Source organism: Aegilops tauschii, chromosome 4 (assembly GCF_002575655.3).
Source record: "Aegilops tauschii subsp. strangulata cultivar AL8/78 chromosome 4, Aet v6.0, whole genome shotgun sequence".
Lineage (NCBI taxonomy): Eukaryota > Viridiplantae > Streptophyta > Magnoliopsida > Poales > Poaceae > Aegilops > Aegilops tauschii.
The window spans coordinates 484,286,482-484,358,570 of record NC_053038.3 but is presented as its reverse complement, the minus strand read 5'-3'; the positions used below and the strand labels follow the sequence as shown (position 1 = coordinate 484,358,570).

At 48.4% G+C, this 72,089-nt stretch overlaps 1 protein-coding gene across 1 annotated transcript; it reads left to right on the top strand.

Annotated features, from left to right (window-relative positions):
* The first annotated feature begins 46,296 nt into the window (after nucleotides 1-46,296).
* On the top strand, nucleotides 46,297-50,452 carry LOC109766992 (transcription factor bHLH18-like). The gene is made up of 3 exons (XM_020325746.2): nucleotides 46,297-46,883; nucleotides 46,982-47,371; nucleotides 48,890-50,452. Exons 1-3 carry the CDS (start codon nucleotides 46,326-46,328, stop codon nucleotides 48,980-48,982), a joined length of 1,041 nt encoding a protein of 346 aa, XP_020181335.2. The 5' UTR covers nucleotides 46,297-46,325; the 3' UTR covers nucleotides 48,983-50,452.
* The last annotated feature ends 21,637 nt before the right edge of the window (nucleotides 50,453-72,089 follow it).

Here is a 72,089-nt window from a genome sequence, read left to right as displayed (position 1 = left end):
AGAACTATCGTGACAAAAGTGCTCGGGCTACTACTATATACATGGGGAAATACTACTAATCATATGGTGGTCATCATTTTTGATCGGTGGAAGACTCCATGATATCCGCTCCAGCTTTGTCTTCATAATCATCATCACTACCATCAGGGTCGGAGTCGGTGTCGTTGATAATGATGTAGTCTTCAGAACGAATTTCCTTAGGTTCGTCGTCTTCTCCTCCTGGCGCGGGGTCTCCCATGAAAACTCCTAGCTTCCTTGTCAGGTCATCATTCTTCTCCACGAGTATCGTCATTTCCTACTCATATCCATCGCGTGTAGACTTGAGTTCCTCTTCTAGCTCTGTGATCCTGGTCATCGCCTTCTTCAAATCTATCATGCTTGCGCACATCTGGTTCTCCTGTCGACGAATGTGCTGGTTTAGCTCCTGGATGAAAGCTGCAATGGACCTGTCCTTCCTGGCGCTGATCATCTCCCATTGCTCATCTCGGCGCCCACATATCTGGTAGATAGTGTCCTTCAGCTCCTGTTTGTAGACTTCTCCAATTCGTCCCATAGCGATGTGGGCTGCCATGATCTTGCCTAGACCCCAGGTGGGTGCATCAAAGGAAAACTCTATGGCCTTAGTGACTGGCGTGAAAGTCCATCCTGGCACTTGAACTTGAATCATCCAGCACTACTCTTCTGGTAAAGTTGCGATGTAGGTCTCGGTGAAGCTTGGTATGCCGATGTTCAGGTACCTAGTGACTTGCTTCAAGTGTCGTCCAAAAGGTGTGTCTTCATCCGGTTGTGCAAACTTGTTCCTTGAGTCCGCCATCCTAAAGAGTAGAAAATGGAGAGGAGTCAGAAATGAGTAGAGAAGAGTGACCTATGGCTCATCTTAGTGGTCATGTCCTACATTCAGCGTGTGCTCTGATACCATCTTGTAGCGATCCGACCTTAGATGGTCAAATCTCTGTGTTCAGTGTCATCCCTGGATCGGTAATGCTGACACACACAGTACTCGAAGGATTATATCAGAGTAGCAATCACACACTTATTACATCAAATGTCTCAAAAGAGAACTTATTACAATAAATATGTCTTAAGGCCATCTAATTAAGATAACATCGGAAGGCTTTCAAGATAAAGTGAGTCCATCAACTCCAATGGCATAGCTGAGTGCACGACAAATGACCTAGCGCACCTTACTCCTCGTCTGAAAAGTCTGCAACATGATATGTTACAGCCCGGAACGGGTCAGCACATGGAATATGCTGGCAATATAACATAGTAGAGCAATGAACAGATAAATGCTATCACTACATGCATATATGGCTGGTGGAGGCTCTATGGTTATATTGTTTTTGCGAAAAGCCAATTTTTCCCTACAACCAAGGAATATAATTTCATTTAACTATCATGGTGGTTGAAACATTGAGAATGGTACCCCCATCTCAATCCCAATTAAAAGTATTCATTGGCAACCCAACAATTTAATTTACAGTGATGAGATCAAACCAATAATTCAAGTACCAGATACTCAAGTTGTCCATAACCGGGGACACGGCTAACCATGATTAGTTTGTACACTCTGCAGAGGTTTGCGCACTTTTCCCCACAAGACTCGATCTCCTCCGTTGGATTTCTCGCACTACATGGTGTTTGAGAAACGGATGACCAAGACATAGTCTTTCAAAAGCATTAACTCTAACCCCGGGTAGACAGTACCAACCTACATCCCCTACATCTGCTAGCCTACCACTAGAAGAGGTCATGCAACATACTCAACTATGCTAGAGCCCATAATAGCTTGTGGCTGCACATGAAAGTTTCTAGCATGAATAATCTTATGATCCCTTTGAGCCTAGGTGGCGGGCCATAGGAGGATCACACGGTATAACCCCGGGATCTCCTAAGACAACACTGGTATAACCCCAGGTGCCCAACCAACAATCCACCCAGATGTGTATTAAAGTTGCCACCTAAAGTTGAACCATTAAGTAAACAATCTCACGTCTGTCATGGATACACTCAAACCCAATCCACGTCTACGAGCATAGCATAGCAATATAAGCATAACATAGAAGTAACTCCCAAGGGTTTTATAATAAAACAGGTAATAGGTTCTACCTCAACATCTACTTCCCAATACCCACAAGTTAATCACATCCTAATCATGCAGTGTTTGAGGATTGTAACTAATGCATAAAAACTATGTATGAAAAGAGTATGATCAATGTGTTACTTGCCTTGCTGACGATCCGCAAAACCTAGTGACTCGTAGTAGCACGCTTCGCACTCCGGGAATTCTATCGCAAACAAACAATAGCATACATAAACACTCAAGCAAATATGCACACGTAAAACTCAAATAAGAAGATATAATCAGAAAGTTCAACTGAAGAACTCCGGTTTGCAAAAAGAATCAAATCAAACGGAGCAACGAAACTCAAACTACGAAAGAACCAAGATCCGTTTACTAATCTGGACTAAGGTCGAATTTTACAGTACCAAAATCTTGTTCAAGTTGGTTAAACAGAAAGAGGGCTTCGAGACGATGATCTAGGCGCTTGTTTCACCCGATTTGGATAAACAAGCGAAAAGATAAACTAAAACGAAGATCAGGGCAGAAATCGCGATCGAAAATAATCGCGGAAAAACCCTAGAAAATAAAACGAGACGAACAGGCTAACGAACGAACGTTCGCTGTCTGGGGCTAACTGACGAACAACGTTCATTAAAACGAACATACGGACGAACGTCCACTATACAACTAAACCGAGAAAAACCGAACTGATTAAAAAAACGAATCTAGGGTTTAATAAAAAAACGATTCTACCGTTTAGCCGGGGATCTGGCGAGCGGCGGCTCCGGCGGGGCTTCCGGCGGGGCGGGGCGGTGGTGAAGCGGCGCAACGGCGGCGGCAGAAGGCGGCAGCGGCGCTGCTGCTGCTGTGGGGCGGGGCGGCGACGTGGGGCAAGGGGGGCGGCGGTATTTATGAGGGGAAGGGGGTGGTGGCGTGGGGGAGGGGGCAAGGCAGCGGACTCCCGCTCGGGGTCGGGGTGACGCTGCGCGTGGGCCGGCTGGGCTTTCGGCCCAGTCGGTCCGAAGCGAAACTTTTTTTTAAACTGATTTCGCCGGACAAAATCCTAGAAAATAAAATAAAAATCTATAATTACCAAAACAAATTTTCGCCGTCTAAATAGGATATTTAGAACAAAGTGAACATTTTCTTGGCCCTAAAATGCAGTTTTGAAAAATGCATATTTTTTTAATTCAAATAAAATAGCAATAAAATCCAAACAAAATTATTTATTTGATTTTAACATTTTTCCTCCAATATTTCTTTTATTTTGGAGAAGTCATATTATCTCCTCTCTTATATTTTTAATATGAAATATTTTCAAAGAGAAAAATAATTAAAACCAAATGATCCTCTATTCAAAATTTGAGGAAAACTCAAATATGAAAATAACGAAATTCGCAACTCTCTCCGTGGGTCCTTGAGTGGCTTAGAATTTCGAGGATCGCGAAACGAAATTTGATAAAATATGATATGCATGGATGACCTATGTATAACATTCCAAATTGAAAATTTGGGATGTTACATGAAGAGGTTGTGAAGAACACTGATCCTTGAGTGTCTCTGGGTTGAGACGCCTTCGTTGACCTTGGAGAGCTAGTCCCAGACTAGCGTTGCAGTTTCCAGAGCACTCACACGACTATACTGTCCTTTGGTCAGATGACCACAAATGATGTTCTTGGCAGTCTAGTCTAGTTGAATGAACCTCTTGACATCAGCAGCAGTGACACCTTCACCGACCTTGGGAATGCCGTTCTTGACGACATACCAGAGGTCGACATCAATGGCTTCAAGATGCATACGCATCTTATTCTTCCAGTAGGGGTAATCAGTGCCATCGAAGACAGGGCACGCAGCGGAGACTTTGATTATCCTTGCAGTCGACATAGCTAAAACTCCAGGTGGTTAAACCGAATCACACAGAACAAGGGAGCACCTTGCTCTGATACCAATTGAAAGTGCTAGTTATCGACTAGAGGAGGGGGGTGAATAGGCAATTTTTATGAAAGTCTTCAAAACACGAGGGCTTTGAAGACAAACAATAGATATGAGCCCTATTGATATGCAGCGGAAGGTAGACTACACTAGACAAGCCATAGTCAAGTAAGCAATGAAGTAAAAGCACGAAGACTATTAGTAGCTATGTAGTATGGATTAGGATGGAAGATAGTATGAAGCCAAACAACAATAGTTGTCACATAGTGAAGTCAATCAGATCAAGCAAGCAGGCAATGACTTCACGAAGACAAACTGTAAGTAAAGAGAGGTAAGAGATAGAACCAGTTGCTTGGTGAGGACAGGGATTTGTTGGACCAGTTCCAGTTGCTGTGAAAACTGTACGTCTTGTTAGGGAGGCTGAGATTCAACTCAGAAGACCGCGTCTTCACCTTATTCCCCTTGAGCTAAGGACACTTAGTCCTCTCCCAATCACTCTGGTAAGTCTTCAAGGTAGACTTCCAAACCTTCATAGACTTCGTTCACCGGTAATCCACAATGACTCTTGGATGCTCAGAACGCAACGCCTAACCGGCTAGAGGATTCACAGTCCTCAAGTGTAACAAGTCTTCAGATCACGCGGACAGAAAGACTTCAGTGATGCCTAACACTCTTTGGCTCTGGGTGTTTTGAGCTTTGTCCTCACAAGGATCTCCCTCTCAAATGCTTCGGAGGTGGGTTGCTCTCAAATGACAAAAGCCGTGCACTAACTCTGAGCAGCCACCGATTTATGGTGTAGGGGGTGGGCTATTTATAGCCAGGAGGCAACCCGACCTGATTTGTCCAAAATGACCCTGGGTCACTAAGGAACTGACACGTGTCCAACGGTCAGATTTCAAACACACGCGGCAGCTTGACTTGGGCTACAAGTAAAGCTGACTCATCCAGCTCTGGATAAGATTTGCTCTCATTGTCTTCGCTCGAAGACATAGGATTTGGTTGAGCATCACATCAGTCACTCTGACTTTGTTCACTTGGACCCCACTTAACAGTGCGGTGGTTCCTATGACTCAACAAAGAAGAAAAAGAAACTATGAAACAACTATGTCTTCGCACTCCATAGTCTTCACGTGAATGTCTTCACACATTTTTAGGGGTCATCTCTGATAGGTAAACCGAATCAATGGGGGACTACTACCTGTGTTATCCTGCAATTCTCACAAACACATTAGTCCCTCAACCAAGTTTGTCGTCAATACTCCAAAACCAACTAGGGGTGGCACTAGATGCACTTATGTCGGTGTACAAAAGTAGGGGCTCTCCTTTTGACCCCTTTACTTGTGCACGGGCAGTCGGAGCCGCGCCCACGGCCACAAAAAGCAGGGCAGAGGAGGGAAGCCAGAGCACAAGGTAACCAAAGCAACGCCAAGACCAAGAGACACGAAAAGCAAGGGGGTGAGGTGGACTCCCCCGGCAAGAACCTTGCCGGGGCGGACTCCGTGGCCCCGGCAAGACCCTTGTCGGGGCAATGATACGTCTCCAACGTATCTATAATTTTTGATTGTTCCACGCTATATTATATTTTGTTTAGGACATTATTGGGCTTTATTATACACTTTTATATTATTTTTGGGACTAACCTATTAACCGGAGGCCCAGCCCAGATATGATGTTTTTTGCCTATTTCAGAGTTTCGCAGAAAAAGAATATCAAACAGAGTCCAAACGGAATGAAACCTTCGGGAACGTGATTTTCGGAACAAACGTGATCCAGAGGATTTGGACCCTACGTCAAGACATCAACCAGGAGGGCACGAGGTAGGGGGCGCGCCTACCCCCCAAGCGCACCCTCCACCCTCGTGGGCCCCCTGTTGCTCCACCGACATACTCCTTCCTCCTATATATACCTACGTACCCCCAAACTACCAGATACGGAGCCAAAAACCTAATTCCACCGCCGCAACCTTCTGTACCCCCGAGATCCCATCTTGGGGCCTGTTCGGGCTCCGCCGGAGGGGGCATCGATCACGGAGGGCTTCTACATCAACACCATAGCCTCTCCGATGATGTGTGAGTAGTTTACTTCAGACCTTCGGGTCCATAGTTATTAGCTAGATGGCTTCTTCTCTCTTTTTGGATCTCAATACAATGTTCTCCTCCTCTCTTGCGGAGATCTATTCGATGTAATCTTCTTTTGCGGTGTGTTTGTTGAGACCAATGAATTATGGGTTTATGATCAAGTTTATCTATGAACAATATTTGAATCTTCTCTGAATTCTTTTATGTATGATTGGTTATCTTTGCAAGTCTCTTCAAATGATCAGTTTGGTTTTTCCTACTAGATTGATCTTTCTTGCAATAGGAGAAGTGCTTAGCTTTGGGTTCAATCTTGCGGTGTCCTTTCCCAGTGATAGTAGGGTCAGCAAGGCACGTATTGTATTGTTGCCATCGAGGATAACAAGATGGGGTTTATATCATATTGCATGAGTTTATCCCTCTACATCATGTCATCTTGCTTAAAGCGTTACTCTGTTCTTATGAACTTAATACTCTAGATGCATTCTGGATAGCGGTCGATGTGTGGAGTAATAGTAGTAGTTGCAGGCAGGAGTCGGTCTACTTGTCTCGGGCGTGATGCCTATATACATGATCATACCTAGATATTCTCATAATTATGCTCAATTCTGTCAATTGCTCAACAGTAATTTGTTCACCCACCGTAAATACTTATGCTCTCGAGAGAAGCCTAGTGAAACCTATGGCCCCCGGGTCTATTTTCCATCATATTAATCTTCCAACACTTAGTTATTTTTATTGCCTTTTATTTTACTTTGCATCTTTATCATAAAAATACCAAAAATATCATCTTATCATATCTATCAGATCTCACTCTCGTAAGTGACTGTGAAGGAATTGACAACCCCTTTATTGCGTTGGTTGCGAGGATTTATTTGTTTGTGTAGGTGCGAGGGACTCGTGCGTGGCCTCATACTGGATTGATACCTTGGTTCTCAAAAACTGAGGGAAATACTTACGCTACTTTGCTGCATCACCCTTTCCTCTTCAAGGGAAAACCAACGCAGTGCTCAAGAGGTAGCAAGAAGGATTTCTAGCGCCGTTGCCAGGGAGGTCTAAGCAAAAGTCAACATACCAAGTACCCATCACAAACCCTTATCTCCCGCATTACATTATTTGCCATTTGCCTCTCGTTTTCCTCTCCCCCACTTCACCCTTGCCGTTTTTATTCGCCCTCTCTTTTCCGTTTGCCTGTTTTTGCCCGTCTCTTGTTTGCTCGTGTGTTGGATTGCTTGCTTGTCACGATGGCTCAAGATAATACCAAATTGTGTGACTTTACCAATACCAACAACAATGATTTCCTTAGCACTCCGATTGCTCCTCTTACCAATACTGAATCTTGTGAAATCAATGCTGCTTTGTTGAATCTTGTCATGAAAGATCAATTTGCCGGCCTTCCTAGTGAAGATGCCGCTACGCATCTAAATAGCTTCGTAGATTTGTGTGATATGCAAAAGAAGAAAGATGTGGACAATGATATTGTTAAATTGAAGCTATTTCCTTTTTTGCTTAGAGATCGTGCTAAAGCTTGGTTTTCGTCTTTGCCTAAAAATAGTATTGATTCATGGAATAAGTGCAAAGATGCTTTTATCTCTAAGTATTTTCCTCCCGCTAAGATCATCTCTCTTAGAAACGATATTATGAATTTTAAGCAACTTGATCATGAACATGTTGCACAAGCTTGGGAGAGGATGAAATTAACGATACGTAATTGCCCTACACATGGTTTGAATTTGTGGATGATTATACAAAAAATTTATGCCGGATTGAATTTTGCTTCTAGAAATCTTTTAGATTCGGCCGCGGGAGGCACTTTTATGGAAATCACTTTAGGAGAAGCTACTAAACTCCTAGATAATATTATGGTTAATTATTCTCAATGGCACACTAAAAGATCTACTAATAAAAAAGTGCATGCGATAGAAGAAATTAATGTTTTGAGTGGAAAGATGGATGAACTTATGAAATTATTTACTACTAAGAGTGTTTATTCTTATCCTAATGATATGCCTTTGTCTACTTTGATTGAGAATAATAATGAATCTATGGATGTGAATTTTGTTGGTAGGAATAATTTTGGTAAGAACGCGTATAGAGGAAACTTTAATCCTAGGCCTTATCCTAGTAATTCCTCTAATAATTATGGTAATTCCTACAACAATTCTTATGGAAACTTTAATAAGATGCCTTCTGAATTTGAGACTAGTGTTAAAGAATTTATGAATTCGCAAAAGAATTTCAATGCTTTGCTTGAAGAAAAATTGCTTAAAGTTGATGAATTGGCTAGGAACGTTGATAGAATTTCTCTTGATGTTGATTCTTTGAAACTTAGATCTATTCGCCCTAAGCATGATATCAATGAGTCTCTCAAAGCCATGAGAATTTCCATTGATGAGTGCAAAGAAAGAACCACTAGGATGCGTGCTAAGAAAGATTGCTTTGTGAAAGCGTGTTCTTCAAATTACTTTGAAAATAAAGATGAAGATCTAAAAGTTATTGATGTGTCCCCTATTAAATCTTTGTTTTGCAATATGAATCTTGATAATGATGAGACTGAATATGATCCACCTTTACCTAGAAGGCGTTCCAAAAATTCGGAGTTTTTAGATCTTGATGCTAAAATTGATAAAAGTGGGATTGAAGAGATCAAAACATTAGATATTAATGAACCCACTACTTTGGATTTCAAGGAATTTCATTATGATAATTGCTCTTTGATATATTGTATTTCCTTGTTGCAATCCGTGCTAAATTCTCCTCATGCTTATAGTCAAAATAAAGCCTTCACCAAACATATCGTTGATGCTTTGATGCAATCTTACGAAGAAAAACTTGAGTTCGAAGTTTCTATCCCTAGAAAACTTTATGATGAGTGGGAACCTACTATTAAAATTAAAATTAAATATCATTAATGCTATGCTTTGTGTGATTTGGGTGCTAGTGTTTCCACGATTCCAAAGACTTTGTGCGATTTGCTAGGTTTCCGTGATTTTGATGATTGCTCTCTAAACTTGCACCTTGCGGATTCCACTATTAAGAAACCTATGGGAAGAATTAATGATGTTCTTATTGTTGCAAATAGGAACTATGTGCCCATAGATTTTATTGTTCTTGACATAGATTGCAATCCTTCATGTCCTATTATTCTTGGTACCTTTCCTTAGAACGATTGGTGCAATTATTGATATGAAGGAGGGGAATATTAGATTCCAGTTTCCATTAAAGAAAGGCATGGAACACTTCCCTAGAAAGAAAATAAAATTACCTTATGAATCTATCATGAGAGCCACTTATGGATTGCCTACCAAAGATGGCAATACCTAGATCTATCCTTGCTATTATGCCTAGCTAGGGGCGTTAAACGATAGCGCTTGTTGGGAGACAACCCAATTTTATTTTTAGTTTTTTGCTTTTTGCTTCTGTTTAGGAATAAATATTCGATCTAGCCTCTGGTTAGATGTGTTTTTATGTTTTAATTAGTGTTTGTGCCAAGTTTAACCTATAGGATCTTCTTGGATGATAGTTATTTGATCTTGCAGAAAATTCCAGAAACTTTCTGTTCACGAAAACAATTGTTAAAAATCACCAGAACGTGATAAAATATTTATTCCAATTGATTCTGATCAATAAACAAATTTTCTAGGTCTTCCTATTTTGGCTAAATTTTTGGAGTTCCAGAAGTTTGCGTTAGTTACAGATTACTACAGACTGTTCTGTTTTTGACAGATTCTGTTTTTCGTGTGTTGTTTGCTTATTTTGATGAATCTATGGCTAGTAAAATAGTTTATACACCATAGAGAAGTTTTAATACAGTAGGTTTAACACCAATATAAATAAATAATGATTTCATTACAGTACATTGAAGTGGTGTTTTGTTTTCTTTCGCTAACGGAGCTCACGAGATTTTCTGCTGAGTTTTGTGTTGTGAAGTTTTCAAGTTTTGGGTGAAAGATTTGATGGATTATGGAACAAGGAGTGGCAAGAGCCTAAGCTTGGGGATGCCCATGGCACCCCCAAGATAATCTAAGGACACCTAAAAGGCAAAGCTTGGGGATGCCCCGGAAGGCTTCCCCTCTTTCGTCTACTTCCATCGGTAACTTTACTTGGAGCTATATTTTTATTCACCACATGATATGTGTTTTGCTTGGAGCATCTTGTATGATTTGAGTCTTTATTTGTTATTTTACCACAATCATCCTTGCTGTAGACACCTTTTGAGAGAGACACACATGATTCGGAAACTATTAGAATACTCTATGTGCTTCACTTATATCATTTGAGTTATATAGTTTTTGCTCTAGTACTTCACTTATATCTTTTAGAGCACGGTGGTAGATTTGTTTTATAGAAACTATTATTCTCTCATGCTTCACTTAGATGATTTTGGAGAGTCTTAAATAGCATGGTAATTTTCTTAAATAATCCTAATATGCTAGGTAATCAAGACTAGTAAATTTTTTCTTATGAGTGCGTTGAACACTAAGAGAAGTTTGATGCTTGATGATTGTTTTGAGACATGGAGGTAGTGATATCAAAGTTGTGCTAGTTGAGTAGTTGTAAATTTGAGAAATACTTGTGTTGAAGTTTGCAAGTCCCGTAGCATGCACGTATGGTAAATGTTATGTAACAAATTTGAAACATGAGGTGTTCTTTGATTGTCCTCCTTATGAGTGGCGGTCGGGGACGAGCGATGGTCTTTTCCTACCAATCTATCCCCTAGGAGCATGCGCGTAGTGCTTGGTTTTTGATGACTTGTAGATTTTTGCAATAAGTATGTGAGTTCTTTATGACTAATGTTGAGTCCATGGATTATACGCACTCTCACCTTTCCATCATTGCTAGCCTCTTCGGTACCGTGCATTGCCCTTTCTCACATTGAGAGTTGGTGCGAACTTCGCCGGTGCATCCAAACCCCGTGATATGATACGCTCTTTCACACATAAACCTCCTTATATCTTCCTCAAAACAGCCACCATACCTACCTATTATGGCATTTCCATAGCCATTCCGAGATATATTGCAATGCAACTTTCCACCGTTCCGTTTATTATGACATGCTTCATCATTGTCGTATTGCCTTGCATGATCATGTAGTTGACATCGTATTTGTGGCAAAGCCACCATGCATAATTTTCATACATGTCACTCTTGATTCATTGCCTATCCCAGTACACCGCCGGAGGCATTCATATAGAGTCATACTTTGTTCTAGTATCGAGTTGTAATCTTTGAGTTGTAAATAAATAGAAGTGTGATGATCATCATTAATAGAGCATTGTCCCAATAAAAAAAGAGAAAGGCCAAATAAATAACAAAACGGAAGGCCCAAAAAAAGAGAAATAAAAAGGGACAATGCTACTATCCTTTTTCCACACTTGTGCTTCAAAGTAGCACCATGATCTTCATGATAAAGAGTCTCTTGTTTTGTCACTTTCATATACTAGTGGGAATTTTTCATTATAGAATTTGGCTTGTATATTCCAACAATGGGCCTCCTCAAGTGCCCTAGGTCTTCGTGAGCAAGCAAGTTGGATGCACACCCACTTAGTTTCTTTTGTTGAGCTTTCATATATTTATAGCTCTAGTGCATCCGTTGCATGGCAATCCCTACTCCTTGCATTAACATCAATCGATGGGCATCTCCATAGCTCATTGATTAGCCTCGTTGATGTGAGACTTTCTCCTTTTTTGTCTTCTCCACATAACCCCCATCATTATATTCTATTCCACCCATAGTGCTATATCCATGGCTCACGCTCATGTATTGCGTGAAAGTTGAAAAAGTTTGAGATTACTAAAGTATGAAACAATTGCTTGGCTTGTCATCAGGGTTGTGCATGATGAGAGCATTCTTGTGTGACAAAAATGGAGCATGACTAAACTATATGATTTTGTAGGGATGAACTTTCTTTGGCCATGTTATTTTGAGAAAACATAACTGCTTAGTTAGTATGCTTGAAGTATTATTATTTTTATGTCAATATTGAACTTTTATCTTGAATATTTCGGATCTGAATATTCATGCCAAAATTAAGAACAATTACATTGAAATTATGCCAAGTAGCATTCGACATCAAAAATTATGTTTTTATCATTTACCTACTCGAGGACGAGCAGGAATTAAGCTTGGGGATTCTTGATACGTCAACAACGTATCTATAATTTTTTATTGTTCAATGCTATACCTATTAACCAGAGGCCCAGCCCACAATTGCTGTTTTTTTGCCTATTTCAGAGTTTCGCAGAAAAAGAATATCAAACGGAGTCCAAACGGAATGAAACCTTCGGGAACGTGATTTTCGGAACGAACGTGATCCAGAGGACTTGCACCCTACGTCAAGGCATCAACCAGGAGGGCATGAGGTAGGGGGGTGCGCCTACCCCCCAGGCGCGCCCTCCGCCCTCGTGGGCCCCCTGTTGCTCCACCGACGTACTCCTTCCTCCTATATATACCTACATACCCCCAAACTACCAGATACGGAGCCAAAAACCTAATTCCACCGCCGCAACCTTCTGTACCCATGAGATCCCATCTTGGGGCCTGTTTCGGAGCTCCGCCGGAGGGGGCATCGATCACGGAGGGCTTCTACATCAACACCATAGCCTCTCCGATGATGTGTGAGTAGTTTACTTCAGACCTTCGGGTCCATAGTTATTAGCTAGATGGCTTCTTCTCTCTTTTTGGATCTCAATACAATGTTCTCCTCCTCTCTTGCGGAGATCTATTCGATGTAATCTTCTTTTGCGGTGTGTTTGTTGAGACCGATGAATTGTGGGTTTATGATCAAGTTTATCTATGAACAATATTTGAATCTTCTCTGAATTCTTTTATGTATGATTGGTTATCTTTGCAAGTCTCTTCGAATTATCAGTTTGGTTTGGCCTACTAGATTGATCTTTCTTGCAATAGGAGAAGTGCTTAGCTTTGGGTTCAATCTTGCGGTGTCCTTTCCCAGTGACAGTAGGGGCAGCAAGGCACGTATTGTATTGTTGCCATCGAGGATAACAAGATGGGGTTTATATCATATTGCATGAGTTTATCCCTCTACATCATGTCATCTTGCTTAAAGCATTACTCTGTTCTTATGAACTTAATACTCTAGATGCATGCTGGATAGCGGTCGATGTGTGGAGTAATAGTAGTAGATGCAGGCAGGAGTCAGTCTACTTGTCTCGGACGTGATGCCTATATACATGATCATACCTAGATATTCTCATAACTATGCTCAATTCTGTCAATTGCTCAACAGTAATTTGTTCACCCACCGTAAATACTTATGCTCTCGAGAGAAGCCTAGTGAAACCTATGGCCCCCGGGTCTATTTTCCATCATATTAATCTTCCAACACTTAGTTATTTTTATTGCCTTTTATTTTACTTTGCATCTTTATCATAAAAAAACCAAAAATATTATCTTATCATATCTATCAGATCTCACTCTCGTAAGTGACCGTGAAGGGATTGACAACCCCTTTATTGCGTTGGTTGCGAGGATTTATTTGTTTGTGTAGGTGCGAGGGACTCGTGCGTGGCCTCCTACTGGATTGATACCTTGGTTCTCAAAAATTCAGGGAAATACTTACGCTACTTTGATGCATCACCCTTTCCTCTTCAAGGGAAAACCAGCGCAGTGCTCAAGAGGTAGCAGGCAACTTGCCCGACGCCAGCAGAGTGTGCCACCCTTGAGCCCACGGGTTCCAACACCACCAACAAACCACATTAGAACCAAGGCTCCGGAGGCACCTCTGTGGCGGCATATCTATCAGATGAGGGCCAGAAGACGACGACCCTCGGCGAGATCCTTGCCGAGGAGATCCACGAGACCCCCGGCAAGACCCTTGCCGGGGACGACCAAAGTGCCGCGGCAAGGCCCTTGCCGAGGACACGTACGACGCCGCGACCAGGCCCACGTATGCCAAGACTACACCGCCACTCCCATGCAGCTGCTAGCTCAACATACTGGGCAGGCACCTGCGTGGCAGCGTGCGGCCTCTACGCCGACTCAGCTAGCACCTGGGTGGTGGCATGCAAATCGTCGTGAAGACTCCGCCACCACGCCAGCCCAGCAGCTAGCCAACGTGGCGCTACAATGCCTCGTCAGCTCGGACGCGCGTCGCAGCCAGGCGAGGCGGCGACAGCTGGGACGAGCTTCCTTGCCGTCCCCGATAAACCAAGAGGGGCACGTCGGCAGCGCATTAAATGTGTTTGTCCGACGGTGCCAGAGGATAGACTCATTCACTGTACACCTTTCCACCTCCTGTGTGCCACTGTGGCAACCCCTTTTGTCTATAAAAGGAGGCCCGAGGCGACCAGGAGAAGGATTCGGATCTTTTGGACTAGGGACACACCGTAGCTAGTTCAAGAACTCAAGAACACTCAAATACATACACCAAAGCAGGACTAGGGTATTATGCATCTCCGCGGCCCGAACCTGGGTAAATGATCTGTGTGCTTCCTGTCAAACCTGCTCTTTGCACAACCCCGCGCCCGCCAACCGTAGAAGGGATCCCAGTGATCCCATCGGTGTCGTTCCCACCGACATCTTTGGCGCGCCAGGTAGGGGGCGCAGTTGTGGAAATCTGGTCTGATCGGAGCAGCGGCTTCATCGTGGCCATCGTTCCAAGGAAGAAGACGACCAAGCTTGACGGCACCATCTGCGGATGCGGTGGACGCCCGTGCAACGACAGAAAAGCTAAGTCGTGCGAAACTTTAAACAATTTCTTTTTATATATAAGGTTATTGTCCTCGAAGGTCCTGCCCTATGTATGGAAAACCTGCATGCAAAGGGGCCCTTCCGCTATTGGCAACGCCCTTGCTCTGTTTCGAGTCCGCTCAACAGCTCAAGCGGCCGCGTCGAGAACGGCAAGGTAGCCTTTCGCAATTGGCAACGCTCTCGATTCTGACTCGAGTCAAGGTTGACAGTTCGAGCGGTCGCATTGAGAGTGGTAAGGTGGTTCGCCTGCCAGCAAGCACACCCGGAAGGCCATTGGGGATCCGTCCTCAAGGCGCCGTGGCCTGCGTTCACGCGCCGGCAAGCCTACTCGATTAACGTAGGGTGAACATACAAAGGAAGATCAAACAGGAAGATAACATGCATCATCTCGAAAGTACTGCAGAGTTATATTACATCAGTTGTGTCGCGGTTCCAACTAAAGATAGAAATTGCCTTGGTCATGAGCCTGCAGCGGCAATGAGAAACGGGGTGCCTAATCCCGGCGCAGGCCCTCCACCCTCTGAATTCCATCGATGCGGCTGATGACGGGCTCGATACGCCCCTTGAGCGTCACGAGGTCCACACCCTCCGGCAAGCTCTCCAGCGCGGCGTCGAAGTCGAGGTTAGTGTTCCAGTACGCCACCTTGGTGAGGACCTTGGTCATGGCACCCCGGCAAAGCCTCCGGGCCTCATCGGCCAGCGAGGCCGCCCTGCTGGAGCGAAGATGCTCCAGGGCTCCAAGGACACCCTCGAAGAATAGGGTCAGCTTGGCGTTGGGACTCACATTGCGCTCCGGGGTGTACCTCACATTTGGCATCCCCATGGCAGCTAGCTTCGCGGTGATCCTGCCGGCGACGTCTTCAAGGCGGCTGATCTAGCGGTTCTCGCCCTCCACAAAATCCTTGTGGTTGGGGCTTCGTTCTTCCGCAGCTGCTTCTCGGCCTCCAGATCCTTGGCCAGGGTCTTCTCCCGGGCCTTGGCCTCCGAGAGCGTCCCCTCAAGACCCTCCAGCTTCAGCTTCAGGTCTCTGATGGAGTCGTTGGCCTTGGAGAGCTGCTCAGCCTTGCCGAGGACTGCGCCCCGTGCCTCCACCAGGGCACCATTGAGCGTATCCTTCTCCTTGGCCAGCTTCAGGGCCTGATCCTTCGGCCCGTCCCGCTCCACCTCCAGCTCTTTCACCTTGCTGGCGTGAACCAGAGCCTGGGCATTGAGTGCCTCCTTGTGCCTCTGCTCCAGCTCCTGGGTCCGCTGCACGACGAGCTTCTCCACCTGCTCGTCCTTGCCGCGGAGCGTTGATGCGAGCTTCTCCTCACACGCCGCAAGTTCCTCCTCCTGGGAATTCAGCATGGCCTGGTGTTGGTGTCGAGCGGCCTCGTCCTGGGCGGCTTGCTGCTTTGCCAGCTCCTGGGCTTTATTGATGTTGGCATGCTTCATGACAAGCTCCAGCTTGTGCTCAGCCAGCACGTCCTGGGCACCTTCAAGTCCATGTGGGTCTGGCGTAACCAAGCCTGCGCCTCAGTGACGCGCTCCTCGAGGTCCGCCTCTGCCTTATCCACCACCGCCATCCTGGACTTGGCCTTGTCCAAGCGGGCGCGGTGAAGCGCCTGGAGCTTCTAGAAGTTGGCGCTCATGGCCTGGAGGAGCCGCTCTTCCCGGGAACCGCCGCCACCAGCGCTCGGCTCGTCAACAACTTCAAGCCCGGCGGCGGCGAGCACTTCGTCATCAAACACCTCCCCCTCGACGGGCGCCCCGGTGCTCGCCGTCCCTGGGAGGTGGACGAACAGGTCGTCGCTCACCCTCAGGTACCTGCCCGAGCCAGAAGCAGCGGAGGAGGAGGGTTGGTCGTCGACCGCCCCCTCCTCAGCAGCGGCCTTGCCAGCCTCCCCGGCAGGCCCCTTGGCGGCCTCCTCGGCAACGGCCTTGCCGGTCCCCTCGGCAGACCCCTTGGCGGCCTCCTCGGTGGCGGCCTTCGCGGCCTCCTCGGCAGTGATCTTGTCGGCCTCGGCCGCGGCGTCCCTGGCGACCTCCTCGATGACGGTGTCAACATCCTCCGGGTCCTCCGGGGAAGGATCTAGACGCCGAGAAGGGGAGTGAGGCAAGGCCAAGGCCAAGATTCAAAAAGAAAAAGAACAGAGACAGAAGGCGAGTGACTTACCCGTGCCAGGCTGGGAAGAAGAGGCCCCCTCCCTACCAACATCTGGCGCCGAGTCGGAGCCACCAGTGCCCAAGTTTGCCTCCTCCTCCTCCGTGTGCATGGGCCCGGTGCTTGGCGCCCTTGCCGGGGACGCCCCTCGGGGCGGCGTGGTCGACGAGGCGGCGTGTTGGGGGTAGCCCTCAGTGGCTCCTCCTGCTGCTGTCCTCCTCCTGCAATCACGTCAAGGTCAGCGCCAAGGGATCATACCCCCAACACACGTTGACGAGGGGCGAGTGATGAGCTTACGCTGGGGGCTGTGCTGGGGGCTACTGTCCGGGCTGCTCAACACCACCAGCGGTGTACCGGAAGTGCCTGTCGGGGGCTGGCCGCCCGCCGAAGCCCTGGCCCTCTTCACCCTCTGGGCCAGCGTCTCCGCATCCCTGCAAAGATGAAAACGAATCAAGATAAGCGGCACAGCTTGAGGAGACGGAGATGACAAAAAAAGAACAAGATACTTACTCATCATCCAGCTCCTCTTCTGCTGCTTTCCTCTTCCTCCTTGGGCTGAGGGACCCAAAATCGAAGACGACCTCCGCGTTGACATCTGCCAGAGGAGGGGAAGCAGATGGAGTCCGAGGACGCTTTGGCAAAGAAGAGGCAGTTGCCTTCTTCTTCGCCACAGCAGCCTTCACCACCTTCTTCACTGCCGTGGCCCTCGTCTGGCGCACAGACGCCTCCTGGGCTTGTTGCACCTGCGCGGCCCTACCAGGCCGGACCGGCTCGCCAGAGTTGGCTCCTCGTAGGACTCACCCCCCGACAGTCTCGACCTCCTCCTCCGACAACTCGTCGACCACATCTTCAATGAGACGGGACCTGGTGCCGGCACTGCTGGCCTCCCCAGCGGACTCCGCCCACTGGACGAGCTCCCTCTCCTCCGCGGCCGCCGCGGCCTCATCCTCCACGCCGCCGGCGCTGCCGGCCTCCCTGGCGAGCTCCGCCTTCGCTGCCCTGGCGGCGATGTAGTCCAGCTCTGCTTGGGTGGTGTCCTGGACGAGCCGCGGCTCGTTGCAGACGTACCCCTCCACCAAGGTATCGAAGAACTCCTGCACCTGATCCTCCGGCGGCTCGGCCCAATTTGGGACGAGGCCGTGCGCGTTGAACTCCGGCATCATGGCAATGATGTCGGTTCGGCGCGAGTTATTGCTCAGCGGGACCACCCCCACCGGCAACCCAAACAAGATCCCCTTGGTGACCTTGCCGGCCTTCGCAGCCCTGCCGGACCTCTCGACCTTGCCGTCGCGGTTCACGTCGACCTGGAAGAGCCGCTGACAAAAGTGGGCGTGCCCCATTACCATGAGGTTGTGGTCCAAACCAGGGCGAAGGCTCATGATGTCGACCGCATTCGTGAAAAGCCAGGCCGGCCTCCCCTTGTTGTGCAGCGGAGCGATTCGGCGGCGGATGAAATCCGCCCCGATCATCTCAAGGGTGAGCCCAGCCTCGGTGAGGCGATGAATCCTAGTGGTGGCAACCGTGGGCTTCGCATCATTGGCATCGACATTGCTCCAATCGTTTCTGCGAACCGGCGGCGCCTGGCAAACCTGGCAAAATTCCTGCGGGTCCTCCTCTTCGATCCAGCACCACCGACCCCGCCACTCCTCGCACATTTCCTTCTAGGCGCCCTCCGGATATGTCCCATTCCCCTAGCTCCTTGGGATCTAGGTGACATAACCGGAAATGGCGCCCCCCTTTTGGATCCGAGGGAAGAAGTAGTGGCGGAAGAGCGCCGTGTTGGGATGCACCCCGGCGAAGCCCTCGAAGAGATGGGCGAAAAGAGCCATGCATGCCACAGCGTTTGGAGTGAAATCCAGAAGGTGAAAGCCGTAGGTGTGCATGACGTCATTGAAGAAATCACAGAAGGGGGGGCAGAGGCCGCAGGAAAAGTAGTCGACGAAGAATGGGTACCGATTCGGACCAGCTTCGGCGAAAGCAGCAGGGATGACGCGCGTGGCCGGGTGCCCCATCGTCTCCCCCCGTCTTGCACCCCCACAGGTGCTTGAAGTAGTCCCGGAGATGGACCGCGTCAACCATCGAGGGGAAGTTGGCGGACTGCGTCCGCCGCGCCGCCAACTCGCTCTCCGGTGGCTCCTTCGCCCCGACGTCCTTAGCCACTCCCTTGCCTTTGCCAGTTTTGGGTGCCATGGCAGCTGCGAAAGGCGAGGGATGAAGGGCGACGAAGGCGCGGCGGCGGCGAGCAAAGGCAAGAGCATGAGAGGGAGGAAGAAGGGACGGCAGTTTCGACATTGGAGAAGGTACGGAGGGTAAATGAGCAGCGCGCCTGCGGTTATTCCTTTTTATGGGGAAGGCGCGGGCCGCCTCTTTACCATTTACTGTGATGTGACGCATGCGTGCGGGAACCTCCCCACGCATGCCCCCCACGTCACGCACGACCCTCCACGACGCGCATTCAATGCGGGTCGTGGGGAAGCGCAAGCGAGCGAAGAAGTTACCATGGTAAATATCCGCCCCGCCTGCCTGCGCACAGTTCTCGGCCTGGCCCAACAACGTGTCGCGCTTATGTGTGGCCCAGGCCCGGGGGCTCCTGTCGGTGTACAAAAGTAGGGGCTCTCCTTTTTACCCATTTACTTGTGCACGGGCAGTCGGAGCCGCGCCCACGGCCACACCAAGCAGGGCAGAGGAGGGAAGCCGGAGCACAAGGCAACCAAAGCAACGCCAAGACCAAGAGACACGAAGAGCAAGGGGGCGAGGTGGACTCCCCCGGCAAGAGCCTTGCCGGGGCAACTTGCCCGACGCCAGCAGAGTGTGCCACCCTTGAGCCCACGGGTTCCAACACCACCAACAAACCACATTGGAACCAAGGCTCGGGAGGCACCTCTGTGGTGGCATGCAGATCTTCGTGAAGATCATAAACACACAAGATGAGATGAGGGCCAGAAGACGACGACCCTCGGCGAGATCCTTGCCGAGGAGATCCACGAGACCCCCGGCAAGACCCTTGCCGGGGACGACCACGGTGCCGCGGCAAGGGCCTTGCCGAGGACACTTACGGGGCCACGGCCAGGCCCACGTCTGCCAAGACTACACCGACGCTCCCCTGCAGCTGCTAGCTCAACCAGCTGGGCAGGCACCTGCGTGGCAGCGTGCGGCCTCTACGCTGACTCAGCTAGCACCTGGGTGGTAGCATGCAAATCTTTGTGAAGATTCCGCCACCGCGCAAGCCCAGCAGCCAGTCAATGTGGCCCTACAACGCCTCGTTAGCTCGGACGCGCATCGCAGCCAGGCGAGGCGGTGACAGCTGGGACGAGCTTCCTTGCCGTCCCCGATAAAGCAAGAGGGGCACGTCGGCAGCGCATTAAATGTGTTTGTCCGACGGTGCTAGAGGATAGACTCATCCACTGTACACCTTTCCACCTCCTGTGTGCCACTGTGGCAACCCCTTTTGTCTATAAAAGGAGGCCCGAGGCGACCAGGAGAGGGATTCGGATCTTTTGGACTAGGGACACACCGTAGCTAGTTCAAGAACTCAAGAACACGCAAATACATACACCAAAGCAGGACTAGGGTATTACGCATCTCCGCGGCCCGAACCTGGGTAAACAATCTATGTGCTTCCTGTCAGACCCGCTCTTTTCACAACCCCGTGCCTGCCAACCGTAGAAGGGATCCCAGTGATCCCATAGGTGTCGTTCCCACCGACATCTTACAAAACCCTAGCAATCTCGGAGTCACCGAACTGTGTCTCGGTCTGACCGATTTCACAAGTTTAGACTCCAAAGTTGCTTCGGTGTCACCGAGTTTAACAAATCGGTAGCTCCAAAATGCTTTCTGTGGAAAACTAAAACTAAGTTTTTGACTGATCTGTTTTGCAAAATCTCTGGACTTTGTGATGCTCATCCACTCTATCTCATCTATAACTAATCACAGGGTCAACTGTCAGTTTGCAGTGCCAGAATGTCTTATCAGAGTGATAGCCAGAATAGGTCTGAAGAGCAGGTAAATCTGAGTGAGGACACTAGTCCCTCTAGCAGTTATGATGAAGGCAGCAGAAGTACTCCTAGCAATTTGCCTATGGCTGCTACTAGGCAAAGGAGGAAGAAACATTCTGATTTTGAAGATGAAGATTATGTGGCTGCTGAGGAGGAAGTCAACTCCAAGAATAAGAAGGTTGTCAAGAAGGAATTTGGAATAGCTACTTCTTCGAAGCCTGGTCTGAATAAGAAGGCTCCTGCAAAAGGAGTGCCCATGTCTAAAGCCGGATCCTCAACTTAGGAAACAATTGAGTTCACACTTGAACCAAAGGAGGCTGGTGAGTGCAAGAAGAGAAAGGAGAGGGTCAAGAAGACCATGGCCAGAGTTATTGGAAGATCCTCTATGATGAAAGACCCAACTAAGGATGAAGAGGAAGAGGATGCTGCACCAACACCTAAAGCTCAAAAGCTGATGGGGGATGCCATCAAGTCTGGGGCTGCCCCTTCTAAGCCCAAGACTGCCCCAAAGCTTCTGCTCCAGCCCCCAAGACTGCACCAAAGAGGAGCACAAGGAACATACCAGCTGCTGAAAAAACAAGGCCCCAGTGCCTGAGATTGAAGAAGAAGAAGATGTTGAAGCCCAAGTACTTAGGAAGTTAAAGCCAAAGATCCCTGACCATGATGACAATCATCCAGTGGCTGAGAACATGAAAATCAGAAAGGATGCAGGACTCAAATTATGGAGACAATCAAATCCATATGCTGTGAGGAGAAGGACGGATGTGGACTATAGATTTCACACCAAGGAGCAAGAGAGCCTGGAGAGGATCATTGAACAAAAGTTCTATGATTTAGACTTGAAGGTGACTGAGATGCAAACAGCTGTTGAGCAACTCCAGGAGAAAAGTTGAGGAGAGGAAAGGGAAAGCTACCACAAATGCCTTTCAGAGAGTGCCTAGGGCACATAGATCTGCAGCAGTGCCTGTGACAGACACAAGAGCTACTACATCAGCACCTGTAGCCACAGCATCCGTAGCTCCTCCAGTTGCCACTCCACCAGCCCCAACAACTTCTACAGATGCATTCGTCCTTGGAGTCCTCTCAACGCCACCTCCCGAAGATCAAGCCTAGAGAGACGCATAGCACTATGCATTTTCGAGCTTTTTGGTAATTTATTGCCAAAGGGGGAGAAAGTGTATAGATCGTGTATAGATCATAGGCTTCAAGAGAGAGAACTTTGCTTCTTTTTGCTATCTCTTGTTTGATACTTATTTGTTTGCTTGCCTGGTTGATACTCTATGTTTATGTGTGTCAGATACTTGTATGGTCATGTGTTTGATCATATCATACGTTAATGCTTGTGCTTGAATGATGCTATTATTTATCTCTCATGTATGATCATTCACTTTGCCTTGGTGATGAGTGCATATTTTATTTACTATCATTTTGAGAGCTCCACCAAGATGTATGTGACATGGAAGAGTAACCCATGTTCCTAATCGATTGTGCATTTGCATTCAAAAAGCAAATTTTAAATAATGCACAAATTTAGGGGGAGCTCTTACTTATCACATACTTCTCAAAGCGACGATGTATTACATTCTTATTATCATTTGTCGACGCTTTGATCTATATGTTGTCATCAATTACCAAAAAGGGGGAGATTGAAAGTGCAACTAATCCCTGGGTGGTTTTGGTAATTCTTAACAACATATAACTCATTGAACTAACACTCTTTCAAGATGATCATCTCCGAAAGTTCATTGATTGGCATGGCATGGACTAGGAATGTGGACCCCTCAAAATGCTAAGGACACATATTGGCTCAAGCTCAAGACTCTACATTTTCATTTTAGTGATCCAAGATCACATTGAGTCCATAGGAAAAGCCAATACTATCAAAAGGGGATGAGGTGTTGCTTAATGGCTTGCTTGCTCAAAATGCTTAGTGATATGCTCCAAAATCCCTCAACCACTTTCTCATATCCACATATGTCCCAAACCAAAAGTCAAACTCGGCCCCACAGATTTGATCTATCCGGCGCCACCGAGTTCACTTGACATAGCCATAGCCAGAAACCCTAATCAGTTCGGTCTCACCGATAGGGATCTCGGTCTCACCGAGATGGGATTGTAAACTCTCTGTTTCCCTTCGTAACGTTTTGGTTTAACTGAGATGAGCGATCGGTCCCACCGAGTTCGCATTGCAAACTCTCTGTTTCCTTTTCGTAACGTTTCGGTCCCACCGAAATGAGCGAATCGGTCCCACCGAGTTTGCCTGACCAACTCTCTGTTTGCCTATTACAGATATCGGTCTCACCGAGATTACGTTATGCCCTAACCCTAATGAAATCGGTCCCACCGAGTTGACCTGTCAGTCCCACTGAAAATCCTAACGTTCACATTTGAACTAAATCGGTTTAACCGAGTTTCACTATTCGGTCCCACCGAGTTTGCTAATTTGTGTGTAACGGTTAGATTTTGTGTGGAGGCTATATATACCCCTCCACCCATTCTTCATTCGTGAAGAAAGCCATCAGAACGTGCCTACACTTCCAGCATTCATTTTCTGAGAGAGAACCACCTACTCATGTGTTGAGACCAAGATATTCCAATCCAACCACAAGAATCTTGATCTCTAGCCTTCCCCAAGTTGCTTTCCACTCAAATCATCTTTCCACCAAATCCAAATATGTGAGAGGAAGTTGAGTGTTGGGGAGACTATCATTTGAAGCACAAGAGCAAGGAGTTCATCATCAACACACCATCGATTAGCTTTTGGAGAGTGGTGTCTCCCAGATTGGTTAGGTGTCACTTGGGAGCCTTCGTCAAGATTGTGGAGTTGAACCAAGGAGTTTGTACGGGCAAGGAGATCGCCTACTTCGTGAAGATCTACCCTAGTGAGGCAAGTCCTTCGTGGGCGATGGCCATGGTGGGATAGACAAGGTTGGTTCTTTGTGGACCCTTCGTGGGTGGAGCCCTCCGTGGACTCGAGCAACCGTTACCCTTCGTGAGTTGAAGTCTCCATCAACGTGGATGTACGATAGCACCACCTATCGGAACCACGCCAAAAATCTCCGTGTCTACATTGCGTTGGATCCCTCCAAACTCGTCCCCTTTACCTTCTGATGCAATGATTTACATTCCACTGCTATACTCTTAGAATTGCATGTGTAGGTTGATTGCTTGACTTGTGATAAGTTGCTAAACTCTGCCAAGACTTAAAATTGGGAAAAGGCTAGATTTTTATTTTGTCAAGTAGTCTAATCACCCCCCCCCTCTAGACATACTTTCGATCCTACACTATTTCATTAGATCATTTGACTTTTGAGAACTCATATAGAAATAGAGTAAACCATATGAATTGGACACAAATGCATGTGCAAAACAGAAGACTGTGAAGCATATTGTTTTGATAAACAATACTTTTATTAATTCAAACTGTAGCATCAAGCGGAAACAAAGTATGATGCGTAATGCCAGCCCCTGTATAGTTAAGATGCACATAGTGACACACCAACAGTCTAACAAAATGATAAAAACCGACATATCGGCAATAGTAAAGTCATATATGACCGACACTATGCCTATGTCGAAGGAGGTGGTGGACCGTTCTGGAGATTATGTTGCCACCATGTTGGATAAGAACCTCCCTGGCCACCCGCTCCAACTGCATACACCACCTTAAATAGTGGTTGATACTCCGTCCGATATACCGTAGACCACTTACGAAGCCAGTGTGTACATTGAAAAATAACCTGTAACGGAGAATAGTTTTTGCCATTGAAAACAAAATCATTTGTACAATGCCAAAGCGACCATAGTAAGACATACACTCCCACCCTTATGAGCGTTGTAAATCTATTTGAAATTCAGTCTAACCACTGACCAAAAATATTGAAAACACTTGTGGTCTGGTACAAATTGGACGCTATTTCGATGACTGACCACGTAAAACACGCAGACTTGCACTGGAATAAGAGGTGTTTGATTATCTCATCGTGAGTACAAAAGCTACACTTCTTGCTTCCTTATCAATTGCAACGTGCGAGGTTGTCTTTCTTAGCACAACTCCCCTCCGAAGATACCACATGAAAAATTTAACTTTCAGTGGAATCTTCGACTTCTAATTTTTCATGTTATTATCCACTCACACCTCTAAATGCGTAAGCGCACGATACGTAGAGTCGACAGTGAAGGACCCAAATGTAGTGAGATTCCAGTGAAACACATCTAGTCCTTGTGTTAGGTTAATCGATTCCAAACGGGAAACTAGATTTTGCCATGACATAGGACATGGGCAATCAAATCCCGCCCGAATGAAATATCTGACGAGAATGAACTAAGAACATGTGCAAAAGTATCATTTTTATTGTGTACAATCCGGTACAAAGATGGATATTGTTCCCGGAGACTGGCCTAGCCACTTATCCTCCCAAAAACGAATCTCTGGACCGTCTTTTATCGCGAAAGATCCATAGCAGAATTATTTTTTCTTTGCTGCCATTAGACCAGCCCAAAAGTGTGAATCACAGGTTTTCAATAGGCCCGCGACACAACTTTTTGGCTTGGATACTTACTGCACAACAAGGTTTGCCAAACACCACCCTCAGTTTGAAGACCATTTACTAAGTAAGACATTATTCTTGACCTACAGATCATAAAGCATAGGACTTCTAAAACACGAGTGTTTGATTTGCATGAGTTTTGTAGTTTTGGATGTTTGATTCACATGAATAGGAAAAACACACGAGTCCTCATAAGGAAGGTCAAATATAAGTTGAACCCCATGGCAAAAAAATATGAAAAGAGGTCCGAGTGATTTGTCAAAATCCTACAATTTTCCACAGAATCTGGTTTCAAAGATTCTTTCCCCTTTGTTTTTTCCTTTTGTACATTGAATTAGCTGGATAAACAATGCCACCAAATGGCGAAAGAATCATGTTCATCGGCATATTTTGTCTAATAGAGAAATGTGTCGACCAATATTTTGTGGTTATGTGATCAAAATCACAATCATAAGCAATATTTTATAAATCTATCAACATCAATTTTAAGCTAGATAAATCCATACATTAACAAAGTAATTGTTTGTCAAAGCCTTATCTTAACGAATGAAAATACATCATACATTTTGACGCAGGAGGATTATCTAACATGAAATGATATTAGCTTTGGTTTTTTGGTTACATCAGTTATATATAGAGCATATAATATAAATTATTCATATACATGATTCACTCCACTAAGCGCCAGTTTGTTAGTTTCTCATGTTCCAAAATTTGTCAGAACATGGAAAGTGAGAAATGGAAGTTATGCCATTGGTGAAAATGAGAGAACATGAACAGAAATATTTGGATTGCATGGAATGAATTAATAACATATTTTTTCCTTAAAAGAGCTGCGTGCCTTAGTTATCAAAAAACAAATAAAAAGTTCCATGAGACCAAGGCAACGAGAACTTTCTTATATTATGAAATATATCATGTAATGGGATTTTTTTTGCGGGGGTAATGGGAAATATTTGATAATTTCCTATATATACAATCCCACAAAACAAACAACTTTATACAAAAAATTCGCCAAGATTCCAATCTCCCAAATTCCTAGACACTCAGAGTCAAGAAGAGCATAATATTGCTACCATCAAATAAAAAAGATGCCATAATTAATCTTGAGATAATTAGGTGCAGCCCCCAAGGTTGGAGAAGCAGGGACAATGATCTTTTTCACCTTTGCTACCCAGTTGAGCCACTTCTATCAGCTTTCACTAGTAGAAAAAGAGGCTTCCATACGCCCCCATTAGTCCCCAAAATAATCGAACCGCGACCAAAGGGGTCTTTAGTCGCGGTTCGGGAGGAGACCCGCGACCAACTTTCTGGGCCCAGCGCGCTCGGTCGACAGCTGGCGGACGGGAGGGGCTTTAGTCCCGGTTGGCCTGGCCAACCGGGACTAAAGGTCCTCAGGCTGGCCCGAAGGCCTTTAGTCGCGATTGGCCAGACCAACCGGGACTAAAGGTTAGACCTTTAGTCCCGGTTGGTCTGGCCAACCGCGACTAATGGCCCGAACCTTTAGTCGTGGTTGGCCAGACCAACCGGGACTAAAGGTTAGACCTTTAGTCCCGGTTGGTCTGGCCAACCGCGACTAATGGGATTTGAGGCCTCATTTTCAAACTCTACCCCCCCTGGATCGCCTTTTCAGTTTTAGAAAAAACAAAAGAAAATGATGGAAATGTCAAAAAATAAAATAAAATAAGTTTCCCATGTGATATGTGGTCTAGTTGTTGGGAAAATTAACAAATATGAATTTCGACTTTATTTGCAAAATCTCTCTGGAATTTCTTAAAATGGGCATAACTTTTGCATACTTTTGCATAAAATTTCAAAAAGTTTTTTATATGAAAAATCATCTACTCGAAAAGTTTCTTAAAATGGGAACCCCGTTAACAATTTTCAAAATCCTCAAAAACCTAACAGAAAAAAAGATACGGGGCTTTTAAGATCTGGAGAGGCAAAAAAATTCAAAAAATTTCAAATTGTGGTCAAACTGTGGTCAAACAATGGTCAAACTAATTATTCTAGAATATTAGTGTTACTAAATAATTATTTCAGTTTTTTTAAAACTTTGGTCAAATCTGGTCAAACAGTGGTCAAACAATGGTCAAACTAATTATTCCAGAAATATTAGTGTTACTAAATAATTATTGTTTTTTAAAACAATAGTTTCAAACTCAAACAGTGAAATGTGTCACTTCATGCTCAAGCTAAATTCCTGAGGGTTAATAGAATTGACATCCTACTATTGTCAGGAAAACAACAAGTGCAGACTTGAAAACGAGGGAGAATAGAACCCGGAAGTTAAGCGTGCTCAGGTTGGAGTAGTGAGAGGATGGGTGACCGTCCGGGAAGTTAGATGATTTGGAATGATGAGGGGTGATTAGAGATTAGAGGATAAATTGAGCAGTGATGAAGGATGGTGATTAGAGATTAGAGGTTAAAATAATTCAGAAATTTGAAAATAAAAAAAATTCGCAAAGAAACCAGGTTTAGGGGGGCTAAAACCCTAAACCTGCGGAGGAGGCCTTTAGTCCCGGTTAGCCACGAGAACCGGGACTAAAGGTCCTCCGCCCCGACGGACCCCTGGCGCCCACGTGGACGGGCCTTTAGTCCCGGTTAGCCACGAGAACCGGGACTAAAGCCTTTAGTCGCGGTTCGTAAGAGGCGCGACTAAAGGAGGGTCTTTAGTCGCGCATATTTAGTCCCGGTTGCACAGCCCGGACTAAAGGCCTTTGCAAATCGGGACTAAAGGCTCATTTTCTACCAGGGTTTCCATTAAAAAAGGCCACTCCACAAAAACAGAAAACAAAAAGGCCACTTGTATCGGTGGTGCACAAGCAACCAAATGTATAAACTACTGTCATGAGCAGCCAATAACAAAACAAGAAGAACGATATAAACGAGCACCATCAGATAGGACCTACCCATGCGACAATATGACGTCATTTGATTGCAACTGCGGCATGCATGCGGCTCTACTTTTCAATTCCTGGCCCACGGAGGGATGGTGGTATCCCAGCCCACCAGGGTTCAACTCCTGATGCTTGCATTTATTCCTGAATTTATTTCAGGATTTATGGCGATGCGCGGAGGAGACGTTCCCGTCGACGACGAGGTGCCTACGGTGACTTCGTAAATTTCAAGATGATATGCCGGCTCAGTCTTGCAAAAGTGCTCATAGGATAGGATGTGTGTGCATTCATAGGGATGAATGTATGCACGTGTATATAAGCGCTTGCGTTTGTACTATATTAAAAAAATAAATTCCCGATTCCCGTAGATCCCCTAGCTATATATAGCTTGTGACATGTTTCCAGAGACAGTCGGTCACTAGCTTTTCACGTGGAGTCGACGAGTACGCTGTCACCGGGACAGTGACTGCGACGACAAATTGACGGCGAAAGAATTCCTGCTTAATTATCTATACGTAGCCGCCGCCGTACGCACAGTATTTAGACACATCATCAACCACGATCCTCACGTGGTTTAATTTGCACCGTGCCGTTTAGAACGTGCATTCGTAACAATCAAAGGAGAGGTGGATCACTTACTGCCGCAAGGCTAATTAAAAATTTATATTGAAATTTCATGTGTTTCAGTTGTACATATATCTCATACCACTCGGTCTATAGGGCTTTTAAATATAGTTTACATACACAATAATCCTAATTTTAAGCCTCACAAAATTCCAGTAACTTTTGGAATATCTGATATACACTAGATGCGCTATGGCCCTCGGCGGAGGGAGGGTATGTTACTCCCTCCCTTCCGGTTTGTTTTTCTCGAAAAGGAGGTTGAAACCCTCGGCCTCTCCATCCAAGGATGGACACAATCATCTTTATTATATTCCTCAACAGAGTCTGACCAAACAATTACATGTATCAATCAAAAGCTACCTTCCTGACGATCTTTGTCGCTAAACCTATAAGTTTGATGATGTGCCCTAACCTCACACCAGAGCACACTATCTAATCCGGTGGTCTCACCAAACCGCCCCATGACGAGCCGGGAGCATCAACCGGTCTAACAGATCCTCGGTACGCACCACATGCGCACACTCTTGAATCCGCTGCCGCCATCTTTCGCCGTCCCATCTTCAGAAGAGATCAACGCATTGACCTTGCCAGGCCCAACTGCCATCAACACCACCACGACGGCAGACAAGCCACCTTCCTGTGCGCTTCCATCGCCGAGACTCCACTACGCAATGCCGCCGAGACCTGCCGTTGTCGATGCGGTAGATGCAACACAGCTCCACCTCTAGCCCCCCAGCCAACACCTTCTCCAAAATGATGCCCCCCAGGAGGGAGAATGAGACTGAAGGCACCATCATCATCCGATTCGGGAGACCCATATCTAGGGTTTCCCCTGGAGCAGCCGGAGCAAGGTGACGACGAGGCCTTCGACAAGGAAACGGTGCCTAACACGCAATCATCGTTCGCCATGGACGAAATCGGCACAGTTATCACCGACAGTCACGCCACTTCAAACCAGAAGCTGGTTGGATCCATGCGAAGTTGCGCCGTGGAGGCGCATGCAACCGCTAAAACGACGGTGGAGAACTCCAGCAACCCTCGCTGGCCCCACTATGCGCCACCGGCCGGCCACAAGCCAGGCCGACGATAGATCTACGAGGGAATCAGATCTACCATACACCACCACCAACAATTGCCAGAGAAGCATGCCAGAGCTCTTGACATGCCATGGAGGCGACGGCCGCAACCGGACAACCAGGGGCCACCGCCCTTGCCGCCGCGCATGATCTTCCCGCTGGCACCGCCCTAACCGCACCAGTGGGCCATCGCCGCGACCAGCCATCTAGTCACCTTCGGCGCTGGGCCCGCTGCCTCCGCGGCCAACACCGCAGGCAGTGGCAGAAGGGGGCCTTGAGATCAACGAATTTTGGCGGCCTAGAGTTGGGCCCCTGGCGTTGCCCTAGGGAGAGACGCGAGGGGTACACGTGGGAGGAGTAGGAGATCGGGGGGAGGGTGGCGGCGGGAGTAGGAGGTCGGGGGAAGCCCTTCCAGTTTGTTAGGTTCATCTAAAAAATTAGAAATTTCCTGCATGTAAGGCTCATTGTCTTAGGAAAAGGCAAATATAGCCATGTCTATATGAACTTTTGTCAAATTATGGTTCCCAATGTAAAATCGGCCAATGCATGGAGGAGAGAAAGGGCCATGCATATAGCATTAGTATGGTATCTAGCACTTAACTAGGTCCTGCTTGGTTGGTGTGAATTGTAAGTTGGACCTAATAAACCGAAAATGGGGGAATCCGTCAGATGCCAAATTTGAAAGATATATGTCACTATTTTTATGACCAAGAATACGTATGTTGCATTTTTGAAAAAGCGACATTTGAAGTCTCTCGATATGTTTACTCATAGTTTAATCTTATAATTATATTCTTTCACATTCTAGTAAAATTGTATTTTGAAATTACCATAATATTTTATGATAAGTATACTATGGGGGTAGCAGAACTATGGCCTTCTACAAGGTGTGGCAGATAGCGGAGCTATAATGCTATTTGTCTTTTTCCTCACCCAACGAGTCTCCTTGTCGATTTCTATTAAAGAAACCAACATCAACTTTTACACTTCGAAAACAAAAACTACGGAAATATAAAAAAGGAAGCATTTCCAAATGCTATTATATCTATAACAAAGACAATAAGTACAGAAAAAAAATCCAAATTCCGTTTTTACAAAACTCGTGAACCAAATCTACACAAGATCAAGTTGCCAAAAGAGAGCCCTAGCCAAGCTCCGTCGTAGAGTAATCCTCTGTCTCGTTGGATTCCCGCTATGACTCCTCGCGTAGGTCTCCTGTAGCACCATCTTGATCTTCATGATCCCCTCCTCAGCTTTTACTTGCTCTCGTCTTTTCCGCAAGATTCTCCAATCTTTCACATAATATGACATAAGTTTTAGATCACAACAACCGGATCACTAGGATTTTTATTATAAAAAACAAGCCGCATTTCTAGTTTTTCACATAGTCCGTCATACTGCTACTCCCCCACAGAGCACCAATTTTCTCTGTGCTATCGGAAAAGAGTTAAGCCACCCCAACCAAGATCTTTAAGGCCTCCCACTATTGGGCATTTTCTCCCCCACAAAGTTCTCATCAAACCAATGCACACCCATCTTTCAATTTTTGACTATTCGGACTATAAATTTCTTTGAGAAGGTGAAGTTATAAAGTCTTGGGATTTTCTATACTAAATATGTATTATTAATCCATATATCCTCCCAAAACAGAGTTAGCCCCATCGCCTAAAAACCTCTTGGTAAACTTCTGAAAAATATGGTTCATATTCGTCAGACTGACAAAAGAGTTAGCCCCTAATCCCAACTCTAATCCCTAGTAGGGTTTGATTCTGAAGGTTTTTTTTTACAACAATTGCTGCAAGGTACCTTCAGTGTTTTCCAATTTTCAAAGCCTTTTGCATAGCCAGCTTTAATTCATGACTTGTAAATCAACAACCCCAAGGACTTTTGGTATGGACACAACATATGCCAGTTGATTAGGCGATACTTCATTTTATCATCCATCTCCCGCCACAACATTCTAACCCCGCAAGAGCGGAAAAGTAGGATCGCACAGGCGGTCAAGGAGGCGACGAGGGTTCCCTTGCGCGCCGCCGGTGACGCCGCCGGTTCCCTCTCTCTTCGTCGGCCGCTCCGGCGGCGGGAGGGAGGGGGGATCTCGGGTCTGTTCGCTAGGTGGGTGTGTGGTAGGGTTAGGGTTGAGGGAGACGCTGCCGAGGCCGTTGCGGTGGTGTCGCGTCGGAATAAGTTTCTCCAGGCTCCATTCGCGGTCAGGCGAGGCTTTTGCCTTCATCTAGGAGCCAGCGGAGTTGGGGATTCCCGGGTCTCGTCGACGTCGCGGACTTTGGTGGCTGGAGGTCCATCAGCACTGGCCGTTTGGGTCCTCAGATGGGCGATGGATGCAGGGAGACGAAGACCCTTCTTCTTCCTTGTTGGTATGATTTGCTGCTGCTGTTCTTCTCCTTCCTCTGTGCTGATGCTGGTGGGAGATCCTGCTTTGTCCGGGCGGATGGCCCGGCCGCGGTGCTGGACCGGTCGGATGACTCGAGTTCTCTTCCTTCCGGAAGGGACACTTTTCGGGGTACTCAAAGCCAAAGATGGCGACGGCTGTTGCAGGTGTGTTGGATTGATGTCCATGACCTCTCAGCGCTGGTGTCAAAAAAGAAGGAAGCAGCGTGGCGGGAATTGTACCGTGGTTGAAGATGATTGTCGGAGTAATGGGCCACGGGTAGCCCAACCCGAGTCCCAGAACCTTTCCAGACATCGGGGCTGGCTGCGCCCCTCGAGACGTCAAGATGAAGCGCCGCCTTCTAGTGGCCGGCTGGCTGAACGGCCGACTGCCAGAAGACGGCCATGGTCAGGAAGGCGGCTCCAAGACGGGCGGACTCCTAGCAGGCGGCCTCCAGAGAGGCCGGCTCCTAGCAGTCGGCCCATGGCGCCCTCAAAGTCTACGCCCCCATTAAGAAGACGAGACAGGGTGAGGCTACAGTATAGCCCATCACCCCCGTATCCAGGGCCGGGCGTGGCCACAGTGCTTCGTACATGCGGAGATCTCCGCCCGGCGCAACACTGTTGCCACTCCGCCCCTGACGTCACCCCTATCAGGAGGAGCCCTGCTCCCACGACCGCCTGTCGGTACGGCCTGAAGACGGCAGGCCCTACCAGGCAGCGAGAGCCCGGAAGACGGCGGAAGCCTCACCAGTCGGACCCGACGGAGGCCGGCTCCTAGCAGGCGGCCCGATCCTTCCTCGGAGCCCATGCACCATTAACCAGATAAGACCCGGAGTGGCTACAGTGATCTCCCACCAGGCGGCGGGACTATAGCCATGCTCCCCTGACCAAGCCCGCGTCATTAGCATCACGGCTACAGTAATCAGCAGCCGGCAAGACCCGCGAGCGGCGGAAGCAGCCTGTCGCCGCTGTACCAAACCAGTCAGCGGGGCCCACCAGGCGGCGGGCCCCAGCAGTCGGCGGAGAAGCCGGCGACTAGAGACACTGACAGCCGGGTCCTACACCCAAACGCCAGAAGGGCAGCCTCCTCCCAAACGCCAGAAGGGCAGCAAGCCCAATTGGTTACCCGCCTTCTCATACGAGCAGACTCTCGATGCACCCTGCAAGTTCCACAGCGGCGCGAAGCCGTCCAATCACACCACTTGGAAGTGCCACTGGCTCACCAGGATCGCCAAGGGCGACGAACTCCAGCCTCCTCCGCCTCCCGGCCCGCCTCCTCCTCCTCCTCAGCAGCCGGCGGTTCGGCCAGTCGGCGCTATACAAGATGAATACCCTGAGGAGCATGGGGCTTATGTCGTGTTCACCAGCGTGGCTGGCGACAGGCACAGCAGACGGCGTCAACAACAAGAAGTAAATGCAGTAGCATCAGAGGCCCTCGAGTTCATGCACTGGTCTGAGAAGCCCATCAGCTGGAGTAGAGCCGACCACCCGGAAGTGATGCCCAATCTCGGTTCTTATGCTCTGGTGTTGGATGCCACCTTTGCCACGGAGAGGCGAGCTGCTCGTTTCTCCCGAGTTCTGATAGATGGCGGCAGCAGCATCAACATCCTGTACAAAGATACCATGGAGAAGTTGGGAATCAAGCAGAGACATCTTCAGCCCAGCCGGACTGTTTTCCATGGCATCGTTCCAGGCCTTTCCTGCTCACCAATCGGCAAGACCCAGATAGATGTCCTCTTTGGGGACAAAAATCATTTCTGCCGAGAGCCAGTCTGGTTTGAGGTGGTGGGCCTTGGAAGCCCCTATCATGCATTGCTTGGCCGGCCTGCTCTGGCCAAGTTCATGGCGGCCCCCACTATGCTTACCTGAAGATGAAGATGCCGACTTCCAAGGGAATCCTGACCATAGCAGGAGACTACAAGAAGTCGTCCGCCTGCGCAGCAGAGAGCAGCCGGTTAGCCGAGTCCCTCATGGTCGCAGCTGAGAAGCGGCTCCTTGACCGGGTTGTGGCGATGGCCGGCAAGCAGCCGGAAATGTCACCCAACCCCAAGGAGTCGGAAGCTGAGCGCTCGTTCAAGCCGGCGAAGGAGACGAAGAAGATACCCTTGGACCCGGAGCACCCGGAGAGGCATGTTGTCATAGGTGCAAACCTTGACAGCAAATAGGAAGGCGAGCTCGTCGATTTCCTCCGCGAGAATCGGGGCATCTTTGCATGGTCTCCCAAGGACATGCCGGGTGTTCCGACGGATTTCGCCGAGCACAAGCTACATGTCCGGTCTGATGCCAAGCCAGTCAGGCAGCCCTTGCGCCGCTTGTCGGAAGAGAAAAGAAGAGTTGTTGGAGAAGTGATAGCCCGGCTTCTAGCAGCCGGCTTCATCATGGAGGTGTTCTTTCCAGAGTGGCTAGCCAACCCAGTCCTTGTACTAAAGAAGAACAAGCAGTGGCGCATGTGTATTGATTACACCAGCCTCAACAAAGCATGCCCCAAAGACCCATTTGCCTTGCCAAGAATCGACCAAGTGATTGACTCCACAGCCGGATGCGAGTTGTTGAGTTTTTTGGATGCGTACTCAGGATACCATCAGATCAAGCTGAACCCGGCCGACAGGCTAAAGACCGCCTTCATCACGCCATTCGAAGCTTTCTGCTACCTGACCATGACGTTCGGCTTGAGAAATGCCGGCACCACGTTTTAGCGTTGCATGCAGACGTGTCTCCTCAAGCAACTCGGCAGAAACGCCCACGTCTATGTGGACGACGTCGTGGTGAAGACGGAGAAGCGTGGAACGCTGCTAGAGGACCTCAAGGAGAGCTTTGAAAACTTGCGCCGATTTCAGATCAAGCTCAACCCGGAGAAATGCGTCTTTGGAGTACCAGCCGGCCAGCTTATTGGCTTCCTGGTCTTAGAGCGTGGCATAGAATGCAACCCTGTGAAGATCAAGGCCATCGAGAGGATGGAGGTGCCCACCCGACTGCTGGACGTGCAAAAATTTACCGGCTGCTTGGCATCCATTAGCCGCTTCATCTGTCAGCTGGGCGAGAAGGCTCTCCCCCTGTACCAGCTCATGAAGAAGACCACTTTTTTCGAGTGGAACGACAAGGCGGATGAAGCTTTTCTCCAGATCAAGAAGATGTTGACCACTCCGCCTGTCCTGGTGGCTCCAACTCCTAAGGAGCCCATGCTCCTCTACATCGCCGCCACCAGCCGGGTGGTCAGCACAGTCATAGTGGTGGAACGCAAGGAAGAAGGCAAAGCACTACCAGTCCAGAGGCCGGTGTATTACCTGAGTGAGATGTTGTCCGCCTCCAAGCAAAACTACCCCCACTACCAGAAGATATGCTACGGCGTGCACTTTGCCGCCAAGAAGCTGAAGCCATACTTCCAAGAGCACCCAATCACTGTGGTCTGCACAGCTCCACTTGCCGAGATCATTGGAAGCCGAGATGCCTCAGGCCGAGTGGCCAAATGGGCCATAGATTTGGCCCCCTACACCATCCACTACCAGCCTCGCACCGCAATCAAGTCACAAGCACTGGCCGACTTCCTCGTCGACTGGGCCGAGACCCAGTACCTGCAGCCAGCGCCAGACTCTACCCATTGGCGAATGCACTTTGATGGTTCCAAGATGCGCACCGGTTTGGGAGCCGGCATCGTCCTCACCTCTCCCAAAGGCGACAAGCTCAGATATGTGCTGCAAGTCCATTTTGCCGCCTCTAACAACGTTGCTGAATACGAAGCACTCATTCACGGGCTCCGGCTTGCCAAGGAACTCGGCATTCGCCGGATCCTGTGTTATGGAGATTCCGACTTGGTGATCCAGCAGTCGTCAGGCGATTGGGACACCAAGGATGCAAATGTGGCCAGCTACCACTTCCTCGTTCAGCAACTCAGTGGATACTTTGAAGGATGCGAGTTCCTCCATGTGCCAAGAAATGACAATGAGCAAGCTGATGCCTTGGCAGGGATCGGCTCCACCCGGCAAGCAATACCAGCCGGCGTCGCCCTGCAACGCCTCCTCAAGCCGTCTGTCAAGCCGTCACCAGAATCAGACTCCATCTTTGTGCCGGCTCCTCCTGAAGCAGTCGGATCTGACTCAAGGACCCCAGCAGCCGGCGCGGGGACTTCGGCAGGCGGCTCGGGGACTGCAGCAGTCGCACCCGGCCCAGGGACTGCAGCAGTCGGCCCGGGGACTTCATCGACACAGCAAGCAGCAGCCGACTCCAACCCGCCGCCTCCCGGCCCAACCGCCCTCGTGCAAGTAGCAGTCCTAGCAGTTGAAGAAATTGCAGCACCTTCGTGGGCTCAACCCATCCTCCACCTTCTGGTGAATAAAGAGCTGCCGACTGATGAGATCTCGGCCCGACAGGTGCAACGTCGGGCAGCAGCATACACCATCGTCAACAGAGAACTTGTGAGGCGCAGTGTCACTGGTGTTTACCAGCGCTGCGTAGAGCCGGAGCAAGGCCAAGCAATCCTCAAAGATATCCATCAAGGCGAGTGTGGTCACCACGCGGCTTCAAGAGCACTTGTTGCCAAAGCTTTTCGCCACCGTTTTTTCTGGCCGGCTGCTCTAGAAGACGCCAAAGACCTGGTCCAGAAATGCAAAGGGTAACAGAAGTTCCGCTCAAAGCCACATCAGCCGGCTTCCGCACTCAAGACCATCCCCATTGCCTGGCCCTTTGTCGTCTGGGGCCTGGACATGGTGGGACCATTCAAGACAGCACGCGGCGGCATGACTCATCTACTTGTCGCGGTGGACAAGTTCACCAAGTGGATAGAAGCAAAGCCAATTAAGAAGTTGAATGGTCCGACTGCTGTGACTTTCATCTCCGACATCACCATCCGGTATGGCATACCACACAGCATCATCACCGACAACGGCACAAACTTTGCCAAAGGTGCCTTGGTCCGTTTCTGCGCGACGCAGGGCATCTGACTAGACCTAGCGTCCGTTGCCCATCCGCAGTCAAATGGCCAGGTGGAGCGGGCAAACATCCTCATTTTGTCTGGCATCAAGCCCCGGCTGTTCGAGCCTCTGGAGCGTTCGGCCGGCTGTTGGCTCGATGAGCTGCCGGCCGTTCTCTGGAGCCTGCGCACAACTCCGAACAAGTCAACCGGCTTCACGCCTTTCTTCCTCGTCTATGGTGCCGAAGCCGTCATCCCGACGGACAAAGAATTCGACTCCCCTCGACTCACCATGTACACCGAAGAGGAGGCAAGAGAAGCACGAGAAGACGGCGTCGATCTACTGGAAGAGGGCCGGCTGTTGGCACTCAGCCGGTCCACCATCTACCAGCAGAGCGTGCGTCGATACTACAACCGGAAGGTCAAGCCAAGATCCAGCGAACAGCCGGCCAGCACAAGCTCTCGGCACCTTGGGAGGGCCCCTTCATCATCAGCAAGGTGCTGGGCAACGACTCCTACTACCTGATCGATGCTCAGAAGCCTCGAGCACGCAAAAGAGACGACTCCGGCAAGGAGACGGAGCGACCGTGGAATGCAAACCTCCTCCGAAGGTTTTACTGTTGATGCGGTATGTACCATGCCAACTTTTGTATTAAGTACGAAGACTCCGGGTCCCCCGAGAAGAGCTCGGGGACTGCCCTCTTTTGTCTATATGATAAGTATTATGCCTATCGATGTGTTATTTCATTTAGTCCGCCTGGCATCGGGTTCGACAAGTCGACCCGGGGACTCGCCACCTTGTACTATGTAATGCTTCCTGCAGCCGGACAAGTAATGTGTTGGCACTTAAGCTTTCTCCTGCCAGAAGCCACAGCTCGCAGAGCAACTGTTCGGTCTACAGGAGTTAAGGCAGAAAGGGTGTCTGCATGAAAAATGGCTAAGGACCCAAAGCGTACACATAGTCCAAGCCGATTTCCTGCTTCGCCGACCGGTTGCTGAGCAGCCGGCCGGCTTCTACTTAACTTGCTAGAAAACTCTAATCGGCTAAGTACTTACCTCCCCGGGAGTGGCTAAGTACTTGACCCAGCCACAGTCCGCAGAGCGGCTGTTCGGCTGGCAAGACGGCAACCGAGGGAAGGCGGCAAAGGAAAAAGGCCAAAGAGTAGAAAGCAAGGAAAGATAGAACTCGGCAAAAAAATTACATATCAAAAGGCCCTTGGCCGACATTCAACAAGAGTTTGAAATACACCCCGCGGGTGGAATTGTGCGAAGCTAACGAAGTTTGTCGAGACTGATAAGCAAGTAGAAACAAAAGGTAAAACGGCAGCCTAGGAAGCAGCAGACGGGTTCGGCGGAACGATGGAGTCGGTGGTGCCGGTTGGTGGTGCGGCCGGCTGGTCGGTCTCCGCTTGGTCGCCTTCAGCAACAGCCGGCTCGCTCGGGCGTGGCTCGTTGCTGGAGGCGCGGTTGAGCTGAGGCTGGCCGTCCGCTCCGACCTCTGGCGCCCCCTCTTCACTTTCCTCCTCCTCCCTGCCTTCTCCCTCGTTGCTGGAGTCTATCAATTCGGCCGAGTCCTCGCCATCCTCGGGGTTCAGCCCGAACCACTCCTGCGGCGCCTCGGTGCCGTTCTCAGCCAGCTCAGGAACGAAGACGCTGGACTTGGTGTACTCGGCGATTGCCGCGGCTCGCTGGACAAGATCACGCTCCACCGCCACCAGCTCCTCTTGGGCTTCCAGTCGAAGCGTGGCCAACTGGGCTAGATTTAGCCCAGGGTACCACGCCTTGACAAACTCCAAGGCCCGGCGTGCCCCGCCCTGGGCCGAGGAACCCTTCCAAGCCTCAAGGCTGCCGGCCGCCACCTCCAGCCAGTCGGCGGTCCGGCTGGGTATACGTGGAGCCGGCATGTCTGGCCACAGGGCGGCGATCGCCTGGGCGCCGACACGCTGAAGGCAGCGCAGCATCCGATGAGCCGGCCGAAGACGAGCCTGGATGCTGAGAAGCTGCTCGCTAAGAGTGCGGGGGGGGGGAGGGGGGCGTCGGCAGCAATCTGCTCACCTTCTGCCCTCCGTCCTTCACGATCGGCCTCGATAGCCTGATTGGCAGCGCCTGAGTGACCGGGGAAGAAGTCTGCCCAAACAGAAAGCAAAAAGCCAAAGTCAGAAACAAGAAGCCGGCTTGATCAAAAGCCGGCGGCTTGAAGAAAGAGTAAAGAAGGCAGCTTACCGTCGACCATGTCTTCAATCTCGCCGAAGCCGGCAGTCAGCATGGCCTCCTTATCGGTCCAGGCAGAGCGTACGGTCTCGAACTCAGCAAGGAGGTCGGCCTCCTTGTCCTCCGCCTCCTTCTGGGTCTTCTTAAGAAGCTCCGCCTGCTCCGCCAGTTGCGTGACCAGCCTGTCACGCTCTTTGGCCAGCTTGCTGCAGTCCGCCTCCTTGCCACGCAGCGCGGTGTTGGCTTCGCCCAGCTGCTGCTGCAGGGCGGCGTTGGCCTCTGCAAAAGTAGAAGAAGAAAAAGACATCAACAATCAACAAGGAGAGAAATAGTTGCTGGGGAGATCCGGCCCGACTGCTCAGTAGTCGGCCCGAATCTCGGGGACTACAGCCCGTGGGTGCGCCAGTGCGCCCCCGCAGAAAAAGAAGTTGTCACTAGCTACCAAAAAGAAGAACAGTCGCCGGGGAGATCCGGCCTGACTGCTCAGCAGTCGGCCCGAATCTCGGGGACTACAGCCCGCGGGTGCGCCAGCGCGCCCCCGTGGAGAAAGAAAACAAAGACTTACTCCGGCTTTCCGACAAGTCGGCGGTCCATTGAGTCAGCTCCTGGACTTTGGAGTTGAAGGCGGCTGCGCGAAGGTTATGATAATCCTGCAGTAAAGAAATCAGACAATGTTAGCACCCAGAGCTTGACAGTTAAAGTTCCGAGCCGCCTGCTCAGCTGCCGGCCCGAAACTCGGGGACTATACCCAGTGGGTGCACTGGCGCGCCCCCACATAGAAGTATAAGAAATACAAGAATCAAAGACGAAGAACCAAGAAGCATACCCGGACGGCTGCTCGCGACTCCAGGAACGCTTGGTTGCACCGCTTCAGGGCGTCAGCTTCAGCCCGGAGTTTGCCTTGGACGTCCAGGATCGCCTGATTCAAAGGGCCTGTCCCATCTCCCCGTACCCAGTCAGCGGGCACGACACTGGTCGCCTCGGCGTCCGGAATCGAGGAGCTCGCGGCTGCGGCCTCCAGTGGGCGTGGCGCCGAAGCCGCCTTTGCAAACTGGCGGCATGAGGGTGTGCGGACCTCGGGAGTCGGGCCCGTCACCATCTCGTCTCTGGCTGGTGGCGCCGGCGGATCAGCCGGCTGCTTGTCTCGCGCCTCCTCAGAAGGTGGTGGCGGGGGCACGATTACGTCCGGCATGACGACATCGCCGCCGTCCCTCTCCATGACCGGGTGCTCGTCGTCGGCCCCCCTCGGCCGGCGCCACGAACCCTGGTGGTGGCGGCGTGGAGTTCAGGGGGATGATGAATAACGCTGACTGGCGGCGCGCGGCCTCTTCGGCCTGCTCCTTCGCCGCAGTAGCGGCCTCGACCTTCGCCAGCTTCTTCAAGGCGACGGCCTCCGCCCTGTCTGCCTCCGCCTTCTCTAGGCGGGCGGCTTCCTGCTCCTCGCGCGCCTCCCGCGCGTTTCGCTCCGTTGCCTCCCAGAGGTAGGCAGCCGGATCGATTCGCCGGGTGGTGGTGGAGGTCTCCGTCGACCCAACGATGGAAGCGGCGGCCGACTTCTCGAGAGAAAGCGAGGCCCTAAGTCAAGAAGACGAAGAGACAAAGCTTTGAAGGGATCGACAGGAAAGAAAAGCACGAGAAAAAGATACTTACGCTGACACCATTGGAGGGACCTTCCGGAGTTTCTGAAACTTGCACGCCTTCGCGGGGCCTCCTTCCGCCTGGTCGCGGCGGTCGGATTCTTGGCCTTCTTCGGCGCGCTGCCGAACAAGGCGCGCCTTGCTTACGCTTGAGCGTGCCGCCTCGGGCACTCGGCTCGACGGAGGGGCCCGCATCCGCCCTGCCGACACCCCGCGCAGGGTGCGGCTCGTCGTCCTCCTCGTCGTCATCAGGCCAAGTCTCAATGCCGCCTTCTTCGGAGCCGCCTGTCGCGGTGTCCTCCAAGGCGGCCGCCCCCAAGTCGGGGTCGTCCACGTCGCTCGCCGCCCGGTCCGGCTAGTAGTCGCCACCCTCCCCTACGATGACGGTCGTCGCTTCCGACATGTAGATCTGTTTAAAATGATGAGAGGCCGGCTGATCAAGACCAAGATCAAGATTAAGGCAAGTATCAAAAAGAAAGCATTGGAAACTTACCGCAGGAGGCGGGTCGGCGTGGGAATATGGCCGCTTGCCAAAGCTCCAAGACCCCTCCCCGCTTGCCGAAGCTCCAAGACCCCTCCAAGCTTGAGGCCGGAGATCTCGTTCACCAAGTTTGCGACCTCGGCAGCCGGCATCTCCTTGGTGCTCAGCCGGCACGGGTCGCGATGCCCACTCATCCGGCTGATCAGGTGCGGCTGGCCTTGGAGCGGGAGAGCCCGGCGCGCGATGAAGGCAACCAACAAGTCGGACGCCTTGAGGCCTTCGGTGTTGGTCAGCTCCCGGAGTCATTGGATGGCGGCGGCGCCGTCTGCTGACACCGGCTTCGGCTTGTAGCCCCAGCTGGCCCGCGGCTCGGCCGGCGGGCCGGCTTCATAAGCTGGCAGGTTGATGAAGTCGACGGCCGGGTCCACGTTCTCCACGTAGAAGTAAGATTGCTGCCACATCTTGACTGCCTGCGGCAGCTTGATGGTGGGGAAGACGTTCTGCGGTGACGGCTGGCAAACCACGATGAAGGCACCGCACTGGGCAGCCACCTCCCGAACGGAGGTGCCCAGCTTGGTGTAGAAGAATGCTCCCCACAACTCGATGGTGGGGAGGATGCCGTGATAGCCTTCGCACATCGTGACGAAGGCGGCCAGGAGCATCACCGTGTTGGGCGTGATGTGATGAGGCTTGGGGTTCTAAAACTCAAGAAACGAGCGGAAGAAGCCGCTCGCCTGCAGGCCGAAGCCGCGGATGAAGTGCGAGCGGAAGACGACCCGCTCGCCCACCCCCGGCGCCGGTGAGATCTCCCCCTCCGGTGGCACGCGCGCCTTCACATAGCCCGCACCGGGAAGACGCCGCGTCACACGGAGGAAAGTGATGTGGTCTTCCTTGACGTTCGATCCGTCCCAGTCTCCTCCCCGCTCGCATGCCATGGAGAGCTCGACGGAGGAAATGGCGTGGCGGGGAAGATGAGAATGGGGCAGGGCCAAGAGGGCTCGGGGCGGACGAACTCGGCGGGGACGAGTAGCGACGGCGCTCCGGCGTGGCTCGGGGGCGTTGCGGCGAGAGGAAGAAGGAGGAGGCAAGAGCGGGATGGAGGGGTGCGCGTGCTCTGCCGCTCCCTCTCCTCCCCCTACATATAGCCTATGGGCTATGAAGCCGTGGGGGCGGGCGTGGGATCGTGGGATTAACTGTGCCCACGACCCCATGTTACCACCTTTATCACGCGAGTTACTGCACGCAGTAACTCCGTGGGGAAACGCAACCGCCCGCCTCGGCTGCAGCGGATCCGCTCGCGTGCCGAGGCCCGGTGGTGGCGGGCCTAGCTTGCAGTCGCGTCCCATCATGCGTGTGGGCTTGCAGACTGGCCCGGCTGGCTGACGCCACATGGCACACCCGCGACGGGCGGCGGGCCTAGAAGCTTAGCCTACATGCCACCTAATTCCCGCCGTGGCGTTCGAAGTTTTAGCTGAGTCCGACTGGACGTGGCCGACTCCTGCCAGCCGGCTTGCTAGGAGTCAGATGAAGCTTCCTTCAAGAGCACCCGGAGGAGGAAACTGTTGAGGCTCCTCGGCTCTTCAGCCGCGGCATCTCACCAGCTTCGGGGACTACTGTCGGAGTAATGGGCCACGGGTAGCCCAACCCGAGTCCCAGAACCTTTCAAGACATCGGGGCCGGCTGCGCCCCTGGAGACGTCAAGACGAAGCGCCGCCTTCTGGTGGCCGGCTGGCTGAACGGCCGACTGCCAGAAGACGGCCATGCTCAGGAAGGCGGCTCCAAGACGGGCCGACTCCTAGCAGGCGGCCTCCAGAGAGGCCGGCTCCTAGCAGTCGGCCCATGGAGCCCTCAAAGTCTGCGCCCCCATTAAGAAGACGAGACAGGTGAGGCTACAGTATAGCCCATCACCCCCATATCCAGGGCCGGGCATGGCCACAGTGCTCCGTACATGCGGAGATATCCGCCCGGCGTGACACTGTTGCCACTCCGCCCCTGACGTCACCCCTGTCAGGCAGAGCCCTGCTCCCACGACCGCCTGTCGATACGGCCTGAAGATGGCGGGCCCTACCAGGCAGCGAGCGCCCGGAAGACGGCAGAAGCCTCACCAGTCAGACCCGACGGAGGCCGGCTCCTAGCAGGCGGCCCGGTCCTTCCTCGGAGCTCGTGCACCATTAACCAGATAAGACCCGGAGTGGCTATAGTGATCTCCCACCAGGCGGCGGGAATGTAGCCACGCTCCCCTGACCAAGACCGCGTCATTAGCATCACGGCTATAGTAATCAGCAGCCGGCAAGACCCGGGAGCGGCGGAAGCGGCCTGTCGGCGCCGTACCAAACCAGTCGGCGGGGCCCACCAGGCGGCGGGCCCCAGCAGTCGGCGGAGAAGCCGGCGACCAGAGACACTGACAGCCGGGTCCTACACTCGGCCGGATTACCATTGTACCCCTGGGGGTAGGCCTATATAAACCCCCGCAGGGCACCCATGCAAAGGGTTCGAACCTGTTAGAATTAGACTCACACCTAGGGGGAGAGGAGAGCAAGCCCTGCCCTCTTCTACCTCTAGCATACAGCTCGAGGAGCACCGTTGTACCCACTAGTGCCTTAGTGATCATGCGGAGACCCCGCAGAGCAGGACTAGGGGTGTTATCTCCTAGGAGAGCCCCGAACCTGGGTAAAGTGCGCCGGCGTTCGTGCCTACGCCTCATCCCGCTTCCAGGCACCGGTGACGTTCTACTCGCTCCCACCATGATAAGCCATCCATTGACATATGTCGCACCCAACCCCCGACAATGATGACCTGCTTGCGACTGGTTGCAGATCCGTCTGCTGCAGGGGTCTTCTCTCAATATTCAGGGATGATGACACAGGGCTCCGGAGATCTTCTTGTGTTATGGTTGTCTTAGGGTACTCTAGGTGTTCATGGTCCTTTGTGTTTGCGTTTCAGTGTGCTTGTAAGGGTCAACTTCTTTGTACTGATTCGTGATATGAATGAATTTTTTTTAAAAAAAAGAATCCAGCACCCCTTTTGGCAACTCCAGGAAGGAAATCATATATAAATGAATACTATTGAGACAAGAATTAGTGAGGGCCACCCTTTCCCCAATAGACAACATGTTTCCTTTCTGTCCTGCCATCTTCTTCCCACTTATATCTTCCACCGCGCTAGTTGCTAGCGTAGTGACATATACAATTGCGCTATCTTATGGAGTGCCACGTATGATAAATGCTGAGTGAAGGAGAGAGAAAACATAAGAAAAGGCATCCCTTCTCTTAATTAAGAGATGATCTCTTAATAACAATCTATCTCACCATATATTTGGGGTTATCTGGTTATGAGAGATAAGGGCATGTGTATAATGGTTGATAAGAGAGTTTTATCTTAAGTGTTACGCGTAATTTAGAGATGGCAAAAATATATATCTACAATGGGTTATATCTTAGCCTTGTCTTAAATAACTAGTTATTCCTAAAAACATGGTGAGACATATTGTGCTAAGAGATCATCTCTTAAATAAGAGAAGACAAGTCTTTTCTGATGATTTCTCTCTCCTCCACCTCAGCATTTATCCTATGTGGCACTACTAAGATAGCACCATTGACATGCCCTAAGCCTAAGATATACTCCCTCCGTTTCTTTATCTATGGTGTATATTTTTTTGGGCACGTTGAACAAGGCAACAAATTATAGATACATTAGTACAAAATTACCCTGGGCAAATATGTTGATTACTGGCAAGTAAATCAGTTAGGCTTTGAAAGAAAGAGATATAGGCAATCAGGGGAGATACACTTTCCTTCTTTCTCTATAAAGAGAGATACATACAATTGGGAGAAAGATACTTTTCTTTTTTCTAGAGGGATAAAAAAGGGATTATGTGAGGATTAGAAGAAATGCACCCTACATTGTGGAATTTTATCAAAAAAAAAAACAAATACACCTTATATGAAGGAACAGAGGGAGTAACCTATTGTACACCATTTTTATTTCTTTATTTAAATTATGTGACAGGCTTAAGACAAGACAGCCTTATCAACCACTGTACATGCCCTTGTGTACTGGCACTTAGCTAGTGTTTGGGCTTCTCGAAAAAGCTGCAGCGCGTCAATATGTAGCTATATAAAACCTTGGAATTTTCTATTTAAAAAAACTTGGTACTTTGGAAGGAAGATACACGTGGATCCACTAATCCAGCTGCCATGGCCCTAATTTGGACAATAGGAGAGTCAAGATACACATCAGGAAAATTGGTATTTCTGCCCCACCACATGAATGCACCTTTCCCTGCGGTGTAGAATATCATTTTCACTGGATCCAGGCAAGATAAGCCAGGATCCAACAAACGGTTGTTAATTGTTTATGATTGGCTCATTTTTGTAGGCTAGAGGGGCCTAGCGTGAGCAAACATTACAATGACAGGACCTTAACGCTCCGTTATAAACTCCAAGATTAGAGGCCAGGTTCTAACATAATCGATCTTTAGGGATTCACTCACCGATCGAGGTAAATAATTACTATCGTGCATGACTAGTTCTGCTTAGTTCTGCGGTGTCACGTGTGCTTAACTACTCTTACCATTTCTGTCTCGATGTTGCCGAGCTAGGTCAGTGGCAAGGTACGGATCTGTCTATGCTCATGGACGACATGGACGACTCGCGCCTATTCATGCAGTGGGCGGTGAGCACACTGCAGCAGCAGGATCCAGGAGGAGCCGGCGGCGGCAGCGAGAAGAGCGCCGGCTTCCCGTGTCTCCAGGCGCTCCGCGATTCCTCGGAGCTGACGGAAGCACAGAACAGTCTGAGCTCCGGCGACGACACCGGCGGCGGTGGAGGAATCATCACCCCAGCCCCCGATTTGGCTGTGCACCAAGGCAGTTGGTCCATGTCGTCCCCGACCTCGGGCGGGCCGTTCGCGCCCAGCAGCATGAGCGGCACCAGCACCAGCAACGCCCTGTCCATGAGCTGGGACTTCGGCGCTGCCTTGCCGCCGCAGCCGGTCAGCAGCGGTGGCGGGGGCACGCTGGCCGCCGGGGCGCCGCTTCGTTCCGGCGTGTCACAGCCGACGAGGAGGGCCTCCACAAAGAGCACGCCATACGCGCAAGACCACATCATGGCGGAGCGGAAGCGCCGGGAGAAGATCAACCAGCGCTTCATCGAGCTCTCCGCCGTCATTCCCGGCCTCAAGAAGGTCTATGAACATGTCTAATCTCTCAACTCTTTCTACATTTCATAGTACTTCAGTAAATGCTTAATTGATTTGGTTACATTATTTTCCAAATCGATCAGATGGACAAGGGGACGATTCTTGCCGACGCGACCAGATACGTGAAGGAGCTCCAAGAGAGGGTCAAGTACCTGGAGGCTGCCGGCGGCAACCGCAGGAGCGTTGAGACCGTGGTGCTCGTCAGGAAGCCACGGTGCCTCGTCACCCCGGACGGCGAGGCCTGTCCGGGGTTCTTCTCGGCAGCTGGGACGCCGGCAATTGGGAGCCAGCTGCCGGAGATCGAGGCAAAGCTCTCGGAGGACAACGTCATGGTGAGGATCCACTGTGAAATAAATGGAAAGGGTCTGCTCGCCAGGGTTCTTGCGGAGGTCGAGGAGCTCCACCTCCGCATCGTCCACAACGATGTGATGCCGTTCACGGCGTCAACCGTGATTATTACCACCATGGCAAAGGCAAGTTCTCATCAGTAATAGTAGCTGTCTCGTACGTTTTATACGTATGCATTCTACTCTTCGTCCACTCTAGTTTTTTCGAATAAATACATAAATCTATAAAGCTTACCATTCTATAACATGCACACCTGCAAAGTACTACAGATAGTGAGACAAAGTAACGGTTAAGTAGCAACCCAAAATCTTCCTAAACTAAAAAAACTTCAGATTGTTTCATTTGGAATTAATTGTAGTGGGGTTTAGGTTTCTTAATAAAAAATAGTAATTGCTCCTATCCAAAATCTATTTTCTAAGACATGGCACGTTCTTCAAGATGGCAATATGACCACCAATTTATGCACAAACATACGTTCCGTCGCTCCGGCAGCAGGAGGGGGAGGGAACCCCGGTTCTCTCCCGGTTTCTAGATAGCTGTAGGGTTAGGTTTTCGTTTGGCTTCGCCCACGTGGCGGCGGCGGAGCAGTGTCCAATAAATCTTCCTCAACTCTGGTTCCTCCATGGCGGTGGCGTTATGGAGTTGGGGGACGTGTCTTCCCGAAGTCTCCTTGGAGCGACGTGATCTAGTGTGGGTGGGCGAGATTGGCGAGACGGTGGCCTTGATCTCGTCGTTCCCTTTTGTTCGCCGGCTTCTCCATAGGCTCGGCGACGCCTTCTCCAATGCCTACGAGTGGTCGGGGGATCTTGTACAGGAGCTTTGTGGTCAGCGATGGTCGTCTTCGTGGCAATCTCGATGGCTGGCGAGAGGTTTGGTTCTCCAGTGCATGGTTGGTGGTCCAAGGCAGCAGCTCCAGCGATTCTCCTTTGACTTCCTTGGATGGAGGAACCGGTGCTAGGGCTGAGAAGCACGGGGATTTACCCCGGTCGCCACATGAACAGTGCTTCGCCGTTCACACCGGGCATCTTCATCGACCCACAAAGCCGTTTGCGGCGATGGTGTGTTCGCAGTTTCTAGGACTGCGGAGGCCCCTGTCTTCCTCCGATGGCTGTTTTGACGATGGCGGTGTACGGCAGTGGGCGTCGGTTGGTTTGCAGAGACGTTCCCCAAGGACGTGATTGCATTTTCTCCTTTTAGTGGGGACGTTTTTGCAGTTGTACTGGGACGTCTACTCTCGCGGGTTCTGTTGTAGTTTCTGTGTGTATGCCATGTTTGGCCTCGTTTTTTATGAACATGCAGAAGACTTCTTAAAAAATGCACACGTTGTCTAACATAAAAACAACTATGCACTATTAAGATATATCTCAGTGTAAATGTAGTATTGTTGATTTAATATTAGTAATCTTTTTACAAGACAATCAAACTTAGTGATGTTTTGCGGATACATTTGCAAAAAAGAGAGGAACTTTTCAGACTAGGGGCGTGTGGTGGTAAGCATCAATCTCTTTTAGAGCAACAACATAAAACATTGTAGTAGTATTTTCTAATTATGGATGTTATATACATATCAACTATACATGCCCAGCCACATCACTAGGGCTATGACTTCAAATTTTCATGGATTTACTGACTTTACCATTCAGGTGGAGGAGGGCTTTACCGTCAACACAGAGGAGATAGTAGGAAGACTCAACTCTGCATTGTACGAACATAGCAGTGGCAACAACAATTATTAAGACTGGAGAAACAAGAACCTGAAAAGCCTAACTACGGCTTTGTATATAATATAGAAATAAGGTCCATGTAGATCGTACGTACATATATGCGTGCAACGACCATTAATTGATGCAGCGGTCGGTGTTTTTTCTCCTTTCAGAAAATGGGTGCAACAACCTGATATGGTTGTGGCTGATTTGTCTCTCACTGTGCATGGTTGGATGCATGAGAACTATATATAGGCTACAAAATGGAAGGTGTATATGCGAAGTTATAACAATCTAGAGGATGGTGGTCATTCATTATCAAGCCTTTTAGGGAACAATTTTTATATATGGAAGTTAATAGGAATCAAGCTTTTTCATTGGTTCACTTCGCTATGTTATGGTCATTAGATCATGGCTTCAGCCCTTACAACCCAAGTGATTACATACAAATTGTAAAGTTGCAGCCCATGCATAGAAGATCTCACACAAGTGTAGTCTCTTGCGATAATGGGCCGACAAGGGGGGCTCGAAGGGCGTGGTGATGGTTTTTTTGACAGATTGTTGTCCATAATCATCTATTAACCATGAATTTGAGTTTGTGCCACTTTGAAAATAAAAATGAAGCTAAGTAAGTGTACCCTTATTAGTAAGTATATTGGCCAAAAAAGGAGGAGGAAAAGGCTTGGATGCATCAATATTGCAACTAGCCATCCAAAACTTTTGGTCACCCCAAATGTTAGAAGCAATGTAATATATCACTTTGGATTAGGTAATTGCCCAAGAAAATTTCTATTATAATATAGTTTTTGGGACGGTACCACGACCATTATTTTCCATGCAAACACACTATTACATATTTATAATGTTTTTATTCTATTAATTCTTCTGTATAGATATCCAAATGTAGAAAATTAAACTGGAAAAATCTTAAGAGGTCATTATCTTAGATTAGATCGATACACCCCCTTCGAAAAATTACAACTTTCTATGCAAATTGTGATGGACATTAAACTTACCCATTAATCAAGGTCAAGCCAAAGTCAAGTCGATGAAAGTCCAAGCAAATTGCACTGGTCAACAATCCAATAGAAACACAGAAATAAAACATATAGCCAAGTATCCAATGGTAAAACCCTAGAAAAAGGAACCCGCTGGACAATGTGTAAGTGCATTTAGTGCCCTTTTGTGTATTTCCGATGATTAATGACAAAAGGTTAAGGGACTAATGTGTTTGTGAGTATACACATGTGAAAGTCCTTGAGGATTTGGTTTAACCAGTGGTTGATGACCCCTAAAAATGTTGTGAGAGCATTGAAAATTTTAAAATTGCTATTGAAGGACCGAAGTTTGTCATGTAGCCTTTTGTTTACTAGTTTCTTTATTATTAATTTGAGTCATAGGGCAAACCATACTATTAAGAGCGCGAGGGGGGGGGGGTCCTCACTGAAGCAAGATTGAAGTCTTTGTGTGTGCATGGTTAGTCATAACCTATTTCTTCAACAAGAGAAGACTTGGAAATCTCCTTCCAAGCGAGCCTTTTAGATCCTCTGTCGAAGTTAGATATTTTGAACACTCGGGGTTAAATTCCTCGCCAAGGAGTTGGAATATTTTCTCCACAAGTTATTCCATGTGTGCATGTCTTCGAAATTCCTACCGTTACTACTTGTCAGCATGTGTATTGGCATGAACCTTCCACCGGCCATATTGGCCCTATTGGATATGTGCGCTGACTATAAATAGCACCGTACCCCAACTAGTTGTGGTTTGCTGCTCCATGTGAATTGAGACAAGTTTATGTCAAAGCAACCCTCCTCGCACCGATCACGCGAACTAATCCTAAGTGAGATAAAACAACCAGAGCCTAAAAGTGAATTGTGATTGAGCATTGATAACCCACAAATGTATGAGATAATTATAGATCTTTTTGATAATTGAGCATGTTCAACCCATAGAAGGAATTTGCCAATGGAAATCGGTAAGGAATCGCTTTAAAAGCTACATATACTGTTTGGTTGTTTGTTTGATCGAGAGAGCAAGTGCAAAACTGGAAATATCAACAAAAGTAAATGAGCGCAGCAAGTGACCCAATACTTAGTTGTGCTAAGGAAAAGCATGTAGTGTTTCTTATATCGATCAGATCATTCTTGAGGACAGCCAAAATTCACCAAACTGTTTTTACCTAGTTCTGTTGACCTTAACTTTCATTGTTTTGAGGGTTGTTGTGGAGCCTAAGTTTATTTAATGCCATCACCTGGACAACTTATATAATTATGATTATGCCCACCATTCAAGCATCTGCAAGTACAAAAAGGATAATTAAGATACCATCTAAACATAACATTAAATTCTAGGTCCTCATTTAATCCTCATGCAACAATTCATAAATTCAAGGCTTGGTAGTATCCGTCACTCCGACCTCCCATCGTTGATAAACTAACCATATAATGCTCTCCTCTAGGCCCATATAGGTGAAGTGACTTGTACTCGATGTTCGCACATCACCATTAGAGAATTACATCACGCATGATATCAAATAGTGAACTTTATGCAATTTCACATGGTTACTAACAACAGGGTTTCTTTGAGGTCCTCAAGAACGTAATGTACTACTAACAAGCCATCACAATGATCATGATCATTAGGGAATGATATGGGTAATAATTTGAACATAGAAATCTTTCACCAATAAACCTCTATGCGTCTACTACAAAGAAGTAACTAACACCAAGAAGTGATCTCAACAGCAATATGAGGTAATAGTACATAGATTGTAAAATGGACAAAGATGGAGGTGGTCATGGAGATGGTGCTAGTGAAGATGGAGTTGGTTATGATGATCCCCATGATGAAATAAGTGTTGGTGTTGACGACTACTTCAATTTCACCAACCCGGAGGGGAAGGATCATCGCAAATATGTCGCCCGGGAGAGAAAAGTTTTTCGCTCTGTTTCTGCGCCGCTCCCTACTGCGAAAAATCACATAAAATCCAGATGTAAGTTTCAAGGTAATATAGGGCTAGGGGTGCCGGAGAGAGGCGGGGGGTGCCCAATGGACCCCACGCGGATATGGGAAGTGGCCTAGGCCCTAACCGCATGGGCCACACCAACAACCATGGCATGTGTCTGTTACCGACTCTCTTCTGTTGTATTTCTGGCATCATGATTTTTGGTGATTTTTCTGAGCATGGAAATGTTTTCTCTGTTGATCATCGTTTTTGTGGTTTCTGCAATTTTATGGCAATTCCCTACTCCGTTGCAACATGCAAAATAATATGAAAATGGTATAAGAATGGTGTGATAATGCGCCAACAATCTTGGAGGCACACCAATTGTGCAGAATACGAGCTACATGGAGCTCGGGCTCTACATCATTTCCGACATAGTGCAGCCTATTCTCCCCTCCGTTATTGAAATGGCACTTCACCTAACATTGAATAATAACAACCAAGGGTATATCCAACGCTGACCCCCAAATCGGACATGGTATCTATCCATGGACTGGTCCGGATCAGTCCGCCAACAAGGGAGCCAACCATCCAGCCATGCCCACATACATTTCAAACCAGATTTCAACAATCCACACGAATTACATGCAAACTGGATGATTTTCATCTAAACCGGATCATATTCATTACATTTTCGGCATGTTGTATTAAACAAAAGCGACTAGACCTAAACCTAGTCTAAATCTACAGTGACGCCCATCCACCAAGCCCTTGTTATTCCCCTCAGGCGTTGGCCGTGTCCATGCCCGGCGAAGATGGAACCTATGAAATGAAGGTGTGACTACCCACGACGAAGACTAGGACATATGACATGGATCGGCCGACTTGAGACTCAAGACCCCACCGCCTCCCATGCACTACTACTCCTCGTCGGAGTCCGCGACCTGTACGTTACCAGTGGCTGTGAGGTCGACGATGGACGTCGATGTGCCGGCCTCGTCGTTGTAGCCATGCCAACAAAGCAAAGTTGGCAGCGCGAACGATGTGCAACTGCTGACATTCTCGTCCGCGGTCGCCTGCTCTGCCAGTGCCACCGATGACCCACAAATATAGGGTATCTACCATAGCCTTTTCGATTTTAACCCAACAAGTAGAATAAATTGACAAGGAGTTTTCAGTAAGATTTCACTAATCACACATCACCGAGGCATGATCGATTCCCCCTCTGGCAGATTACCGGAAAAGGCCTCCAGATGGGATCGTGGAAGAACAGAAGCTTGTGGCGGCGGAAAAATTGTTTCGGGTGGCTCTCTGGGTTTTTCCCAATATTTGAGAATTTATAGAAGTGGAATAAGGTCAGACCGAGCCACGTGAGGCCCACAAGGTAACAGGGTGTGCCCTGTTGCCTCGGCGTCCCCTCGCTTCGCGTCTGATCTCCTCTCGAAGCTTCTAGGGTCTCTTATGTCCAGAAAAAATCGTCAACAATAGTGTTTGGACTCCGTTTGGGATTTTGTGGAAAACAAAAAATAAGAAGAAAACAACAACTGGCACTAGGCATTAATTTAATTGGTTAGTCCTAAAATATGATATAAAATCGCATAAAAAGTATCTAAGATTGGTAATATAATAGCATGAAACAATAAAAAATTATAGATATGTTGGAGACGTATCATAAGATAAATTGTAAAAAGGTAAATGGTAACAGAAGCAATAGAGTACAACAAGTGGTCCAATCCTTATGTATGCTAAGGACAAGCCGGTTGTGTTTCTTATAGTGATAAAAGCCCTGTTGAGGAGACATGAGAATTTCGTCAAGTCACTTTCACCAAGTTCCATTGAGTTACCATTCCTTGTTTTGATAATGTTATGCGGGTAGACCTATGCTAAGGTATTGTCCTTACTTGGACAATTACCTACTTATGATTATACCCTCCATGTAAGCATCTGGAAATGCAAGAGAAGTAATAAGATGAATCTAACTATACCATTAAACTTTAGGATCCAGAATAGCCCTTGATGCAACAATTCATAAACTAGGGTTCCCCAATGCCTTCCCCTAGGCCCAATGATGGTGAAGTACCATGTAGTCGAAGTTCACATAACACCCCTACAGGAAGAACATCCTAACATAATATTAAAACATTAAATGGTATTCAACTTCACATGATTACTAGCAACAAGACTTCTCCCATGTCCTCAAGAACTAATGGATCTAGTCACAAGACATCATATGGATCATGATCGGTGGGTGTAAATAGATGGTAAATAATCTGAACATAACAATCTTTCACCGATAAAACTCCTAAGCGTCAACTACAAGATGTAATCAACACATAAAAGTATTCTCAGCAACCGATCTGAGGTTATGATATATAGGTTCTATAGATGGATGAACTAGGGCTAACGATGGAGTTGGTGCTAGTGAAGATGTTGATGGAGATGATGATGTCGATGATGAACAGAGTGTTGGTGACGCCGATGTCTTCAATTACCTCCTCCCGGAGTGAAGTTTCCCTGGCAGAATCGCACCGCCGCAGAGCAAAAGCACTCCGCCTCGCAGACGGCGGTGGAAAGTCATCAATATTTTCTATTTTTAGGGTAAATTTTATATTATTGCTAAATCACATCGCGAGATGAGCCACTAGGCCATCAGACGGGCCCACAACGCGGCCAAGGGGCGCATGACCAGGTCGTCTGGCACCCCTGTTGCACCCCTCTAGCCCATCTTCGGTCTCCGGTCTTCATATTTCCATAAATAATTCACAAAAATCACGAACATATTTGGAGCTCTCGGAAATTGTTTTTTCTTCCATTGCAAATTAGGTGCATATTTCCAGTTGACCGGTAATTTCTATCTCCGTGTATACCTTGCACTTTAAGAGAGAAAATGCATTAGAATTATATCATAATGTGAAATATATCATTCAAATGAGATAAATTACAATAAGAAATAGTTATGCAAATTTGGTGTGTCAGCCGCTTCTGCGACCAACTGCCGTGTTGCGACTGTGTTGTAGGCGGTGCTGAGTGCGCACGGCCTCGTACGACGTCCGCTTCTCGGCAACGAAGTTAGGGTTCTCCACGGCCATGGCCATCACTGCCTCCTCACTCGCGAACTCACCGTAGATTTGGCCCTGTGCGAGCAGGTGCTGCTTGAGGAGGGAGATGTCGTACCGCTGCTCCTCCTGTGCCTGACAGAACGCCGACATAATGTCAGCAGCTCTGTATGCTCCTCTGCCATGGTGACGTTGAAGTGCTGGTGCACTTGCTCCGTTGTCAAGCTATCATGGAACTGCGCGGGCAGGACTACCGACTCATCATCGGACGCCACCTTCATCGTCCGATCATCGTCAAAAACCGTCGGGGAGATGGCCCGTCCTCTATCCGCTTTGCACGGCGGCCTTGCCAGTTGGCCTCAAGGGCGGCCAACACATGCTCTGCTCCGTCGAAAGGCTCTCCCATAACGCGCTAGAGCTCGCACTCATGATGGAGGTGGTGCATGGAGGAGAATGTGAAGTGAGACGGTGGTGTTGCGGTTTGTGCCGGGTGTGGCCTACTTTAGTTAGAGGAAACCAGCTAGGCCAAGTGGTACCCACGCCGGCGTGGGTTTCTCGGCCGGCGTGCATGTTTAATGTTGGCAGGAGGACGGTTGGGCTGCCCGTTTGAATGCAGTAGATATTTGTTTCGTCCCGCCCACTCACATCGCTCTGGCATTGAACATGCGTGGAGACAGGGACGCGATGAGCGCGGTGCTCTCAGCCGGCGTGCCCCGCTACCACTGAGAGGTCGCATCCACTCTGGACTGACATGAATGCGGCGCTGGCGCTCTCAAGCGGCATGAATGTGTGGCAATCGCTTCGCCTGAGAGTTTACTTTTTATGGGACCGAGGTGTTGGACGCATCCGTTGCAGCGGTCCGGACGCCTACAACCCCCTGTTTTTTTCCAGTTTGCGGGGAAGACAGACATCCGAACCAATCAGTGGATCGATGGGTACCGATTGGATGGCTTATGGCGTCCGGAGCGCTCGGTTCAGACAGCTTGAGGGTCAGTGCTGGAAATGCCCTAATGACATTAGGAAATTGGTGCATATAATTTTCTAGTAGTATGTTTTTTTAACACAGTAAGACGCAAGCGCTCATATACACGCGCATACACTCAACTCTATGAACGCAAACACGCACACCCTACTCCTATGAGCACCTCCGAAAGACTGAGCCGACATATCATCTTGAAATTTACGAAGTCACCGTAGACTGCGCCGGCATATCATCTTGAAATTTACGAAGTCACCGTAGCCACCTCATCGTCGACGTGAACGTCTCCTCCCACTAAATGCGTATCGCTGGAAATACTGAAATAAATCCAGGAATAAATGCAAGCATCAAAATTTAAACCTTGATGAGTTGGGATACCACAATCCTCCTAACCATCTAACCACAGGTTGATTCTTTTGTTGTATTTCTTGGAAATAGAAAATTGCCGGTATGTCCAGAGCAGAGCCCACTCGTTGGTGGCAAAGCGAATCATGCTTACGCTAACTACTACTCTTAATAAATGTGGCAGTATTGGTAGTACTTATTTTCTCCTCTAAAAAGTTCTTATATGCGCACAAATGTCTGAACCGTTCTTTATTTCTGCCAGCAGGCACAGGATAAGATATATTTTTCACGGAAAGGCAGAGGATTAGATTTGTCTACACATTTTCCCCACAAATCCGGAGATAATTTTATTTTAGTTGGACCCGGACATAACTAATTAATCCATGTCTATACATGTGGTGTAGCCACAGGTTTACCAGCGACTCTTTTCCCTATCATATAAGATGTTGTAACAGGTCGACCAAACCATTCCACTTGGCTTAGAGCCTCTTTCGTTAGATCATTAGATTCCGAGAACCAAAAATACAGAGTAAACCATAAAAAATGGACAAGATTGCATATGTGCAAAACTGGAGGTTGGGAAGCAGAGGACTTCGCAGACATGAGTGTTTGGTTCCCAAGTTTTTTTTTTTTTTGAAACGAGGCAAAAGACTTGCCATTTTCATTGATTAAGAAGAAGTGGGAATTGCCCGGTTAATTGATGGAAAACCGGGCTAAAACCGAAACAACCCAACCCATAAACACATGGGCACCACCGGCCAACCTGGCCACCGACATGGAACACACTCCACGACGGCACATGCCAACAGATGGCCACACGCACGAACAACTGACAGCTCCGACTTTGACGACGATCATTGCCCGAGAAATATGCAGGACTTGCGCCGACCGTGCCCGCCGCAAACGACCACCGAGTGCCTGTCATCATCACCACCTGGATCCGCTCCACCGCAGCCCCGACTTCAAAGCAACCAGGCAACCCACGAAAGAGCACCTCGGACACGCCGGGATGATCCGACTACCAAAGCCCGAGCCACGACCCAAGCTCCTCTCAACGCCATCATCGTTGCCAAACCGAAATCAGTGCCCCCAAAACGGCCGCCTCAGCAACCACGCGGCGAAGATGCCGCTATCCACCGCGGCGAAGATGCCGCCTTCCACCGGTCTCCAGTTGTTGCCGGCTCCGAGATGATGCCCCCAAGGAGGAAGAAGACGTGGAGACGCATTCATCGCCCGATCCTGGGGATCTGAGGATTCCCTCCGGAGCCAAGGCGGCGGGGAGAAGCACCACACCAAAACGACGCTTCCAAGAAAGAGTGCGGCGCCCGCGGGCATCGCCGTCGCCGGATCCGGCAGAGGCCAGAGAAGGATTTCTCCCGGAGATGCTCAACCACCGCGAGCCCGAACCAGCCGGCCACCAACCGCCACCAAACCTGCACCGCAGAGCACCGAAGGGAATCTCCCGCCAGCGCCCGCGCCCGTCCCAGCTGAGGCCGTCCCGCGCGACCCCCCGGCCAGCAGCAGCCGTGCTGCCGGGTCCTGGGCGCACACCGCCGTCTCCACTGACCAGCCGACCCCGCCAGAGGAAGGAGGAGCCACGCCCGAATCTTGCCGAGCCGCACTACCTCCCGCCGCAGCAGAGACGCCAAACCACAGCAGCTCCGCCGCCGCCCACGCAGCCGACGAGAGCCACCGCCCGCCCACGGCCGCGCCGCCCAGAGATCGAAGAGGTCCGGGGCCGCCGCCCCGACGTCCGAGCACCCGTGCCGCTGACCCCCGCAGCAGAAACCGGGGAAGCCAGATCTGACCGCGACCGGCTCGATCCAGCCGCCCCACGCAGCGCCCTGCAACAGCCCCCTCCGCACCCGCAAGCCGAGCATCACCCCCGCCGCTAGAGCATCACCGGAGATAGGCGAGACAGCCGCGCAGACCACCGCCAGGCACCACAGCGCCGAGCGCCACCCGCCGCCGCTCCCCCAGGACTGGACGCCGTGCGACGGGAGAAGGCCCCGCCGCCGCCACCCCCGCACGGGCTTTGCCCGGCGGTGGCCACCGGCGGCGGCGAGGGAGGAGGAGCAGGTGGGGGAGTGGGAGGCGGCGGGGATCGGGTCGCCGCCCGAGTCACCAAGCTAGGCGACGCGGGGGTCGAAAGGAGCTAATGTTCGGGACTTATCGACGTTCCCAAGAATTTTTGGGCCTTTATTATTCAAAGGTTCCATGTAGGAATTTTAGAGGGTTAATTAGAATCCCTAGAAAATTTTACTACATTGGTCGTTTATTTCATAGCCCTAAGGATTCCTTTGTAATACAATTTATAGGAATTTTAGCACCCACTCAAACCTCTTTGTAATTAAGAATCCATCGTTTTTTTCCATGTGATGGTATCAAATAAAACAAAACTCTATTAGTATTCAAATAGCCATGACATTACAATCCTATGTTTCCAGCCATGGGTTTTTGGAATCCTGCAAATCAAAGAGGCTCTTGTTGATTTGGATGTTTGATTCGCATGAATAGAAAAAACACATGAATCAGCATGAGCATGGCCAAATTCAAGTCAAACGACAAGCAAAAAATAAAGTTCTAATGTTATTGTGCCACAAACTAATACCCTTGGCTCAATCTTCATGCCAAAATTTTGTAAAAGGAGGTGTGAGTGATTTGCCAAATCCTACGTTCATCCATCGAGTCTGAGTTCAAATAATCTTGTTTTCTTTGCTGAAAAGAGGTCTGAGATCAAACATATAGAAATTTAACGTATGAGAGAATATTAAAAGAAACTGCTTGATTGCGTCAGTTGAATTAATAACATAGAAGTTTTCTTCAAGGAGCCACGTGCCAAAGCTGTCAAGGAAACAAATACAAAAATTTCCATGAGACTGAGTAAGCGAAAACTTTCTTATGAAATACCGGCTGTGTGATGATCGAAAAATTTCCTACAGATAAAATCCCGCAAAACAAACAGTCCCATAGAAAAGTCCACAAAGATACCAATATCTCCAAAATTGAAAAGAGGCCATAGTGTGTTGTGATATTTAGGTGCGGCCTCCGAGGTTGGAGAAGCATGGACAATGATCATTTTCACCTTGCCACTGACCTGAGCCACTTGTATCAGCTTCCAATAAAAATGGCCACTTGTATGGAACGGCGCACATGCAACCAAAGGTGAAAAGCTACTGTTATCTGCTGCAACCAATAACAAAACAAGAAGAACGATATAATCGAGCACCATCAGCCCATGCGACAATATGGCGTCATTAGATTGCAATCGCGGCATGCATGTGACTGTATGATTGCTCTACTTTTCAATTCCACGTCCCTTCTGATCTTATTGGCCGAATATTTTAGTTTTGTCTGAGTATCATTAGCTGCCTGATCAAAGGTATCCGGGGGGCAGTTGCGCCATATATATATCGACCAATCATGATTAGTTTTCACGTCTTGTTGGTAAGGTGCTCTAGTGACGTTTCCAAAGACCAAGTCACTAGTACTAGCTTTGCACGTCCAGTACGCTGTCACCGTGACAGTGACTAGGACGACAAATTGATGGCGAGAGAAAAGAGAGCAAAGGCAGAAACCTTCCTGTATTGTGGACACCCCGAGTTCCTAATTTTGTGTACCTGACCGCCGCTGCCGTTCGCACAGTGGCGTACGTTGCGTGCCTACGTGCTACTAGACAGCAACAATTAATCACGGTCCTCACGTGGTTTAATTTGCAGCTCACCGTTCAGAACGTGGATTGTCAACAGAGAGTAATAAAGGCTGGCTATAACGAGAAGTAATGCATATGTTACTAGTCTATGTTACTACCTTTATAATGGATAATAACATATGGATGATAACATGCAAGCCTTTGTTAATTGAGATATAGATTCATTTTATCTCAGGGTGTGTTATGTTACAGTAACGTATTAGAGCAAGTACAATAATGGGTTATAAGCCTGCTTACATGGCATTTTTGCCTATGTAGAGAAGAGAGACAAGGAAAAAGCGGAGGAGTGGGCTCTCATGCAATAGCCCGCCTCTACGCGTGCTCCTAGGTAAAGGTATTAAATGTGAAGAAAGAGATAGAGAGAAATTGAAAAAAAAGTTATGGACTTATAGCCAACTCTATTGTATAAGTAATTAATAGTGCTAACTCTTGATGACATGACATATCTATATAGCCAGCAGCTGGCTATATTATTAACCATGCTCTTATGTTACCACAATCATCTCTCCCCTCGTTAACTACATGCCACATAAGCAAATTTGTCTTGGGTTGTGTTATGTTGCAACCTAAGTTACTCCCACTGTGACTAGCCTAAAGGAGAGGTGGATAAATTACTTCAGACAGCCCGGAGATTATCTAGAGAAATATAAGAGTGTTTAAATCACTAAAGTAGTGATCTAACACTCTTATATTTCTTTACACAGGGATTACATTTTAAAATATGGGGCCATGCCAATTTTTTGTTTTTTTACGTCAGTCTATTTCTTGCAGCGCGTCCGATTTACATTCAACAGTTCACGTCACATAGTGAGGTGGCATGTGTGCATGTTGAGAGAATTGAGATAGTGGGCATGAACTACTTAGGTATATAGGATTTGAGTGAGGTTAAGTCAAACCCTTTTTTTAAGCACTAAAACTCTTAATAATGCCATTTGTCTAGAGTGCCTTCTCAAACACTGAGACTCTGGCACGGGCCTCAACTTTTTCGTGTGGGGTCTCCCAAAATTTTAAGAGTTGAAATGGAATTAAAATTTAAAATTTGGTTAAAACCCTAAACCTGGAATAATTTGGCTATATATTTTTAGAAATAAAAATGTGCACCACACCACTGGTAATTCATTTAGTGCTAATTCCTTGTTAGAGTTACCCCTTCATGTTAATTAGTTACTAACCAACATGCTCCCTTGATAAACAAACTTGTTAAATCAACCCGGATGGTGCCAATGCAATGACATGTGGGCCCACACCACTAGTTGACCTCATCTTTGCTGACTAGGTGACCAGAGCTCTGGCCTCACTTGTCATGCCCTGTGACTAAGCTAGTTGTGAGTAACAACTATTTTACTAGATTGTTTAAAATCAAAAATGATTTTGGAAATTCTAGAATATTTAAACTTTGAAAAATCATAACCAATTCACCATGGTTCTGAAAATGTGTAAAACTTACCAAAATGTTTAGGAAAATGTCACTTATATGTTCATTTAATTTGCAGCACTCACAAAGCTAGTAAAATACTTGTTTAGGGTAAACAACATTATAGACACTTTAATAATTACTAGAGTTGTTAGAAATGCTATAATTAGTGCGTGTCAACTTCAATTAACTTTCTAACTGTTGCATCGGGTTAATTTTACGGAGACCTATGCCATGTCATGAATTGCATATCATGATCAGGTTGGTGTCTTATTGTACCCTCATTTGCTCTTTTTTCATTGTTTCGCTACTTCTTGGTTTAGATCCAGAAATGACATGAGAACCGAGCAAGATCTGAGTAGTGCCAAAGCACTAAAAGGCAAGCAAAACCTCATTTGATCATGTTGATATCCCATTTCTTTGTAGCTTACAATAGTATCTTCCCTTGCTATATTTTTGTTGGGAAATGTAGTAGAAAACAAAAAAATCGCACCTGCGATCACCCAAGATCAATATGAAGATGCATTACGGGATGGGATCACGATCGTTACCGTCACCAAGTTGCAGCGGAAGAAGAATGTGTCAGTGTAGATCATACTTGGAGTCACTCAAACCGTCTATGAACGATCCCTGGTACCGCCCATGAATGGTCCCTCTGACCGAAGAGCTAAAGCACGGCCTCTCTACTTGGTTGCAAGCGGGCAGCCTTCACGATCCGGCAGCGCTTCGCTGTCCAGAGCTAATCGTCGCCGGAGAATTACAGGGAGGAGATTAGAACAACACAGGGCTTCTAATTATGAGGACAATAGGATTAGCCAAGCTCAAATTAGTCAACTAGGACCAACTAAAACATGAACTTGAAGAACTATAGGAGGCTCCAAAAACTGTCTATTCAATAGAGCAAAAATCCCTAGAATATATGTAGGTTTGAGGGGAGAAGAGGGTTGTCACTAAGGGGGAAAGTTTCCCCTTTAGGGCATAGGCCAAGAGCGGGAGGAGTATTCCACCCCCTAGTCTAATTCGGCACCCCCAAGGAAAGGGGGCACCACTTCTACTTGGGCCTTTGTGGCCCAAGTTGCCTTCCACCTCTTGACCTTTTTTGGCCCGTTGATATTCAAATTAAATATTAAATGTTCTAAATACCTCTAGACCATTATATATATTTTAACATCACCGAAAACATTCTCCACATATATATAATTTATCGGTAATACCCGGTATTACCCGATACTCTCTGAAACCCTTCCGGTGACCCCGAAATGCTTTGGGATCCTCTTGGAACTAATATTCATGAAATAATTCCACAAATATATTCTCATGACTCCCGCACTACTAACACTCAGCAGATCGTGATTGCCTTAAGCTTGTGACCCCGTAGGTTCGGTAACTCATAGACATGAATGGAACCGTTCGTTCAATGACCGGCGACGGGACCTTGGACGTCTGTATCTGTCCCTATGAGTACACGAATGATATTCGAGTGAACCTTTGGTTATCATGTGATGTTCCCTTTGCTTCACGATACTTCAAAAAACCGGGGATGCATCGGTATCCTCCCGAGTCATCACCATGCTCGCTATACCGAAATCCTCGTTACCGGTTTTGTTCTTCTTTCTTGTTTTTGTGTTCTAGCATTGCCATGACGAATTTACCTGTGGTTGGCCAGACAATGATCAATGACGTCACACCGAGAGGACCCTAAGAATATCTCTGTGGCACCCCGATCCGCATGGAGCAGGGGGCCTTCGCACGTCAGCCCAGGATAACACCTGACGCACGACAGGTCCATAATACAGCATTCCAGGTACAAAAATATTCATCAAATACATGTATATGGGATTACATCATTGATGAATACAATTATCTGGCATAGCCCTAAGGCTATTAAATGACAGCGGAAGTCTGATAAAAATGGCGGCGGAAGTCTTGGTTTGGCAGCATAACAACTCTGGCTGGGCTCCACAACTCACAGGACTTGCAAGGTTACGGCCTAGCACGACGGATCAAGTGAACGATTCGGGTATGACCTACAAAACTGGCATGACACGCCAGGTCAGTACATTGAATGTACTTGCAAGACAACCAAATACATAGCATCCAAACAAGCAGAAGACAAAGCGAGAACCGAGCGTATGCAACAGCCTATCCCACCTCAATTACTAAACATGGCATGATAAAAATCAACTAAGCATGAACAATATCATATCATCTACTAACATGGCAATGACATGGCATATTAAAACATGCTTCTACATGGCAATGGCAAGACATAGCATATTATCTCAATCATGGCATAATTTAACATATAAATCAAAGCATGGCATGGCATCATGAAACTATGCTGAAAATAAACTACCGATTATATCCAATGCAGACATAGCATCTTAACTATATACAATCATCTTCTGTTCTGCCTTTGGTTTTTAAATGCAACATATTACTCATGCAATGCAAGCAAACTCGTACACCGAGTCCCTTGGACTCTCTTACCAACGGGTTGCCTCACAACCGAATGGTGATCTTTCCGGCGATCACAAACATGACCAACACTTGGTCTCCAACACTTATCGAGACCTCGTCTTGTGATCATATCAAAAACATCGTCGTGACTTCTCACGACTATCTCATAGTTCAAGTCACCATATTCTTGTTATCACATATTTATTTACCAACTTAATTATTTCGGTTTGTCCTCCATTTCGACCAAGACCTGATAGTGGGACCTACTACGAACTGTTGCTATCGATAGACTTTATACACTCTGCAGAGGTAGCACACTGTACCCACATCACGGAACCCATGGCCTCGTCTTCCCATTCGGGTGGACCAACGGCATTCCGACGAAACCAACCTACTGCCATGACGCTCTCCCGGCCACTCCGACCCAATCCCCAACGGGCTGGTCCTGGGTGGCCCCGTGTCTACCAAAGACACCCCAACCACCGTCGTGGTCAACTCCCACTCGGGGACTGGTACCAAAAATCTCAAAAACGAGCACACAAGGTTATGTCCGCTTACCTGATCAGGGTAAGCACGCCCATAACCTTCCCTAGTTGGAGGCACCGACGAGAGGCACGACAATAGATCGCATTAAGGCCTTCCCAAAAAGGCAAATGTGGCTGCACTGAAAAAGTTCGGTTTGGCGGCACTATGACTCGATCCCATCGATGACGGAGGAGGTTTGTTATTACTAAGTCATTTTATTTCCTTCTCCATCATCATGAACATATTTAACATGAGTGCAACATGCCGCATACAAATGCACGAACAAAATATTGAACTCCTCAAGTGCACAACTATAACATAAAGGACACGACAATAGTATATCAACAGTGCATTACAATCCTCATAACAGTTTATAACGATGACATGAAAATAAAGTAGAGTAGTGGCATGGCATTATTAATAATAACATTCTAATTAACATGGCAAAGGTATCATGAAACACAAGCATGCAAGATAGGCATAAAGAAATAACTGTCGATGAAAACGATATAAAACAACTTCAACTACACACACACACACAAGGTGCAAGCAAAGTCAAGATGCAAGTTCGGGGCTCATGATATGAGGTTGGCTTGCCTGGGGGTCGACAAATACTCCGGGAAGAAGTGCGAAATGATCGCGAAAAGATTTGCCGGAAACAGTTCCTTCTCGGAGGGGACTGTTTACGGGCAAGGGCAAAAAGGTCATTTTCACTGTTTGGAAATATTATGAAAATGACATCAACGGAACGGGATCGACGAAACGAAGACGTGGGCTTTGGATTCACCTCATTTGGAGTTGTGGGTAAAAAGATATGACCGTTTAACTATCAGGGACCAATCTGTAAAGAAAATCATTACAAACGGGGCCCTAGCAGAAAACAGATCGCGTATTCTCAGAAATACGCTTTCCAGAAAGGAAAGCGCATTCTAACCCGAAGAAGAGGAAGAATACACCTTCGGCTTAGGGAAAGCGCACACTCCAGAATACGCCTTCGGGGTTTCGAAAACGGAAAACGGCCCGAGGCGCTGCCACTTAACTGACGTGGCGAAGCGGGGTCAACGCGGGGTCACTGACGAGGGGGACCCGCGAGGGGGTGGGGCCTGCCTGGCTGTCTTCTTCCTCCTCCCGCTCGGGATCGAGCGAGGCTGAGGGAGGCGCCAGCCCCGACGGCGCTTGCCGGCGCGTCCGGCCACGGCAGGCGACGGGCGGCCTACCCACGGGTTCAGGAGGAGGAGGCGCACCCTGGGGTAGTCTCCGTCGCCGGCGACAAGCACTGGACAGGGAGCCACCCGGCCCGCGGCGGAGAGGGGCTTCGGCCTCCGGTGGACACGGGGCTCCGGTGGAGGAAACGGAAGGGGCGGCGAGCCAGGGAGGATCGACAGGGAGTGGCACGTCCATCCATGGGCTCAGACTGGGCAGGGGACGGCCGGAGAGAGAGAATGGCTAAGGGGGATCGGCGACGGCCATTCGGCCATGGAGGGGGATGTGGAGCTCCGAGGCGAGTGGGGAGGCTTTGAGAGGCGTTGTGGCTGCGGAAGAGCTCGAGGGCTCTACTTATAGCCGCGGGAGAGCTCGGGAAGGGGGGGCGAGGTGGCACGCGGCATGTGACATGTCCGTGCGCTGGCGAGGGCGCAGGCGCGGCCAAGGCTCACGGGAAGGCACGGGAAGGTGATGAGGGGGATCAAGACGAACGCCAGAGGGTCACGGAGACGAGGAAGGCATGCGGACGAACGGAGGAAGAAGACATCGGAGAGGAAGACGACGATGCACAGGAGCGCACTATTACGATCATTGGCACGGCTCTCCGGAGAGGAAAACGAAGGGGGCCAGAGGTCCAGAGGGAAGAGGACGGCGAGGGGGAGCTGTTGGGCATTAATGGCGAGGCCTGAGACGGTCGGAGCAGCGCTGCCGACGACAACAGTGGCTAGACCACCGTTTTGGCTGGCTGCCCTCGTAGTCACCACTGGCATGGCGCGCTCTGGGGTTTTTACTGATGTAAGTTCATGTCTACCGCGTAGTCCTTCCAGAGTGGAGTATTACCATGGTAAAGAAACGGGCAGAGACAAATTGAGCTGAGTAAAGCAAGCTCCACAAGTTTGTTGTTGCAAACTTGGCCACACTCTAGAGATTAAACCAGAGAGGGTAAAAGGTAAAATGGTTGTTGGGAGGCTTAGGGTAGAAAGGACTACGGTCTTGGGAGTTTTGAGGTAATTTGGACAACTATTTACCATAGTTGATGTACAACTACCAAATCTGACCCAGAAACTTAATCATGATGAAACACTCACTAGGAGTGATGGATTGGGCTATAACTTGGCAAAGGCTGATGATTTGAACGTACCATGATGCTGTAAAAAGTTCATACCAAATGGACTCACCAAAATGGTACTTCCTTCACAGCTATCATTTCTGTCCAAAAACTTCAGAAAAATCCTCAGGGCAATTGGTCAACTGAAATGAGCCACAATCTTGTGGAGATAGGTTATATGAGTAGGAGAAGGCCTGGAAAAATTATCAGCCACAATGGAGCAAGATAAAATACACTTGCTTCACAAACTGAAAAATTTGGACAGAAAACAAGAATTCCTCCTGTGCTCACATAGTTCAATGAAATGAACTGAATTTGGGTGGAGGATAACAATTTGAGATACTTGAGAGGATGGAAAAGTTTCATCCCATTTGGAAACACTATGAAGGTACTTCCTTCACAAACTTGTGTTCTGGTTAGAAACTTTGAAAAATTGCACAGGGAGATAGGGTGAATGGATTGAGCTCATCTTTGGTATCCATGGTTTATTTAACAATGTTAAACACCCTGCCAAATTGAAGCTCAATTGGACTTAGCAATAAAGCACCTCCTTTGCAAAATTTCAGAGAAGGCAGAAACTTGCATTGGATCATGTGCCAAATTTTGAACTGTGGAATCATGATATTAGGATGGAACTAGTGATTATATAGCAAGGACAAGCTCCACAATTTATGTGGGAATTTTCTCTTCTATAAAAATAGTAGTTCCTTTGGAAATTGGCAGAAATGCAATATTGGCATTAAATAGGAAAAGGCAATTTTCCTTATTTAACTATGGCCAATATACTTGCCAGAGCTTGGATTAGGCATAAGCATCAACTCCACCAATTCTCATGAATTTAGGAGATGGCTAGATATGCCTTTGGATTATATTCCTCAGAAAGGCAAGAAAAGGAATAAATCATAATTCAAAAATATTGCATTGGACTTAGCAATATTTTTGCATATCCAAGGTTAAGAAAGATAGGATGATCTATGGGATCAATTGGGAGGATCAACAGAACAAGGAAAATGGTGGCTCCTTTGTAATCACAAGGGCATATCCAAATTCCAAAAATTTGGAATTAGGGTTTAAGAGGAATTGAGCTGATGCAAATGAGGTCTTGCCCACTGAAAAAGACATGAGCAGGATTTTGAAAGGTTGGAAATGACAAAATTTTCTCAGGGTCATCCAGCAAACTCAGGAGAAAATTTTGAAAATGAGTGCCAGGAGAGAATAACAGCACAAAAATTGATAACCCAATTTTGGGGCTGTTACAACTCTTCCCCCCTTAAAAAGAAATCTCGTCCTCGAGATTCCTAGGGTTACAGCACAAACAAAACTCCGGAGAAAAACCTCGGGGTTAATTTTTAACCCTTTGGTTAAATTCAAACGAGTTGGGGGCACCGAGAAAAAAAATTCGCGGATTCCTCCACGAAACGTAGATGTCGAGGTAGAATCAAGGGTGAAACCTGTATCGGGTAGATGTACTGGATCGAGTGAAATAAAATTGGCAGTGTTTCTCCGGAAATGAAATCAGGAAAAAGAATTAGAGACGAGGAATTTCCAAGCAGAAATGCCTCTATGGGGTTTCTAGAGTTGCAAATCCGGCACACGGCGTATGCACAGATAGATAGGGATATGTGACTTTGCATTTCCCCGAGTACTGCCCGAATGTACTCGTGGGTGAACCGGGTATGCGTGCAGGATGCAGAAAAATCTAAACTAGCAAACAGACAGAGGCAATAAACATGCAACGAAAAACACACCAGGCAAAATCATTCTACGGTGTTTTAATGCTAGTGGGTATATGTACTCCTGGTATACATATACCTACACCAGCGCGCATTTTATTATAGACTCGAGACGAGTCAGGGTTAATTTAGTGTATGTGATCTACTAATTAAAATCTTGTTAGCAACACAGTGTCAAACCTGTCAAACATTTCTGCTTGACAGAGAGACAAGCAAAAACAACACAAAAACAAAAGCACAAAAACATACATAGAACACAGCATACGGACTACAACAGTACCAGCAGACAACAGAACACGAACGCGCTACGCGCTAAACGAAGCAACTCATCTAAGGATACATAGTTCTACCCTCATATCGAGGATGAACCGACAGACTGATCATCTTACTGCTTGACTGAGGTCATGCAGAGGATTTGCCTTGCTGGGGCTCTCCGGGAGGATGAAGACTAAGCCGATCTCCATCTTCATCATCCGACACTACTATGGGTTGGGGTTCGGCTGCTGGGGGTGTGGCTGAAATTGATCCGAGCAAATGCTGCTGGTGGATCTGTAAAAGAGCCTTGTCGAGGGTGACGATGTTGGGTCTAGGCCACAACACGGGTTGAGAGGACAGCACTGGTTCGGATGGCGTTGGACAAATGACTTGAGATGCGAATTTACGAGCCTCATGGTAAGCTTCCTTGACGACTCGCACCGCATCGTTGTCCAGAGTTCGAAACTCGGCAAGCATCTGGGAAATCATCATCCCCTGGGCGGTAATATACTGCACCAGGCGAGCGATTGCGGGGTCATCTCCTTGGCTAGCGGGAGAAGGCTGCATTCCTACCTCTGTCACAATGGGGTAGAAGCAGAAATCACGCCGTGCTGCCATATGCGGGTATCTGGTTCGGAGGTGAAGCATAGCCTCCACAGCAGCGGCCTGAATGGTTAAATCAGAGGTAGGCATAGCTCTACCCTGAAAAACCAACGGCTGGCCATCCGCTGCTAGGCTGATGCACACTCTTGCATCGAAGCGATGAAGGTGAGGGACGGGTGATGATTGGAACACCAGGTAATCGGGGCTAGCCTTACAGCCAAAGGCTTTGGTGAGCATCTCAGTAAGAAGGGGTGGAAAGCCGGGGTGGTTGACAGCACCGGTGCGGGTGTAAAACTTGGGAGCTTTGAAGGTGCCAGTCATGGCTGGAGTGCTACTAGCTAGGCTTCTCTGCAGGGACATGGCTGACTGTGGGGTGAGCGATACGGCGAGCGGAAAGGGGGCTTTTATAGGCAGCTATGCAGGACATGCCCGCATGGTGTGGCCCCTTTCCCTTAATGGCGAAGGGTGAGCGGTGTGGCCGACCAGAAAGGATATGGTTGCTATTCACACCACGGATAACTAGGCGGGGACAGCAGGGTGAGGACGTGTCCATCCCGACTGCGCCACCTGTTGATTAACAGTGGCCATGCCGGATGCAGGGATGGGTCAAATCCCTTAGGGCCATTACAGGTTAATGGTAGCGGTGATCTAATGCTAGGATAACCTATGCCAGCCTGGCTGCTCTGATACCATGCCCTGAGGCACCCCAACCCGCATGGAGCAGGGGGCCTTCGCACGTCAGCCCAGGATAACACCTGACGCACGACAGGTCCATAATACAGCATTCCAGGTACAAAAATATTCATCAAATACATGTATATGAGATTACATCAATGATGAATACAATTATCTGGCATAGCCCTAAGGCTATTAAATGACAGCGGAAGTCTGATAAAAATGGCGGCGGAAGTCTTGGTTTGGCAGCATAACAACTCTGGCTGGGCTCCACAACACACAGGACTGGCAAGGTTACGGCCTAGCACGACGGATCAAGCGAACGATTCGGGTATGACCTACAAAACTGGCATGACACGCCAGGTCAGTACATTGAATGTACTTGCAAGACAACCAAATACATAGCATCCAAACAAGCAGAAGACAAAGCGAGAACCGAGCGTATGCAACAGCCTATCCCACCTCAATTACTAAACATGGCATGATAAAAATCAACTAAGCATGAACAATATCATATCATCTACTAACATGGCAATGACATGGCATATTAAAACATGCTTCTACATGGCAATGGCAAGACATAGCATATCATCTCAATCATGGCATAATTTAACATATAAATCAAAGCATGGCATGGCATCATGAAACTATGCTGAAAATAAACTACCGATTATATCCAATGCAGACATAGCATCTTAACTATATACAATCATCTTCTGTTCTGCCTTTGGTTTTTAAATGCAACATATTACTCATGCAATGCAAGCAAACTCGTACACCGAGTCCCTCGGACTCTCTTACCAACGGGTTGCCTCACAACCGAATGGTGATCTTTCCGGCGATCACAAACATGACCAACACTTGGTCTCCAACACTTATCGAGACCTCGTCTTGTGATCATATCAAAAACATCGTCGTGACTTATCACGACTATCTCATAGTTCAAGTCACCATATTCTTGTTATCACATATTTATTTACCAACTTAATTATTTCGGTTTGTCCTCCATTTCGACCAAGACCTGATAGTGGGACCTACTACGAACTGTTGCTATCGATAGACTTTATACACTCTGCAGAGGTAGCACACTGTACCCACACCACGGAACCCATGGCCTCGTCATCCCATTCGGGTGGACCAACGGCATTCCGACGAAACCAACCTACTGCCATGACGCTCTCCCGGCCACTCCGACCCAATCCCCAACGGGCTGGTCCTGGGTGGCCCCATGTCTACCAAAGACACCCCGACCACCGTCGTGGTTAACTCCCACTCGGGGACTGGTACCAAAAATCTCAAAAACGAGCACACAAGGTTATGTCCGCTTACCTGATCAGGGTAAGCACGCCCATAACCTTCCCAAGTTGGAGGCACCGATGAGAGGCACGACAATAGATCGCATTAAGGCCTTCCCAAAAAGGCAAATGTGGCTGCACTGAAAAAGTTCGGTTTGGCGGCACTATGACTCGATCCCATCAATGACGGAGGAGGTTTGTTATTATTAAGTCATTTTATTTCCTTCTCCATCATCATGAACATATTTAACATGAGTGCAACATGCCGCATACAAATGCACGAACAAAATATTGAACTCCTCAAGTGCACAACTATAACATAAAGGACACGACAATAGTATATCAACAGTGCATTACAATCCTCAAAATAGTTTATAAGGATGACATGCAAATAAAGTAGAGTAGTGGCATGGCATTATTAATAATAACATTCTAATTAACATGGCAAAGGTATCATGAAACACAAGCATGCAAGATAGGCATAAAGAAATAACTGTCGATGAAAACGATATAAAACAACTTCAACTACACACACACACACAAGGTGCAAGCAAAGTCAAGATGCAAGTTCGGGGCTCATGATATGAGGTTGGCTTGCCTGGGGGTCGACAAATACTCCGGGAAGAAGTGCGAAATGATCGCGAAAAGATTTGCCGGAAACAGTTCCTTCTCGGAGGGGGCTGTTTACGGTCAAGGGCAAAAAGGTCATTTTCACTGTTTGAAAATATTATGAAAATGACATCAACAGAACGGGCTCGACGAAACGAAGACGTGGGCTTTGGATTCACCTCATTTGGAGTTGTGGGTAAAAAGATATGACCGTTTAACTATCA

What these genes read in the sequence shown, in the direction of transcription:
- LOC109766992 (XM_020325746.2), top strand. Translation starts at nt 46,326, where the DNA reads ATGCTCATGGACGACATGGACGACTCGCGCCTATTCATGCAGTGGGCG. An exon ending in TCATTCCCGGCCTCAAGAAG is followed by an intron (nt 46,884 to 46,981) that starts GTCTATGAACAT and finishes CAAATCGATCAG; the next exon opens with ATGGACAAGGGGACGATTCT. An exon ending in TTATTACCACCATGGCAAAG is followed by an intron (nt 47,372 to 48,889) that starts GCAAGTTCTCAT and finishes TTTACCATTCAG; the next exon opens with GTGGAGGAGGGCTTTACCGT.